This window comes from Peromyscus maniculatus, chromosome 7 (genome assembly GCF_049852395.1).
Source record: "Peromyscus maniculatus bairdii isolate BWxNUB_F1_BW_parent chromosome 7, HU_Pman_BW_mat_3.1, whole genome shotgun sequence".
Lineage (NCBI taxonomy): Eukaryota > Metazoa > Chordata > Mammalia > Rodentia > Cricetidae > Peromyscus > Peromyscus maniculatus.
Window position 1 is genome coordinate 36129150 of NC_134858.1, and position 72089 is coordinate 36201238.

The 72089-nt window shown below is 35.9% G+C and overlaps 5 protein-coding genes across 5 annotated transcripts; all 5 read right to left on the bottom strand.

The window, feature by feature from the left end:
- Positions 1-2859: 2859 nt before the first annotated feature.
- LOC102915109 (olfactory receptor 8G17) lies at positions 2860-3795 on the bottom strand. Its single transcript, XM_006992571.2, has one exon. The coding sequence runs from the start codon at positions 3793-3795 to the stop codon at positions 2860-2862; it is 936 nt and encodes a 311-aa protein (XP_006992633.1).
- A 6109-nt stretch (positions 3796-9904) lies between these two features.
- LOC102925016 (olfactory receptor 8G1-like) lies at positions 9905-10840 on the bottom strand. The gene has a single exon (XM_015986230.3). It carries the CDS (start codon positions 10838-10840, stop codon positions 9905-9907), a length of 936 nt encoding a protein of 311 aa, XP_015841716.3.
- A 13476-nt stretch (positions 10841-24316) lies between these two features.
- LOC102925323 (olfactory receptor 8G50-like) lies at positions 24317-25249 on the bottom strand. The gene has a single exon (XM_006992595.3). The coding sequence runs from the start codon at positions 25247-25249 to the stop codon at positions 24317-24319; it is 933 nt and encodes a 310-aa protein (XP_006992657.3).
- Positions 25250-35309: 10060 nt separating this feature from the next.
- Positions 35310-36245, bottom strand: LOC143274115 (olfactory receptor 8G18-like). The gene has a single exon (XM_076575576.1). It carries the CDS (start codon positions 36243-36245, stop codon positions 35310-35312), a length of 936 nt encoding a protein of 311 aa, XP_076431691.1.
- Positions 36246-53878: 17633 nt separating this feature from the next.
- On the bottom strand, positions 53879-54885 carry LOC102915735 (olfactory receptor 8G50-like). Its single transcript, XM_006992572.3, has one exon. The coding sequence runs from the start codon at positions 54883-54885 to the stop codon at positions 53941-53943; it is 945 nt and encodes a 314-aa protein (XP_006992634.3). The 3' UTR covers positions 53879-53940.
- Positions 54886-72089: the final 17204 nt, after the last annotated feature.

Genomic DNA, 72089 nt, shown 5'->3' on the forward strand with positions numbered 1-72089 from the left:
TGATCTACTTCTACTTTGTCTTTGCTATGGGACATAGGTGTAGCAAGCTTTTTTGTCAGACTATTTTTGGACCACCAGGTTGCATATAATGACATAGAGACTTATTAATTATGAAAGCTTGGCCTTTTCTTAGTTTTCCTCCCAACTAGTTTTTACAACTTAATTATCTAATTTCTTTTTTAATTTACATTTTGTCACATGGCTCCATTACCACTTCTTAGTATAGACCATGAAACTTGCTCTGAGTTTGCTGGAGAAATCAAGAGCCTAGATTCTTCCTCCCAATTTCTCTCTCTCTGCCTGGAAGTCGCACACATACCTCCTGCCTAGTTATTGACACTTCAGCTTTTTATGGCATCAATCATTTCCATACCTCTTCACAAAATGGAAGGATATTCCATAACACATGGGCATCTGGAGTCAGGCTCTTGGTAGTGTCTCTTTGATTGGACATCTGTGCAGGCTTTGTGTTATGGTTGTTTCAGTCTCTCATTTCTTTCTTTGTTTCTTTTCTTTTTCTTTTTCTTTTTTTTTTTTTGAGACAAGGTTTCTCTGTAGAGTTTTGGTGCCTGGCCTGAATCTCTCTCTCTGTAGACCAGGCTGGCCTCAAACTCATAGAGATCCGCCTGGCTCTGCCTTCTGAGTGCTGGGATTAAAGGCATGTGTCACCACTGCCCGATGGGATCTCTCTTATTTCTTAAAGTTATTAAGTTTTTTGAGCAGACAGGTGGTCCTTAACGTTCAGACTTGGGACCACTCACTGTTGATGTGCAATTGGAAGATCAGAAGTGATTCTCCCATGCGTGTTGAAATCCAAGGGCCTTGCTGAGCTGGCCTTGGCATAGATGGCCCTGCCCTTACTGGATACTGCAATAGGAGAGCTCTCCCCACTCCCACAATTGGGAAATATGGCCCCACCTCTCACCATGGGCATGTATCTCATGTGGGCAGCACACTAGAGCTGAACCTGTTGTCAAGGACATGGAGAGCCAACCTTGAAGCTGGAGCTGTGCCTCCAGGTCATCACCTGTCATATGGTGGCATGGATGAGGGAAAGGTGCCCTCTATCCCCAACCCCTTTATACCACAGCAGGCAAGAGAGCCTGCATCAGTGTCACAAGAGTGGGAGAAATAGCCCTGCTTCTCAGCAACTGCAGCACACAGGAGAGCGCACACTGCACCCTGCCAGGGTAGCACACCCATGTTGTCAGGGATGCAGGTAAGCCAGCCCTGAGGGTGTGAGTGCAGACAAACTGACCCTGCCCTCCCTCATATATCCCCCTACAGCAATCAGGAGAGAGGGCTCTTCACTTCTCCTGGGCAAGGCAGTGGAGCTAGGATCACACCTAATGGTGTGAGTGTGGTTAAACCTGACCAGAGGGCCTGAGAGCAAGAGAACTGGCCTTGCTGCTTGCTGCAGGCTGCTTTGGGTGGGCTGGTTGAGGCAGTGCTTCACCCAGGTGGTAAAGATGGGGGAAAGCTGGCAGGCTGACCAGTGCAGAGACCACCCAGGACCAGAACCAGGGCTGTAGGATCAGCATGACACAGCACAACAGGTCATCCAACAGAAGCCTCCGATGAGAGTCTGTTATGGATAATGTAAGAGAGCCAGAGGCCTCGAACCAGACAAATGACTCATGACACTGAACACTTGCAAGTAAAGATGAAAAGAATAAAGAATGGACTGTATGACCTGACCCACTGGGCCACACCACATGAAAGGAATAAAGAATGAATTTTATGACCTGAATCACTGGGCCATACCACAGCTTCCATGACAAGATTCTCCCCACTCCTTTTTATTTTGTTTTGTTTGCTTGCTTTGTTTGGTTTTTTATTTTTCTTTTAATTTTTCCTCTGTTTTTGGGGGGTGGGGGGAGGTTGCAAGGGCAGCGGGCAGATGTGGCAGGGGGGGGGGGGAGACAAGGATCATGATGCATGATGTAAAATCCACAAAGAATCAATGAAAATTCCAAAAAGGGAGTGCTTCTAGTTCAATCAGGGCAAGGTTCAGCTTCATAGCACAATGAGTCCGGTGGTGATAGCAGGTTCTAAGAGTAGATTTTCAGAAGTCTGCAAGGGTATACACAGAGTCTCTGTTCTTCAGATCACCAGGGTAAGAACCATGACACTAGGAAGAACAGGCTCTGCCTGGATATCATGTATTCTAGGCTGTGGCCAGTGGGAAGTGGGTGTTATCTTTATAACAACAAGATAGACAGCTCTTAAGGAACAATAACTGAATTTAACCTTTGCCTTCCAATGCATGTGTGCACACTCACCCACATATATGAGGCATTCTCATTAACACACAAATATACACATGTACACCCAAAAATAAAATAATAAGATAAATAAAAACAATATTATCACACTTGTGCAATGATTTATTTCAGAAAAAATTCTCAATGCTAATATATTCAAAACTTTCTCTAGCAACATAAGAAAACTAGCAGTTGTCTTACAGACTCCTGGGGAATTTGTGAAACATATGTATGATGCATTTTAATCAAAACAGAAAATGCTGAATGAAACACAGAATGATTAATAAGGAAATTATGTTGGTTGCATATTGGCTATCATATGCATATATTAGGGGGAAATAAATATCAAAATTATCAAGGTCTGATAGTAACAAATGCATTCCAGATACTAAGAATATGTTAGTGACCCCAAGAAGAAGAGATGAGTTGGAATATTGGGGGAATAGTATTAAGAAGACCATGGAAAATAAATAAAGTCATAGAATTTCATGAGGTGAAGTAAAATTACATAGATTGACTAAAATAAAACATATTCAACTTATACCATATAGTAACCACAGATTAAGAGCTAATAAAATATTTTACATGTTGTTTTTCACAGGAATGGTCTTCTTTCTATGATTTTCTTCAGTGCAATATTGACGTCCTTGTTCCTTAGACTGTAGATCAGGGGGTTGAGCATGGGCACAATGATGGTGTAAAACACAGAAGACACTTTCCCTTCATCCATTGAGCTGGAAGATGATGGGTTCAAATACATAAATGCAGCAGAACCAAAAAAGACAGCAACGGCTGAGATGTGGGAGCTGCAGGTGCTGAAGGCTTTGGATCTGCCCTCAGTAGATTTAATGCGTAGGATGCTGATAATGATGAAAGTGTAAGAACTAAGGATGGTCAGGGTTGGGGCAAGGATATTAATTCCACTAAAAATTAGGATCATCAATTCATTCACATAAATACTAGAGCAGGAGAGCTTAAGGATAGAAATAAGGTCACAGAAATAATGATTGATCAAATCAAATCTGCAGAAATGAATCCTAAACATACATCCTACATGAGCCGATGCACAAACTACACCTAGAATATAAACTCCTAATACAAGAGAAAGGCAGGCCTGTTGAGACATGATGATGCTGTAAAGCAAGGGGCTGCAGATGGCAACATAGCGATCATATGCCATTGCAGCCAGCATGTAACATTCGGAAATAGCAAAAAGGAGAAAGAAGTAAAGTTGAATCATGCACTCAGGGTAGGAGATGTCATTCTTCTCCATCACAAAGCTCACCAGCATTTTGGGGGTAATGACAGTAGATTGGCATAGGTCAATGAAGGAGAGACTGCTGAGGAAGAAGTACATGGGTGTGTGCAGGTGGGAGCTGAGCAGAATCAGGATGATCATGCCCAGGTTCCCCAGCACTGTGAGCAGGTAGATTCCAAGGAAGAGGAGGAACAGGGGCAGCTGCAGCTCTGGTTGGTCTGTTAACCCAGCCAGAAAGAATTTGGTCACTGTAGAGTGATTACCTTTTTCCATGCCCTCTGTTCAGATTCTGAAAGGAAAAAAATAGAGCCTTTTGTGAGACATGGTTGCTCTTCTTTTGGGAGCAGGTGGCCCCTAAAATTCTATATGATCACTTCCCTCTGTACCATCTTCAATAGGTGGAAGTTATCTACTTTTAATATTTACTAACCTTGAGTTTCAAAATTAATAATATTTTATAAAAAAACATTTTATTTGTGTTTGTAGAGTTGAAAAACTTTATGCTGTCAATTTTCTATTTTCAACATATCAAACCTTTGAACCTAGTGTTTATAAATTCTATTTCTAAACCACATCATTTACTGAAAGACACACTTGGACAAATAAAGTAGCTGGTTTGAGTCATTATTTTAAAATATTTTGAAGAGAATAATTCCACCTAACTCATAAGTGGAAGAGACTTATCAATCAAATTTTTTGTTAACTACATCCAACCAATTGTTAAGTAAATGACAATTACTGACAAAATTTCAGGAATAGCAAATGTTAGTGCCCCAAGTTTTCTTCTTTTCCCTTCAATTTCCATAAATTAGAGGACATCAAAGGCAGAACTCCAGAAATGGAGAGTGAAGAGTTATAGATTTCTTTCCTTGTTCTGTTATATAATGAATACATATATTAATTATTTCAAAAAGTAAAAATTCATAATTATTAGAATTGAATTATCTTTATTGGCACATGATATGACTATTTACATAAGTGACTCAAAAAATTCCTCCAAGAAACTCCTCCAGTTAATAAACTCTTTGAGTCAATTGGCTGAACATGAAATTCACTTATATAAATCAGTAGCCCTCCTATATACAAGTAACAAATTGACTAAGAAAAAAAACCAGGGAAACAACATCTTTCATAATAGTCTCAAACAATATAAAATATCCTGAGGTAACTCTAACAAAGCATGTGAAAGATTTGTATGCTAAAAACATCAAGTATTTGAAGACAGAAATTGAAAATGGAAAGATCTCCCATGCACATGGGTAGGTAGGATTAACATAGTAAAAATGGCCATCTTACCAAAAGCAATCTACATCAAAATTTCAACAGAATTCTTCATAGATCTGGAAAGGACAATTCAAGATATTCTAAACTAAAAATATACCTCCAATTCAATGAAACAATAAAATTCATAGACCCAGAGAAAATAAAGGGAAATGCAGACTTTTTCATGAAAATACAAAACTTAGAATGTAACAAATGATGCCATATTATTAGGTTACCCTAATGCCTTAGTACACAATGACACCTAAAAGTTCTCTAATGTGGCTTCTCAGCTCAGGTGATACTGAATTGGAATAAAACCAAGAGGTCACAATGACTATTAATGGTTGAACCAGTTGGTCTCTTAGGAGCCACCATTTACCATAGCTGTATCCCTCTTCCCAAGGCCTTGCACATGCTTCCATTTCTTCTGTGTTCCATGAGGTTTGCAAGAACTGATGTAAAACTATTATGCTACATTTCAGGCTACGGCTTTATCTGTAGATATTCTTGCTAAGAAAAAGTCATTGGCATGATGAAACACAGAAGCTGTAGGATGCTTGGAAAACATTTAAATGTGATACAGTAAGACATTTTATTATGTATGAAAGCACAAAGACACACCCTTTAATAATCACAAGAGACAATTGTGTCAGTTAGTTATTTTTAAAGGGGAACAAGTTACTTATACATGCTCATGGACATGCTGAGCCTTAAATTTGATGATAATTCACTTTCAAAGATCTAGAAGAAAGATTCCCTTAATTTCTTTTGTAAAACCACAAATGGTCAGTCACATTGATCCTGCTAAATTCTTTATGCATACAAGGCTCTCCATCTGTGATGGACAAAGTTGGCTAGTTACAGTTACTAGACAATGTGACAGTCATTTCATTGTCCACATTCTAGATCTCTGTTCAGTCTACCTGCAAGAGTGTTGTCACCAAGCACTTTTTCTTTGTTATCTGGTAAATATGCATTTCCTTTTATATCCATTCTAACACTATGGTTGATGTGGGGTGATTCTTCATAGTCATGTATTGGGTTCATCCTTCCTATAACATGTTCAGGATATTGTAATTTCTGAATGGCACACTTGTTTCTTGTGCTATAAATTACATTACTAGCCAAATGACAAGTTGGACTTATTTGCCTATGTCTCTAGTAACACAAGTCGGCCACATTTCAGGTTTTTAAAGGTATTTTCAAGAATAAGCTGGGCGGCAGTGGTGCACACCTTTAATCCCAGCATTCGGGAGGCAGGTAGATCTCTGTGAGTTTGAGGCCAGTCTGGTCTACAAAGCAAGATCTAGGACAGGCACCAAAACTACACAGAGAAACCCTTTCTCAAAGAACAAACAAACAAAAAAGAATAAGTGAATAATTAGATTCTGCATGAGTTAAGACAGTGATTGCCCCAGACTTCAGAGTCCTAAATGACATATATGATCACAAGAGACAAACACACTCACCTTACTTCTATTGCAATTCTCAATATCAAGTTTTATTTGCCACTTGCAAATGGCAGTAATCCTAAAATTGGTAGAAGCATGCTCCTCACATTCTACAGTTAGTGTTGAGAAGGCCAGGCCTAGTCCTCAACAGAAACAGTACCTTTGAGCCTAGTCTACATGTCTTGTCAGCATCTTCCAGCACTCACTTATCTTGTAACTCTGCTAATTCACAGTCACCTGAGTGTCTATGAAGCACTGTCTTGAGTTTAACTTCTTCAGGTACAGTATGTCAGCAAATAAATGTTTTCTAAGGACTCTCATTATTCTAAAAATATGCTCATGAGAAAAGTAAGTAATTATCAGCACTAATTCCCCATCTGCCTAGTTATTTTTCAAATTGGTTCCTGTCATTTCTATACTTTGACATCATAATAAAAATTTTGAGTATGTGGATCACTAAAACATTGTGTTAAAACGCTTACTATGATCCAGTAGGTGTGGGTGTGGGTGAGATTTTATATATTTCTTATGAGTTAACACAACAGACAGAGCCCACAGTGGGGAAACCAGGTTTTAGAGGAACAATGTCTTTCCTGATGAGTTATATCTTATTAAGTGTAATTTAAAGATTAAAAAAAATAAATCTATTCAGTGCTTGACAGATTGTATGAATATAATGAACAGTTTCTCCAACAATAAAATTCACTTTGCTTTCATCCTAATTTAAAGAAACCCAGGAGAACTGTAGAATTGTCTAAATGAAGGGGATTGGGGGCACCATTGGGACTATAGAAGCAGATGATTTATTGAATTATTTGATGACTAAATAGAAACCAAAGCAATCCAAATTCTCAAAATATTAAAATGGTTTGTAAGAATAACCTAAGTGTCTTCTATGATGACAAATTGATTTTGGTTTTCACAATTTGTTCCTTATTATTCTTCTATAAGCAATAAAATAGTAAATGCTCAGTTTAACAGAGATCCTATAAAATAATAGTTAAAACTCTATGTCATTCAATACTACACACGAGAATTGTTGAAGCCAAGGTTCGATAAAGCACAGGGACAAATAACCAAATGAATGGAAGCACAGGATCTATGAACCAAAGGCTGAGGGGCCCCCAACTGGATCAGGCCCCCTGAACGGGTGAGACAGTCATTTGGCGTGATCTGTTTGGGAGGCAGCTGTGCGTTGGTGCCGGGTCCTGGGCTAGTTGCATGAGTTGGCTGTTTGAATCCTGGGACCTATGCAGGGACGCTTGGCTCGGTTTGGGAGGGGGGGACTGGACCTGGCTGGACTGAGTCTACCAGGTTGATCCCGGTCCTCGGGGGAGACCTTGATCTGGAGGAGGTGGGAATGGGGGGTGGGGTGGGGGGTGGGGGAGGGGGACGAGAGTGGGAGAACAGGGGAATCTGTGGCTATTATGTTGAACTAAATGATGTTGTAAAATAAATTTACTTAATAAAAAAATGTTCTAAAGAAATCAATATAACTTTGGTGCTAATTTGCATAGAAAAGAAGTGTAGGAAACAGGCATGTATAATCTTATCATTCAGGAAAGAACTCTACTAATACATTTAGTGAACCAGTCACACGTGAGATATTGGAAATTTTGTAAATTTCAAAAATTCTCAAAATGTTACATGAATAATATGAAACAATTGAAAGTTAGTGATGGTTTCTTAGATGTATAGTGGCTATCTTCAAGCATTCTATATGACCTGTAGTTAAGAAGTGTTGGGATTTTGGTTTACATTTTATTTTTTATTTATTTTAACTAACACATTAATTTATATACATATCTAAATATATGTATTTATTATTACAGATGAGTGTGAAATTTCCATCCATGCACAATAGGTTGAAAGAGTAGTTGCCTTAAGCTCAGATCCACAGAGATCATGAATGCTTAGAAATATGCTGAGACAGTAAGGTTCAACTATATTCTGTGCTAAATTTGACATATGGCATAATTTGGAGTCCCGACAGGACAATCTCTAGGATTGTGGTCACTTTGCTTATCTCTCTTCCCTTCATCTAAAGTCCTGGACAAACCTTAATATGGAGGATCAAAAAAGACTATGAATAAAAATAATTGACTAACTGGAGAATAATTTAGCCCTGCAATAAATAAATAAGTAAATAAATAAATAAATAAATAAATAAATAAATAAATAAATAAATAAATAAATAAATAAATAGATAAATAAATAACATATTCTGCCCTTGCTTGAACTGGCTAGGTTTTTGTACTTTCTAGAAATATGATGTTTTTTTTCTGTTTTTTCATTTGCCACTTTACTGCAGTGTATTTTACATATATATCACTGAATACATACCATAAATTTTCCTGATATCACCATAGGTGAAATTATGTTCCACTCTGGGTGTGGATAATTTTCAGTAGTATAAGGTGTTCCATTGTTGAAACATGAAATGTCAAACTTTATTAATTTTAACTTTCTACAAGCCTAATAATCAAGGGAAACTAAGCATCATTTTAAGGATTTCTTTATGAATGGGATTTAATGAATCCAGAACTCAGTTTTTCACAAATTATCTTACTTGGATTGGTTTGCCAGAGAAATTCTGCTCAAGACCAAAATTTTAAATCTTTATGTAAAATAGGTCAGAATGTCATTACTATTTAATGTACCCTTAAAACATGCACACAAATGAACTTTAAAGAATTTGATTAACAAGAATCTACTGGATTAAATTTAGTTTTAAGATAGTTGTAGCTCCTTGAAATGATATCAAAGCATTGATGGATATGGATAGTATGAATGTCAGAAGCTTCCCTTAAATATTCCATGAGAGAATAAGTAAAATTTTAAGGACTTGTTAAATTTTAAGAATTATTCTAGTACCTGAATAGCAAAAAGCCATATAAACAGAAATGTCTGCTTGGATGTATTAGTCACAGTGAGTTTGGCTAAGCTATGGAAGTACAAACTCAAATAATCAATAAATAAACCATGAGAATACTGGATCCGGCAGAAGCTCAACACATGTGAGTGTCTATAAACAGATTTAAAAATGGAAAGCAGGTGTCTGAAGTAATATACCAAAGAAGGTAAATAAAATTCATTGAAGAATAAGCCAAACTAGAGAATACAAGCATCATAGTTCTAAGTACCATGCTCTTTCACATATTTGGAGGGGATTTCAAAACATTTAAAATCATGTCCTTTCATTTAATATAAGAAAGAAAAAAATTCAGCTGGGTGTCCATGGTGCATACCTTTAATCCCAGCACTCAGGAGGCAGAGCCAGGTGGCTCTCTGTGAGTTCGAGGCCAGCATAGTCTATAGAGCAAGATCCAGGACAGACACCAAAACTAGACAGAGACACCCTGTCTCAAAAAAAAAAATTAAAAAAAAAGAAAAAGACAAAAGAAAGGAAGACTTCTTAACCAACTGTACAATCAAAGAAATACAATGTTGAAGGGGTTGATATAATAAGGTAAATAGGCTAATGCCATCTCATTATCTCTATAATGCATATGTAACCACTTTTATATAGGAAATAGTAATGGACAATTATACAAATGTGATATTATAAAATATCTATATTAATGATTAAAATATTGACAAATGGATTAATGATTCAAATCATATATCAATTGATGATTCTATACTAATAAATCTTGTATTTGTTTAGTTTACATAAATGATTTTCTGTCTAGTATTTTCTTCAGGGCAACACTGACATCCTTATTCCTTAGGCTATAGATCATTGGGTTCAACATGGGCACCACAATGGTATAAAACACAGATGACACTTTCCCTTGTTCCATTGAGTTTACTGATGATGGCTGTAAGTACATGAATGCAGCAGAACCAAAGAAGATAGCAACAGCAGAGATGTGGGAGCTGCAGGTGCTGAAGGCTTTGGACCTGCCCTCAGTGGAACGGATGCGCAGGATGCTGGTAATGATGAAGACATAAGAAGTAAGAATAGTCAAAGTTGGGACAACAATGTTAAATGTACCAAAACATAGAATCAACAACTCGTTAATATATGTGCTAGAGTGAGCAAGCTTCAGGAGGGGAAGAAGATCACAGAAATAGTGGTTGATCACATTTAGGTTACAGAACTGAACTCTAATCATGACACCTGTGTGAGCTGATGCACAAACCACACCAATAATATATACCACTGAGATCATGGAAATGTAAATCTGATAGGACATGGTTACACTGTAAAGTAGGGGGTTACAGATGGCAACATAGCGGTCATATGCCATTGCAGCTAACATGTGACACTCTGCAATAGCAAAAATAAGGAAGAAATAGAGCTGAGTCATGCATCCAGTATAGGAGATGATGTTCTTCTCTTTCACAAAGTTCACCAACATTTTGGGGGCAATGACTGTGGAATGACAGAGGTCAATAAAGGACAGACTACTGAGGAAATAGTACATGGGGTTGTGCAGGTGGGAACTGAGCCAAATCAGTGTGATCATGCCCAGATTCCCCACCATAGTGACCACATAGATTCCTAGAAAGAGGAAGAAGAGGGGCATCTGCAGGTCTGTCTTCTTTGAGAGCCCAGTTAAGATGAACTCAGCCACTGTGCAATGATTTCCTGCTGCCATATCCTCTGTTCAAATTCTGAAGAAGAAAGAAATGTATGTCTATTACAGTGAGTTATTGTTTTAAATTTACAGAAGAAATCTGTATGCATATGACTCTCAGCTAAGTACAATTTGAATCTATTTATGATATTGAAATCTACAGAAACATTTATAAGTAATCATTCTTAATTTAATATTTAATTAACATTTTTAATTTAGAATATATACTACATGAAATACTGCCCCTAAGCAGTTTGAGAATTTCAGTGGTTTCACAGCAATGTCTTCACTTGAAACTTGCATCTCCTCTCTGAGGACTACATCTCAAAATATCCTAAGGTATTATGGAAGCTGCCAAGGGAGAAAAGTAATCAATCGTCTCACCCAACTACAGACATCGGATCTATAACAATTGCAAGCATGGCAAGATGTCCTCAAGAGTGCAATAGTGGCACTAAAATCATGGTAGCAAACCACAGCTATCTATTTGGACTTAAGAACTATACAATAATAGGCCTGGTGGGAAAACTTAACCCACTACTCCTGCTGCATGTTGTCATAGACCCTGGAGGAGAACATAGTACTGCCATTTTTTAACCCATATATTTCTAAATGTATTTCAAATAATTATTCTTGTAACTGCATACATGTTTAACTCTTTTCACAACAAAGAAACTTCTTTTTCTAGCAGATGGAGATCCTCCTAGATAGCCACAACTAGTCAAAATGCAAATAACCAACTATGAGTTTCCCATTCCCAGTTGATGCATCTGTAACATGATACTCACAAGACTCAGGGAATATAACAAGATAGAGATGGGAAGATTATAAGAACCAGAGGACCAGGAAGTCTGCTATGAGATAGTGTCTTTTTTAATAACAGGAATGCTACACCCATAAAGTCTCAAATTATGTTTGCCTAAACAAGACCAGCACAATGACAACACCAGTTGACATGACAACCAGAAGGGAAAAGTCTCATGAGGATATTGACCCTAGAAAAGAGTTACAGGCAGAGAGGCAGAAACAGTCTTGTGAAGGGTTGAACCCTCTGAGAGGTTATATAACCCTCCCTAATATTTAGCTCCAAATGCATATAAGCAACACTAAATGGTCACAGTGGGATATGTATGTATGTATGCATGTATGTGTGCATACATGTAGGTGTATATGCATACTGTGGAATAATCCTCTTGTACATTCCAAAGATTTGTCACTCAAATTGGTTAAATAAAATGCTGATTGGCCAGTAGCCAGTCAGAAAACATAGGTGGAGCAACCAAACTATGAATGCTGGGAAGGAGAACGGCAGAGTCAAGAGTTGCCAGCCAGAAGCAGATGAAGGAAGGCAAGAATGTTGTGTTGAAAAAGGTACCAAGTCAAATGGCTAAACATGGATAAGAACTATGGGTTAATTTATGAGCTAGTTAGTAATAAGCCCGAGCTACTAGCCGATCATTTATAAACAATATTAAGTCTCTGAGTCAATTATTGGGAAGTGGCTGCTGGGTATTTGGGAGTTGCTGGTAGGACAGAAACTTCCGTTTATATATGGCACACAATGTGAGGCCGAAATGTCCACACAAAATCTGACAAAGCTTAAAAAAGGATTCTAGACATACAAGAATGAAATCAAGCACAGCTTCGTGGTAGCACCATTTTCTTGGGTGGGCTCTGTTTGCTAGCAGCAAAAAGAAGTAAAACTCCTTTAAGGGAAGAATTCCTGACTCACCATTAGTGGCAAAAGCTGTGAGGCTCTTTTAAGAGGCTCTGCTACCAAACACTTATATGGGGTTCATGAGCAGTGGGTGGCAATGCTCTACTTGTTGAAAGTATAGACCCTAAAATTCCCCAGGGTTGGGGCAATAAACATGGCATCCACTGGTACCTCTCCCATGAAGATAGGCACTCAGGGAACTAAAGAAATGGGTCAGAGCCAGGCACCAAAGTCACCTCTGTAGTTCTAGTCATGCCTGATTAGCAGTTTAAATGCTCATGTGGTCAGAAAGAAATATAAATATGCAGTAAAATCAGATTCAGACAAAAAGGACTCTAAGTGGGTCACAGTATGTTTGAAAAATGTACAAAGGCTTGAGAGAGAGGGGGGAAAGAGTAAACTGAACAATAGTAAAGACCTTAAAAAGGGAACAGAGTAATAAAAAATACAATAGCCTTGTAAAGATGGTAAATACATAGTCTGGATTTTGTACTTTATTGTGTTCTCTTTGGAGTTTTTGACTGTTAATGAACAAATGATAACTGCTAATAGCCATTTAATTGTAAAAGCTGCTAGAGTAAACAAATCTATATATTTAAAAAAAATATAATGACTCCAAAATTTAAGTCAAAATGTATGTCACTTTGGAGGAAAAGGTTATGGTTTTGTTTATGCAGGAAATGAGAGACTATGGATTCATCCTGGATTAAGAAAAATCAGGTATGATTGAGGAAGACCCCCTGAAAATCCTAACTACAGACATGGGAAGATATACCTAAAGTAACTACAAGACATTTAACATGTATTTTACCTGCCTCAACATAAAACAAAAGATTATCTTTGACTGGCTTATATACAAAACACAGTTTACATTTATATTAATACAGATATACATTATACCTTTAAAAGTTTATATATTTTCAGAACAAAAGGACCAGACACCAATAAAGACATAAGATGATCCAACATTTCAATACACCTCTGTTACAGATTCCTCTAAGTCTGCAACAAAATCAGTTCAAGGCTCCTGGCTAAGATGCACCAGCCACACAAAATACTCCAGTCAGGACTTGACCATAATTCTAAATTTTCTCTGGGTCCCCATAAGATTACCAGTGCCCCTAGTCAATAGGAAGTAGTCTAGAGAACTACACCCAAATTCCCAAAATATTGTTTATGAATGTTTGTTTTCACTTAAGTGAGTTTGGATATCAATTGTTTTTGGTGATAGTCAATCTCTTTCTAAAAAAGAAAGGGGGTATGGTATAGAAATGATGGGAAAAGGGGTAGATTATTATAATGGAAAAAAGAGTATATTATTTGGTCTACTTTAATCAAAAAAAAAGCTGCTAACTTCAAATAATTTACATTGGTATAGATTTCAGTTTATTAATACATGCTTAAAGTCAATTTTATTATGCTATATGTATATAGCTACTCTTGTTTAAAGTATTGAGTTTATACAGCTAAAATCAAAAATTGAATGTACAATTAAAATACAGATTAATAGTCATCTATAATAATCAAACTATAGTCATGTTAATTAGTCTTTCTAGATGTGCAGATATATATTCCAAATAGATTGGTAATCTCTAAACACTTCAAAGACCCACAGAATATGGCATTTAAAATGTTTTAATACCTTAGAATTATTTTGATGTGAGACAAGTCTGCTCCTGGCAGCACCAATCTGCTCCCAAGAGAATGATAGAAACCAAAGACATTCCATATGAAGTTTGTTTTCCTTTTGGCAAAACTGACTTACTGGGCAAGAAACTGCCTTTGCCTCAATTGCTGACAGTTAGTGTCCAAACTGGATCAGCAGGATACAAGAAAGGTAACTGTATCTTGCTTTGCCAAGACAAAGTACAACAGACTTTCAAAATTCTCTGCTTCCCAGGAAAGTCCCTCACATACGCTAGACTTGCAGGCCAAAACTGGATACCTCAACCTTACAGAGAAACTTTTGGTGACTGTCCAGGCAACCTGATGTGTCTGTCACTAAGTAACATTTCATCCTTCTAGGGTCTTTGATGGAGTTAAAGACTAAATAGTTATAAGTATAGTTTCCCTTAGTTAGAAAGTAAATTAGATACAAAACTTTAGACTCACCAAAATAAGAGAGATATTTAATTATTTTCTCTAATTTTGGATTAGTGTTACTGTAATTCTTACTTAATAACTGTATTGGTTGTATATAATTTTACTATGTTAAAGTTAAAAATCTTCCTTTTTAAATAGACAAAAATGGGGAAATGCTGTGGAATAATCTTGTGCATTGTAAAGATTTGTCACTGGAATTGTTTAAATGAAACACTGATTGGCCAGTAGCCAGGCAGGAAGTATAGGTGGGGCAAACAAACTAAGAATGCTGGGAAGGAGAAAAGCTGAGTCAGGAGTCACCAGCCAGACACAGAGTAAGCAAAATGAGAATGCCATACTGAAAAAAGGTACCAAGCTATGTTGTAAACAGGTAAGAATTATGGGTTAATTTGAGTGTAAAAGCTAGTAAGTAATAAGCCTGAACTACTGGCCAAGCATTTATAAGTAATATTAAGCCTTCAAGTCAATTATTTGGGAAGTGACTGCTGGGTATTTGGGAGGTGCTGGTAAGACAAAAACTTACATTTACATATGTGTGTATATGTATGTGTGTTTATGTGTGTATGTGCATGATATGTAAGTGCATGTGTGCATGTGTATGTGTGTGATGAATTTGAAAGATAAATTTGTAGGCAGGGGAGGTGGATGAAAATAGTGTAAATAAAGAACTTATGCATAAAATTATCAGAAATCTTTTAAATTAAACTTAAAAAATTAAACCATGTTGGAGCTTGCAAATCTGAATACTTAGAGTCAGTGTCAAGGAGTTAAAGGAACTGACAATATGAAAGTGAACCTTTCCTGAAAGCAATGGCTTCACTATCTGACACTCTCAGGGATGAGCAGAGACCTTCTTTTCAGAGATTTTTTTTTCTCATATAGATGTGTGTGTGTGTGTGTGTGTGTGTGTGTGTGTGTGTGTGTGTGTGTGTGTGCTTGGGTGTATGCATATGTATATATAAAAGCTTATATTTCCATTAAGTTATCACATATTTTTATTAATTAAACTTGCTATTTTTCATTTTCATACATATAAAACTACACTCTAGTTATTTTTACCTTCTGTCCCTATCACTACTCTCTGTCATCTATACAATTCATTTTCCCACATTCTGGTGTTTTTCATTTGTCTTGTATATCATCAATTAAATTTATCCAAAGCCATCTGTGTGTCCATGGTTCTGAACTGTCCAGTGGAATGTGGAGAGCTCAGTGATGAGCACACAACTGAAGACACTGTCTGTTCCTCTCTCAGACACTTTTGGTAGCCATAAACTCAGCACCGAGCAATAGAGCTTCAGGCATAGCTCTGCAACACTGAACTGATGGTTGTCTGAGCCAGTTTTGTGCAAGACCAGTGAAGGCAACCAGAGTTCCAGAATGCAATAGTAGCGTCATACCCCACATATGCTATTTGATATTTAATATTATTAAATTTAAATGACTGATTTCCTGCTTACACCCAGTCATTTAGCAGTGATGCTTTCTTATTCTTGGTTGTTGTTATTGCTTTTGCTGTGATTTAATAACTGTATAAAATAAATATTACCTCCACATAAAACAACTAGATGAAATATATCAACCAGAGAGCTACTAATTCATGAATATGGCTGTTACTAATAGTCTACCAAATATTAAACAATTTACCATTTAGGAATTATCATGGCATGAAAAGCAGAAACATACTGAAACACAGACTTTTGAATGTTATGCTCTGTTACCTTAAATGCCAAGCAATGTAATCACTGTGTATACCAAATCAAATTCCTAAATGAGTAGGAGATGAGTTATTTAAAGCAGAAAAAAATTAAATCTAGAATTATTGTTCCTATTAAAACAAAGTATGACTGAAGAAAACTTGTAGACAAACCAAAAAAGCTGAGGATAAAATATCTGAAAGAAAATATTAAAGAAATTATTTGATGTCTAAAACTAGTTTAAGTTTTCTTATAAAGAAAATATATGAACAAATTTACCATTAAAGTAAAACCAAACAAAACCTGTAATTGTAAAAGTGATTACTTTGAACTTTGTTAAAATTGAATTCCTTTAAAAGAAAATGAAATTACCATCCCAAGGTAAAATCAAAACACATAAAATATCCTAACAAGTAATAATATGAAGACAATTTTAAATCAAATCATCTGATAACATAGCTTATAAAAAGGTGATCTAGTCAATAGATAATGTTAATAACTCATTGTCACTAACCATCAGTGAAATTTAAAAAAAATACAACTTCAACACGCCTCTATTACAATCAGTTAAAATAGTTGTGACAATGCCTACTGTTGACAAGGAGCATCCAGATGTCTCACAGAACTTTTGTGCAATGTGAAACTGCTCTCCTAATTTAGAAAATAGCTCATATTTTACTCTAAATTTAAAAAGATTTTCATACTGCAACTGAATAGTCTGTAGCACAAATTTTATCCAGGAAAATGTGAGAAATTTTCTGTTGAAAGATGTGTATACAAATGTACACAATAGCTTTATTCATAACAACTTTCAGTCACTCTCAATCTACATGTTCAGCAGACTTAAGTTATAGTTTATATACATTTTTTAGTCTTTATTATGTTTTGATTCAGTGTGTGTGTGTGTGTGTGTGTGTGTGTGTGTGTGTGTGTTGTGTTGTGTTGTGTTCATATAATAGTGTTCCCACAGAAGACAGAGGACAGCTGGAGGGAGTTGGTTCTTTCCTTCCACCACATGAACCCTGTGCTTAAGGTCCTCATCTTTGGTGACAAGTGTCATTATCTAATGGGCAACTTTGCAACCCCCAAGATGCAGAGGTTCTGATGCATTATTGTAGCCTCTGACCAGACAGTACACATATATGCATGCAGGCAAAACCCATAAACATAAAAATTTTAAACAAATAAAACTAATGATAAAACGCATACAAACATTTCCAAAAATGCTGTATAATGATGTTATAAAACTAGAATAAAGTCTGAGAGGCATAGAATTTCAGATGGCTTCCCAACCAAATTAAAAAGTAAAATGTTAAATATAGTTTGGATTTTATTATTTGAAATAATATTTTATTATATTTATTAGTCTTCATAGAATCATTGTAGAATTTTGAAAATTACTTTTTGCATTTAAAATGAAATTTGGTCATCAATAATCATAAGAATAAGCCAAAAATATTGGAGCATATGTCTCTTACCTTTTCTCAAAGTTGTTTCAAATCTGATATTTTAAAAAAAAACCATTTAAGTGAGGCTGTAATTTAGGTGTAACATTGTAAATGACAAAAATCACTGGACATCATCAATAAAGCTCTCTATTGGGCTCTTTGAATTGCTCTTCATTACCAGAATTATGATCACTGTGGTTTAGAACACAGGTTTAAAATGTTTATGGAGTTAAATTTATTTTTTGTTTGTTTGTTTTTAGAGACAGGGTTTCTCTGTGTAGTTTTGGTGCCTGTCCTGGATCTCGCTCTGTAGACCAGGCTGGCCTCGAACTCATAGAGATCCACCTGGCTTTGCCTCCCCAGTGCTGGGATTAAAGGCGTGTGCCACCACCGCCTGGCAGAGTTAAAATGATAAGATTATCATTTATGAATTAAAACCAAGCTGGGTGTAATTCCCCATGATTCAGTGTTCTCCTTTTAGTTGACAGACATAAGAGATTATAAAACCAGAAACTCATAATGTTCAAATTCTCTCTTTTTTAAAAAAATTCAAGCTATTACATGTAAGTGGCAAGTCTAATCAATGTCATTCTTCTCTTGTCTAGTAAATATTTTGTTGATTTAAATTCACTTAAAGGCATCATGCAAACATTCTCCAATGATTGTAATTGACTGAACCTTCAGGAAGGGGAATGAGGCTGGTGCATTTTATGAACTTTAAGAAAAACTTTGTGAATAATTGAATAACTGTAGGTGTTGAGGACTATTTTCCCAACTGTTCAAAGTGATAATTCTAGGCACTTTCATCACAGTTTGGGATGTACACTCACCCTTCTTTCTGAAAGTCTTAATGCCAAATTTTTCTTGCCACTTGCAGAATCACAAATGCTAATGTTTGCAATCACAGGTACTCAGCATCCTACTATATTCAGTGATAAAGGTCAAGACCTAGTCCTCAGTCTCAGCTTTTTGAAGCTAGTTTAATCACAGCTCAGCATCCCTAAGGGCTTCATTAGCTCTAGGTAGCACATACACTCACTTTTCATACTCACTCGAGTGGTCCCTATTGTATTCTTCAGATGGTTTTCCCTGAGTTTATAATCCCAGCTACCAAATAACAAGAGATCACACTCTCCAAGGATTTTCAATTCTCAGGGAGCAGACTGTTGAAAAGAGAAGTAGTTGTCTTTCCAGGTTCCCGGTAGGCTAATTTTTTTTCCTTTTTAAATAATAATCATTTGTATTATTTTAAATTATAATGTAATTGGTTCATTTATTCTTTCCTTTTGCTCACTCTAGCCTCTCTTAAGCAGCCCCTTGCTGTTTCTCAAACACATGGCCTCTTTTTTCACAGAATTTATTTTTATAGTTTGAAAATTTCCTATGTGCATATGATATGAAGAAATCCATCCCCATTTCCTCCTATTAGTAATCTCACTTTAACCTTCCAAATTTATGCATTCTTTCTCATTTTAAGTTTTTTTTTAATTCCTAGATTATTTCTGAAAGGTGAAAATTCATGCAATATGACAACTAGTAGATCGTTATGAACACTGAAGTAATTGAAAGGACATAGTACAGTTCACTGATAATGACAACTGATAGGACAGGAAGATGTTTCTTCAGAATGGCCTAATTCAGAGTCCAGAGTCCATGCTGAGGTCAGGCTACTTGCACAGGAATGTGACTCCATCCATGATAGGAATTTTCCAATGGCCTTCCACATGGCTATTCAATGGTCTGTGAGACTCATCTGGGTCCTGGCAAAGACCAGATGAGCTCTGCTATGTATTATGTTATAATTTTATTTTAAAATTTTAATGTATTTTCTTTAAAATATAATTGCATCACTTCCCCCCTTCTATTTCCTCTTTCTGTTAATCCCTGGTGTCCTTTCCACTTTTACTTTCCAAAACTATGCATTCTTTCTCATTTTATTTTTTGAATTTAAAATTATTTTTAAATTTTGTTTTTAAATTCTAATGCATTTTCATTCAAATATAATTAAATCACTTTACCCCTTCTATTAACCTCTAGTCCATCCCAATTCCCCTCACTGTAATAACTTCCATGTCCCCTGCCTCACTCTCAAATTCAGGAAGTCAGAAAAATGAAGTAAAGGTGGGGCTCCAACTTGGGAGGGGGAAGGGAGGTCAGTACAGAAGAAGGTGGAAGGAGGGGCAGATAATTCTAAGGCTGTGTGATAAAGCCTCAGAGAATCAGAGAATCATTACTTTATATGTGTCTAAATTATACACAATTCAAATTAGTACATGTAAATACGTACACACGCACACACATGCACACACACACACACACACACACACACACACCACCACCACCACCACCACCACCACCGCCGCTGCTGCAATACAGACTATTGCTGTTGCCCTTGGTTGCCTCTCAGAGGTTGAATGTAGGTCCCTACTACTGAAGAGATCATTTACCTAGGACACAGGACTTAGATTATTCTAGCTGAATCTAATCTGAAAGCGTCTTTCTTGCAGTATAGCTTACATGGTAGCAGATAATAGAGTATAAGCTGCCAAAACAGGGAAATAACTAATAGTCCCATCCAGCTGTGGCACCTATGAACCAAAACAATGATACAACATTCAAGATATCTCTAAATGTACAATAGTGGCATTCACATGCTGACAATAACCAATAATTTTCTGCTTGTGCTTAAGGGCAACTCAACAGGAAAGAAATAATTACTGATACCAGAACCTAGCTGACATCTTGAGGATAGCAAGTTTGTGGATCTTGGTATAGAGTCCATTAATGTCACTCTACTAGAGCAGCATAATTCCTACTACATTCTAAATCTTATTCTTATACACACAGGTATGTGTATTTATCACCCACCACCAAGAAACTCCTCTTTAAAGCAAACTGAGACCATCTCGTAAAACCACAACCAGACACAATACATAGATATACAGATCCCGGGTGCTCAGTCCCAATATATAAATCTACATCACACCTCCTGTATCTATGGCTCAGGGAACAAAGCAGAAGAGGAGGCAGAATGATTATAAGCACCAGAACACTAGGAAGTCTTGGGGGCAACGTACTTTTCCAGAAATAGTAGCATAAGCAAAGTCAGAAAAAAATGGCAATATCAGTAGAAATGTTAATGCAGAATGGGGGAAATCTCACAGAGTCCCACCTCTAGAGAAATAACTGTAGATAACAAATGACTGCTGGAGGGAGGAAGAATATCATCTTCCAGGTATCATCTCCTAATTGGTTATCCAATATAAAGTGATCAGCCCTGAAACCACATACTCACAAATAAAAAGTCAGACTCAGAAGGTTATAGTTATACATATTTGTATATGTTTGTGAGAGACAATAATAATAAAAAGGGGAAATGTTTCTATCATCAGAAACTTGTAAATTACAGGCAAATATTTACACACATTCAGTATATGTACTAACAATCAAACTGTGATCAATCAGGTTTATGAGTCTTAAAAATCTGCATTTCCTCATCCCTCTGCCAGGGGCCCCTCAAACAGAACAAGCTACACAACTGTCCCCCACATGCAGAGGGCCTAGTTTGGTCCCATGGAGGTTCCACATCTGTCGGTCTAGTGCTCATAAATTCCCACAAACTTGGTTCAGTTTTCTTTCTAGATTTCCCCATCATGATCTTGACCACCTTTGCTCATACAATCCCTTCTCCCTTTCTGACTGGAGTTCTGGAGCTCTGCATCTGCTTCCATCAGTTACTTGATAAAGGCTCCATCCCTAGTGTTAATGTTGTGAACAGCCGAGAGTCTTTCATGAGTTTGGACCAAGGTGCCCCACAGCTGGTGAGATGCACTATTCGGGTAAGGCAGAAGTCACCTTGGCACTGTGAAAAGTTATTCACAAGGCAGATATGACATCCATGTGAACTTTTATTATTAAAGAAAGACACACAGAAACAGAGAGAGAGAGAGAGAGAGAGAGAGAGAGAGAGAGAGAGAGAAACACAGAGAGAGGGAGGGCGAAGGGAGGGAAGGGGGGAGGGAGGGGGAGGGAGGGAAGGAGGGAGGGGGAGAGAGGAAGGAAAGGAGGGAAGGAGAGGGAGGAAGGGAGGGAGGGAGGGAGGGAGGGAGGGAGGGAGGGAGGGAGGGAGGGAGGGAGGGAGGGAGGGAGGTGCTTGCTATCTATGGTGAGAGGGAAGAGAGAGAGAGAGTGAAGTAGAAGTTTTTTCCTTAAAGGTAACTTTACATAAGATGGTGTCAGGATGCTGGATGGGTACCCAAGGGGCAGTTCAGAATAACACCTGGTGCACGAGCTGACTTTTTGGAACCCATTCCCTATGGTGGGATACCTTGCTCAGCTTTAATGCAGAGGGAAGGGGCTTTGTCCTGCCTCACCTGAATGTACCAGGCTTTTTTAACTCCCCATGGGCAGCCTTACCCTTTTCGAGGAGTGCATGGGGGTTGGTGGGTAGGGAGAGCAAGGGGTTAGAGGAAGGTCTGTGGTAGGTATGTAAAATAAAAAAGAAAATTTAAATAAAAACTGCATTTCCTACAGTCATCTAGCCATTGCTATTCCTTGACAAGCCACATTATAATGAGCAGGTTTGAACAAGCCAGAACACACCCTGAACAATTATATCTTATTTATATAAGGACTAGAGAATTTAAAATAATAAGCAGTTGTTCCGTTGAACAAAGTTTTGATTTTCTTACCATGTATAAGTCTTTGATAGCTGTACTTCATTAAAAACCCTATTCTACTTTATGACTTTTAGTTATGTAGACAAGTCTGTCCACAAAATCACCATTTTCCTTCCTAAGCCACTAAAGAAGGTTTATTCATAGACATACATCTATTTATCTGTAAGCCTTATCAAAGTTTTGTTGTATTTTATTAATCATGATGTTTTTGGGTTGTTTTTTTTTTTTGAGTCATGATGTTATGGTTGGAGAACAATGTAATACTTAACTATGGGGGCTGATTGTTAATCTAAATGCTCTTTTCCAGAGATAAAGGTAAAAACAATGGTTATGCAGGTACAAATAAGCAAAAAATATGCACATATCTGTAACTGATTTCCCTAACTAAGTGAGAAAGATAGAAAAAAAAATAAGATAGACAACAAACCAGCCATGAGTGCACTGAGTCTGGGTTACTTCACTTAATATGATGCTGTCCAGATCCATCCCTTTTCATGGTAATCTCATTATTTTGTCATTTGCACAGTTGAAGAAAATACTATTGCCTTTGGATATATGTTCAGGAGTGGTACTGTTGGATCTTACCAAAGTTATAATTTTAAATATTTGAGAAACCTCCAAATGAATTTCCATAATAGAGGAACTAGCTTCCATTCCTACCAGTGGTGAATAAAAGTTCCTCTTTGCCACACCTTTTAAAGTATTTGTTGATTATTTTCTTTTTAAGACATTTATTTATTTATATGTGTGTATTTTTCTTACGTATATGTATGATATCTACACTCAATCTTGATGCACAAAAAGACCAGAAGATGGTTTTGAATCCTTTAGAACTAGAGTTACAGACAGTTGTTAGAGCCATAAGGAATCAAAATGAGCAAATTATAAAATGCCACATGTATGATACAGACAAAACATATTCTTAGTCAATCAAACTGATTAATCATGAATGTAAGTATATGAATATACCAAGCTGTAAGAGTTGTGCTTGTTGTAGTCTTTGAATCTGCCCATAGTTGACTAAATGAAGAGGAGACTTACAACGAAGAATATAAACAAACTAGAGATGGTCAGGTTTGTGCCAAATATGTTAAATGTAGAAAAATAGATAGTCAGCACTTTGTTGAAAGATTTCTCAGGGCAAGGCTGCTTCAGAAATGGATGGTGATCTCTGAAAAAATAGTGGTTGATCACAACAAATGTTCATAAAGGAATTCTAAGTATGTACACCATATGATCTAATGTGTAATCATACCAATACAGGAACTCCTAAAGTCAAGTAAATCAAATGGGACATAAAGATGTCAGAAAGCAAGGGGTCACACATGTTAACATAGTATATATCATTTCACTTTATTGATTTTTGATAATGAAGATTAGAAATATTTTGCTTATTGGTTGTATCAAACTAAATAGAAAAATTACATAGAAATACAAAAGCATAGAATTATTCTATCATTGTATTATTAAAACTTTTTCCTTAAAACTTAAAATTCTTTTTACTTATTAATATCTCCTCATGTATAGTTATTGCAATACAATTCAAAAAATGTTGACACGAGGTGAATTCTGGAGCTCTATAACATAGAAAAGTGTTGTACAATTTCCAAATTTTTCTCAAGACAGAGTTTCTCTGTGTAGCCTTGGCTGTCCTGGAACTCACCCTGTAGACCTGACTGGCTTTGAACTCATAGAGATCCACCTGCCTCTGCCACACAAGTAATGGGATTAAAAGCATTTGCCACCATTGCCCGGGTAGATATTCACAAATCTTAAAAATTAATCTAAGCAATGACATATCTAAAGTGATCAAAGGCCTGTTTCTATTTACAATAAAATATGTAATCATTTCATCAAAGTACTCTTCTGTCCAGAATTTTCTTCAGAGCAGATTTGACATCCTGATTTCTCAGGCTGTAAATCAGTGGGTTCAGCATGGGAACAACAGTAGTATAAAACACAGATGACACTTTCCCTTGTTCCACTGAGTTTCCAGATGATGGCTGTAAGTACATGAATGCAGCAGAACCAAAGTAGATAGCAACGGCAGAGATGTGGGAACAGCAGGTGCTGAAGGCCTTGGATCTTCCCCCGGTGGATTGAATGTGCAGGATGCTAACAATGATGAAGATGTAAGAGCTAAGGATGGTCACAGCTGGTACAACAATGTTCAATACACTGAAGGACAGTGCTAGTACTTCATTAATAAAAGTACTAGAACAAGAGAGCTCCAGTAATGGGAAAAGATCACAGAAGTAATGGTTAATTATATTAGACTTACAGAAAAGCACTCTTAGCAGGAAGGCAGTGTGAACTGTGGCACTTAGTAAGCCCATACCATAGACCCCAGAAACCATCCACAAACAGACGTGATAGGACATGGTTACATTGTAAAGTAAAGGGTTAGAGATAGCCACATAGCGGTCATATGCCATTGCAGCCAACATGTGACATTCTGCAACAGCAAAAGCACAGAAGAAATAAAACTGAGCTATGCATTCTGGGTAGGGGATGACATTCTTCTCAGTCACAAAGTTCAGCAGCATTTTGGGAGTAATGACAGTGGAATGACAGCAGTCAATAAAGGACAGACTGCTGAGTAAATAATACATGGGTGTGTGCAGCTGAGAACTAAACAGAATCAAGATGATCATGCCCAGGTTTCCCACAACTGTAAACAAATAGACTCCTAGGAAGATGAGCAATAGGGGCAACTGGAGCTCTGGGATCTCATTTAACCCAGCAAGGATGAACTCAGTCACAGCAGTATTATTTAATTCTTCCATTCTTTTTTGGAAATTGTATGTGAAAAGAAAATTTTATATAGAAGAAAATTTTGAGTGTCCATTCTCTTATCACTCAATGAATTTTGAATCAGAATTCAAATATTTTCAGATATTTCAAATCTTCTGCCGTCTTGTTTTCTATATAAGCAATCAGAGATTTTGCAATCCTGTAGAAAGGAGACATGGAAAGATATAATTACACAGATCTTTACATACAAGTCAGTTGTGTCATAATAATTATTTTTAATGGTACTCATTTCCTACCACATTCAAACCATTCTAGCACACTTAATTGAGTGTTTCAAGAATTTCTCATTTTATATTTATAGTATTTCTCTTTTGATGAAAAGTTTTAGTTATGGTAATATAGACACCTTATCCACAAGAGATCCATACACATAACTGCAGTTAATGGTGAAGTAATTGAAAAATTTATACTAAAAACTATAAACAATGGAATTTTCTTCCAGTTCACAATATCTACCACAACTTTAGATACTTAGCTAGGGAAATCAAACCCCCAAAATGAACTAAAAACTCAATAGATTATAAGTCAAGAAGATAAAACATCTACTAGTATGTAACTTTAATCAAGCATATAGAAAAATAAAGAATTGGTTGAGGAAAACTGTTAAATGCAGTTAGCAATATGTCAGGGTAGTGTTAGAAAACAGAAATCACAGGAGAGTTGAAGATGGTGTAAGATACTCACCAACAGACTCAGGTGAGATATCTTATAATTCTTTGTTTGACCTTTGTTTTTCTTTGACCTAGCAGTTGTGGTTGACCATACCCCACAAAGGACAGCTGTCCCCAACTGGAGGCAATTCTAAATCATAGGTAGAAGCTTCATAATGACTACAGGTTGATATTGTTCTCTTGTGATTATTTAAAGCAGTTGCTTATATGGTAACACGAGATTTCTTATTTTCCCAACTACTTTTATTGAAAGAAGATCTCATTCCTAACTTAATGCTTCTCTACAATAGTACACCTATACTATAAATGTTGAGAAACATATATTGTGACAGAATGTATCTTCCAAATTAGGATTGTTGGAAACTTAACACCAAAGACTGACTACTGAATGAACAATTAAGGTGAGAATGGGTTATGTGGCAAACAAATTAAAGCTGTCATGAAAACTGTTTATTTGCCACAGGTGTGGGATCCTAACATGGGGCTGAGTTTGGTGTTTTCTTTATATCTTTCATTTGAACTTTCTTGTTCCTTCAGCCTTTACTGTATCACCATTCCACAGAAGGAACTTCTCTTGAGTGAGCTTTTGGTCTTCAGCTTCTCAGCCTTCAGAAACTTATGACAAGATAAATACAATTCTGATCACTACACATTACCCTCCTGTGGTATTCTGTTACTAAGTTACACTGAAAAGAACTCACTAAGACACATGACCTATATCTTTGAGTCTGTGTTCATTGGCTTGTTTTACTATGATTCTTGTCCTTTGCAAAGATGCTCCAAGAAATATTAGTCTTCATCACAAAAGCTCAATAATATGTTTCTGAATCATGTTAGATATAACCATGCTTGTGGACTTTGACCAATTTGGTTTGTCTCACGTTTAAGCATCCCAGTTCTAGGAAACATTCTTAATTCCATTGCCTTCTGTTGAGCTCTGCTTGTGTGCCCTGAGTGTTTGTATGCTTTTGTCCTTGGTCAAGAATTCCTGAATACCTTCTATGTATAGTTCATCTTAAGCTCCCATTGTCAGATGCATTTTAAATATGAATGAATCACAAGCAAAATACCAAAAATATTAATGATTAAAAAATTCTTTTCTGTACCACTAAACTGAAATGCAAAGAACCACATATTTGTAACATATATGATTTCATAGGTTTTTACTTTGTATTGTTCATGTCAATTCTGTCTTGAAACAGCATTATATCAATAATTGGGATGTTAGAAAATAAAAAAAAATTGCTATGTAATTTATTAGAAATAGTAATGAATAGTTATGTGCTGATAATTATTTGAGGAAATATTGTTAGGATATTAATGTGGACCTATATTAAAACTAATTTAAAAATGTTAAGCATACAGTTTCCTGTGGCTATCAGGACCAAGAGAGAAAGAATAAAGATGATTAACTCTTCATGATTCTATAGACTATAAGAGCATAGGTAGGAAAACAAAGCACAGTATTAAATATGTTTTTCAGAAAGGTCCGGAAAGACCACAGCAAAATGATACAAGTTTGTACTCAGGGAATGGTATCAACAAAATAAAACTTTCTCTTTTTTTAGACCATGTCATGTGACATGACAGTATAGAAACATACATTGAGTATTCCCACATTACATGTTATAATCTTCCTTTAAGCTTTACTCTTATATCCTTACCCTTTTAAATATATTTTTGTTCATGTAAATGTAACATTTGTGTATCATTCAATAATTTTTCACAATTTTTTTTATAAAAAATAAAATCACTACAATAAAGCTTCATTAGCCTTGCAAATATACACTGTATTAAAACCCAAATTAAGTTATTTGTTATTTAAAATATTTTTTGGTTTTTTGCAAGACAAAGTTTCTCTGCATAGTTTTTGTGCCTGTCCTGGATTTCATTCTGTAGAATAGGCTGGCCTCAAACTCACAGAGATCTGCCTTGCTCTGCTTCCAGATTTCTGGGATTAAAGGCGTGCACCACCACCACTCGGTATAAACAATGTTTAATTTAATTACATGACAATATCTTTCCTCTCACCCAAGTCCTTCCAGTCCATATCCCTGGCCCCTAGCCTCCTAACTTTAAGTTGTTTTTCAATTACAAACAAAACCCCAATACAATGACAAACTTCCACAAAACATGAAAATGAAATAAAACCATGCCCCTCCATATAAAACCACCAAAGTATAACCAAATTATAGCACACACACACACACACACACACACACACACACACACACACACACACACACACACACACACACAAAGGAAAACAGAATATCCAAAAGCCCTGTGGAGTCCATTGTATGTTGGCCAACTACTCCTGAACATGAAGTCTATCCTGGAGTGCTTGATATAACCAGTGTCACTCTATTGGAGAAAAATACATCCTGATCTGCAGACAGGATGTAGAGAGAGTAAGATTAGTCCTGGGATGGACTTTTTACACCTCAAAGTCCATCTCCAATGACACAGGTCTTCAATGAGGACACAACTCTTACAAAAACGTCACAACTCCTAATCTTTTCTCCACAGTTTATCAACCTATATGCAAATATTAAAATATATGAGTTTATGGGGGCCATTCCCACTCAAATCATGACAACTATGCAATTCCAACTGATCAGTCCTAAAAGCATACACATATGAGCAACACTCAATGGGCTACTCATGTTTTATGTGTATATTATATATGTGTATATATGTAACAATAATTATTGAAAAAGTCAGTAATTTGAGGATTGTTGGGAGAAAACAGGAAAAGTTGTAAAGGAGAGAAGTGTTTGAAATGATGCAAATATGGAGTTTTCATATATGAAATTCTCAAAATAATTTTAAATTGAAACAAATATTAGTAAACAGTATTATCAATGCCATTTTAAAAGGGAAGCAAGGATCTTGGAATGGTGATAGATCTTGCAAGGCAAAAAGTCACACATGTCTAATGACAATAGAATGTAAAAAAAATAGTGGGAGTCTAAGATTTTCACAAGCCAAGGACTTGTATCTGGACATACCTCTCCTTCTTCCCAGACAGCAAGACATTGGCTTATTTTCTTCTCCTTCACACTAGAAGGAGAAATGACTTTGAACATGTGAGGGACAGATTAACCAGAATTACCTGTTAAGCCACTGTTCCTTAAAGTGGATTCACAAAGTCACTGATTCTACCAGGGTTGGTTGGTATAAACATTTTATATGCAGGCATAGACAACAAGAGATTACTTAGGAAGAGAGAAGTGAGAGTTATCTCCCTCTCGAGTCTCATCTCTAATGCTTCATCTCTGGGGAAATCAACAACCAGAATTAACATATATCCCCCCGTGGTTCTCCAGTGTGTAATGTTATCCAGGGGTAGTTTTTTAAAGTATAGAATTAATACAAATATGTAAAAACCACAAAAACATCCCTGAAACTTTAAAGATATAAACTGAAGGGATTTAAAAAATTAGTTTCCCCAAAAGAAAAAAAAAAAGTAAAGAACAGGAAAAGGAACTAAAATAACTTGGACTTTGCAGCTCTTATTGACATCTACCAGATGTGCTCTGATAGTGTGAGGGAGTTGCAAAAAACTTTTGCTTGGACAGTTTACCCAAGAAATGAATAAAAGCAGCTTTCTCTCCACCCAAATAAAAATTTAGATATTTTAAATGATGTATAAGAAGTGGCAAACAAGACTAATAATGCAAAACTAGGAGGAGACTTGGAGACTCTGTTGCCAGTTAAGGCAGATGCCATCAAGAGTTACTTGGTGTTTCCTAAAAAAAAAAAAAATCTAGTAACATGCCAAGAGGAGTAGATATATTCACTCCTTCCTCTCTTCAAGACCAACAAGAACTTAATTGTGAAAGAAGAGTATAAAACATACAATATACTTTCTGATTGATTAAGAAAAAGAGTGTAAAATATAAAAATATCCATGAGGAAAGTGTTTCCACAGAAGATATAAAGTAGAAAAAATGTGTATATATCACTTTAGTTCAGTTTTCTCAGAATTTTTGGTTGGGTTATCAGAAAGCTAAATATCTATCAAATATGAACAATGCATTGAGACCTCTTTCCTCTTTTCTTTGTCCTTCAGAATATTCTTTTTTGTGGTATTTCTAACTTAAGAAATTTTTTATTCATTTTACATACCAACCGCAAATCCCCCATCATTACTCTTCCCACTGCACTCCAGCCTTCTCCCCTGACCCATCCCCCATTTCCTCAGAATTCTTAAGTTCTTGTGTGTAGGAAATATCTTACAGCTCATTCTGTGTTACATAATATAGTTCTACATACGTAGAAAGAATAAGGTATAAATTTGTATGTTTTAAATTCTTATTTAAGTCAAATCAGATAAATACTGTGATATTTGTTTGTCAACAAAATTAATAAAGAATGCTAACTACATAAAATATTAAGACAACTAAATCAAAGTACATAAGTGTATGTAATCATTGGTCAACATAAATGAGCATGTCTGAAAAGATCCAGGAAAATGAGACATGATAGGAAAATGATATTCCTTAAAATGAAAATTCTTAATTTGCAGAGAAAATGTAGGCAATTTAGAATGCTTTTTCAATTAGCATGATTTCTTTGTAGTGAAATTGAGGTTTCAGGAAAACTGAAATACTTTATCTTTCATAATATACATATAGAATATTTTGTACCATTCAGTATTTTCTAGGTTAATGATATGAGAGAAGAGAATTGCTGGAGTAATCTTATTTTAATAAATAGTTTATTGCATGTGGTAGTTGTATGTTGCAGGTAAGTTTTGATCATATGAACTCAGTGAATATCTCAGTACCTTTCTTAGAGTGTAAAGTCTTAAGTTCTGAGTTCCTAGTTCTGTCTCAACAATAGTGTTCTATCAATAACTTGAATTATGCCATATTAAAATTGTTATATTTAGCAACTATATGTATAAATAAAATGCATATATACATGAAATAATGATTAATGAAAAAAGATCCTGATTTTTAAAGAGAATGCAGAAGGCTATCTATGAGGAATTGGAGTTAGAATAGGGGATGGAAAATCTTCTAATGAAATTACAATCTCAAAATAATTAAAAAAGAAGATATTATATTGTCAGATGTAATGGAGTTAATTATTCAAAAAATTTTCTTTAGGTATTACTATGAACAAATGTCGAAAGAGATTGAAAAGTGTTAAACACACAATTTTCTATAGGTCATCAGCATAGGAAGATAAATAAAGATTAGATGCCCTTCAGAATGCTAGGCAAAGATCACATATGGATACACATGGTGTTTAGGAAGTTTCTGGTGGAACACAACTACTGTGATGCTGGTCCATAATTCTGAATGTGTAGCAATCAATGAGGTCTATTTAGGGAATAATAAAATAAAGAACATATACATAAATGCAATTAATGATAACAATGGGGAAGAGTAAGAAGAGATATATTGAATCTTTCAGGGTAGGAAAACAAAAGGAGAAATGGTGCGAGCACATTACAATCTGTAGAAAAGAGAGAAGTTCTCTTAAATTAAAAGGAAACATTTTCTTCTTTGCCCCAAGTATTTATTATATGACAGACATTTAAATAAAAATACATTAAAGAGGACCACAGTCATAATTTAAAAATCTCCTTTTAAACTTTATCGTTGTATCCTATTTTAACAGGTTTATAAATTTTATGGCCATTGATGTGTTTGTTTTATTTGCATTTAGCTATATTTTAGTTACATATTTATCATTATAAATTATGTACTACTTTTCCTTACACTAAAATTCATTTGCAAAAAATTTATAATGCCTTGATTATGTGAATAAAAATATTCAACAAGCTATATCAACAGCTCCAAAATGACTATAAAACATTACACCCTGCCAGGCAGTGGTGGTACACACCTTTAATTCCAGCACTTGGGAGGCAGAGGCAGGCAGATCTCTGTGAGTTTGAGGTCAGCCTGGTCTACAGAGTGAGATCCAGAACAGGCACCAAAACTGCACAGAGAAACCCCGTCTCAAAAAACAAAAACAAAAACAAAAGCATCAGACCTTGCCTTAAAATGTGTAAACATGGAAGCATTTTTCTTGATAGTCTACTAATGTAAAGAGAGGAATGAATGGGGAAACGGTGGTCATCCATACATATAGAACCTAGAAAGAAAGTGGCTCTAGACCAATAATTAGTCACACACCTCTGTTGAAATAGGATATAGAACAAGCAGAGGAATGGGAGATTTTAAGAATATGAACTTCTATCCAAACACAACCCTCCTTCTCGGTATTCAATATTTCTTCTTTCCTTTACTCTGTATTTTTAAAAAAAAAGAAAGAAAAAGAATAAAAGGGCATTGTGAATGGGAGGAGGGATAGCCAAAACTTGTCCTTTAAGTCACTAATCTCTACTGCTAATAAAGCTGGCTCCCAAAGACAATTGTCCCTCTCCCAAAGTTAGTTGCTATGAAGATTTCATATACTGTGCAGAGATTAGAAAATCAGATTAGAATGAATATTAATAAAGACCTCCTGCCAAAATCTCATCCCTCAGCTTTTAACCGTAGGGAAACCAACAGCCAAGCTTTCTATTTTCCTCTGTGAGTCTTAATTCTGCATTGTAATCAAGTGGTAGAACTGGATTTTTGATAAAATAAGAGTATAATAAAAGTATGTAAGAGATATTGAAAAGAGAGTAAATTACCAGGTTTTCTGAAACTTTAAAGTTATTTGCAAAAGATATTACCTAATGTTACTTCTGTCAAAGTAAAAAAATTGAGAAACAGAGATAATATCTATATCTATCTATCTATCTACACACACACACATACACACACACACACATATGAATGATTTGGACTTTTGGATCTTTATTGATAACTACCACATGTATTTATATAATATGACAGAGTCACAAAATTGTTTTAACGAAAATTTTTTCTGAGGATTAAATAAAAGCAGTTTTATAGACCTCCTAATTCAGTAAAATATAATATATGTCTTCATTATTGAAATTTTAAATATTTGATTAGATTTTTGAGAATTTCATCAAAGTGTTTGATATACATCCTTTAGCCACTAATCCCAGATCCACCTGCTTTTTATCTATTTTTTTATTCCTCCTATAAAGTCCAACTTTGTTGTCACACATTCTTGGATGTGTGGTATTTCCCCAGAGTGTGGTTGACTTATCAGAGGCTATTCAGAAAGAAAGGTGATCCTCCATCTCAGTGAAGCAAAAAGTACCAATAATGATTAGCTATAGGTACATCTTCATGCTCATTTCTAATCTCCATGTTGAGATTTGATCTAGTTTGGGCTTGCACAGATCTTGTGCATGCTGTCACATCTTACTCAGCTGTGAACTCTGTTAAATAAAATAACAAGAACATCTGGCCTGGACTGATACACCCACTGGTGCAATAGTGGCATGAAAATGTCAGGGGAAAACCACCCACTTTCTGATTGGATTTAAGGCCCACTGCTCAAGATGAAATTCATGTCATCAAATAAAGAGGCTCTCTCTAGACAAGCAATAGACACTAGGGGAAAAACTACTTCATTTATTTAAATATTGAAACAACTGATAACCTGTTTTCTTCCATAACAGTATTTGAAAACACCTATATTTTAGTTCTTGTCTTCTTCATAATGCCCACATTCCTCGGGGTCATTAGGCTTTCTTTTTTTATGTTAGGTACCCCATATTTTAAAAACCAATCTGATGTATAGGTTAATATTTTCTTAGGATCTTTCTCTAGCTATCATAATCACTGAAAATAGTGGGATTTTTATACTCTTCAAATACTTTATAATATTTTATATATGCATAAGCACTTTAAAAGACGAAATTCCATAAAGAGTATTTTTCTGTTTATTTCCCATCATTATGATAAAAGATTTACTGGATATTATTGAGTAATAAGATTAAAATTACATTCATATAAGCTTATATGTATTTGTATCTGTGTATGTGTCTGTGTGTGTGTATGTATAAGTGTGTGAATATGAACCTATTAGTCTTATTAATAAATACCTGCAGTCAAATATTGGGGTAATAACCTGAAAAATAGGAGAAGCAGAGGAGCATCCACCAGTTACTTCCTACCTCTCTGGATCCTCAGACTGAAAGAGGTGAGATCCTGTCTCTGCCCACCTTGTTACTTCCTCTCTCTGCCTGTGTTTGTGTGTGTCTTTGTGTGTGTATTAGACATTAGTAAGTACATACAAAAAAGCCAATAGTATATATAGTGCTCCAGATTGAATATGTCCCTTACAAAGTCACATGCTCAGTTCTTGGTTCTCAGATGCTGTGTGTCTTTTGGAGGATGGTGGAAACTGCATGAAGTGGGGCCCAGCTAGAAAAGGCAGGGCACCATTACCATTCTTCTTTCCCTCTAAAACCAAACATTGTGTTCTGTCTAGAAACAATGAAGGGAGCTTAATATGCTGAAGTCTCTGATATCATAATCCAAAATAAAGGATTCCTCTCAGATCTATTCAGATGGATGTTGTAGTCATGATAAAAATTCTAAAACAGAAATAAGTACCAGGCACAGGTTTATTGCAGTAATTGTTGTGACTACAGGAACAGGTGACTCTCAAACCTCTGAAAGTGGGTTGGAGAAACAATTGGTAGGGGTTGCAGATGTAGACTAGAGGAGACATGGAATGCTGTATGTAGAGCTTAGTAGGCAATTATTGTATGTGCTTATAGTACCAGAATGACAATAGAAAAAAATAGTAATTGTTGTACTGAAACTTCTGATGCAAATGAAATTCTGTTGAGAATTGAACAAGACACTCTTTTTACATTCATTTGACTTCAATTTGTTCCTGTCCTTATATTTTGGAGAGATTGGGTATAAGGATGATGGGATGCTTCAAGATAAAATGGAAGACTAGAAGCTGCCTTTGTATGATGCAGTAAAGAGGAGGTCAGAAGGAACAGTCTGTATTCCAAAGATAGACAAAAGATAATAAACATGGGAAATTTACAAAGGAATTCATAGGATGGTGGAAAATGTGTAAAAATAGAACAATGTCAGGGGCAAAAGAAGTATAACAAGGTGAGGCTGCTTTAGAAAATTCTCCAGTTACATCTGTCCCAGGTACTGACACCCTCTCTGCTTGGCCACACCTTGTAGACCTGACACAAGAACTAAGGCTGTTACTGCTGGTATTGTCTTGAATAGCTACTGGCATCCTAGCCTAGGGTATTGCTTAATCTCTAGGATATTGTTGATTCTATGAAACATACAATATAAAATGTGAATAGAAAATTGAATTTTAAATTATAATTGTTATAATTATAACATGGACAAGTAGATGAAAATAAAGAGTATCAACTCAAGCTCTCTATTTGTGGATCACTGCTATAATAAATAATACTCATATTACTTTCTGCTTACATGAATATTTTTCTTTCAAGTATTTTCTTCAAGGCCACATTGACATCCTTATTCCTCAGGCTGTAGATCAAGGGGTTCAGCATAGGTACAACAATGGTATAAAACACAGAGGACACTTTCCCTTGGTCCATGGAGTTGACCGATGATGGTTGCAGATACATGAATGCTAAAGATCCAAAGAAGATAACAACAGCCAAGATGTGAGAACTGCAGGTACTGAAGGCTTTGGACCTGCCTTCTGTGGAGTGAATGCGGAGGATGCTGGCAATAATGAAGATATAGGAAGTAATAATAGTGAGAATTGGGACAAAGATGTTCAATGTACCGAAAAATAGAATCAACAATTCATTGATATAGGTACTAGAGCACGCAAGCTTCAAGAGTGGAAGAAGATCACAGAAATAATGATTGATGACATCTAATTTGCAGAATGAAATCTTAATCATGAAGCCTGTGTGAACTGATGCACAGAACACACTAAAAATATACACTCCTGTAATCAGGGAAGTGTAAATCTGATAGGACATGGTTACACTGTAAAGCAGGGGGTTACAGATGGCAACATAGCGGTCATATGCCATTGCAGCTAATGTGTAACACTCTGCAATGCCAAAAGTGATAAAGAAATAGAGCTGAGCCATGCATCCAGAGTAGGAGATGGGGTTCTTCTCTGTCACAAAGCTCACCAGCAGTTTAGGGGTAACAACTGTGGACTGACAGAGGTCAATGAAGGACAGACTGCTGAGGAAATAGTACATGGGGTTGTGCAAGTGGGAACTGAGCCCAATCAGTGTGACCATACCCAGATTCCCCACCACAGTTATCACATAGATTCCTAGGAAGAGGAGGAAGAGGGGTGTCTGTAGTTCTTGCTTCTCTGAGAGCCCAGCCAAGAAGAACTCAGTCACTGTGCAGTGGTTTCCTGCTGCCATGTTTTATTCAGATCCTGGGGGAGTAAAAGAAGTGCAATTTTGTCAGAGTGACATTATTTTCCTTTTCTATGTACATAAAGTCCCCATAAGAATTTTTTCTGCTGTAGAATACCCTTTCTCTATGTGTAATTTCCTTAACTGGATCCACCTATACAAATAAAATATACCTTTTATTATTAATTTTAAAGCTATCCTTAAAAACTTAAGAATGCATTTCATATGAAATAGTTTCACTAAATGCAAGCTTTGAAAATGACTCTACATAGAGATTTAGAGTGAGTATCAGTGAGGAAAATTGTCTGACAGTCTTGAGGGAGCAAGCTCTCCCTAAAATTAGTGTATTACTACCCAAAATATAATTATCCAAGTGATCTACAGAGCTTTTATTTTCACACATTTCCATTTTTTCTAATTGTTAATGTACATAAAGTCATTAAACTTCCAAATGTGAAAATAAAATGACCTCTGGTGTAACCATTGCATTAGGTTCTGGATGCATGGTGCTGCTAGGAAGGGGTTTCTGGTTTGCCAATCTGGTTTGGGGAGAATTAGTCAATCAGTAATGGTGAAATAGTGAGGCCATGAAGACTGAGTGCCAATACTCACTCCCAGTCATGTACCAATGACACCTTTGCCAATGAGATATATTTTTGTTGTTTGTTACTAACTATGTAAGAAATAATTTTTACTGGCACTTTATCATTTCAGGAATTCTGAAATATGATTTTTGCATGGTTAGTTCATGTTGACATCCTCTCAAATGAAAAAAATGGCTTCTTCTACTCATTAAAACTAATGACACAGACCAAGCTCAGTTCTTGTTTCCCCAATTTATATATTGTGAACTAATAAGGATTTCAATGCAGAAACACTTAAATTGAAGGAAAATATAATTGTTATTCTCTATCCTACTGAATTGTGGAAAATTAATCACTGTCTGCACAAAGTAAATCCTTAACTGTGTTAGAGTTTAGTCATTGAAAGATCAGCAGTTAGAAATGTTTTTTAAATGTAAACATTTGTATCTTGCATAGAAAACTATTGTTATCTCAAGAAAGTTCACAGGATTAAGAGACAGAGTAATACAGAATGTCTTGAAGAAAATACTGAGGAAATCTTGTCAACCCTGGAAGACTTCAACTTAAAGATTTCTTACAAACTCACACACAAATCAGAAAAGGACAAAACATACAATTATGCTAACCACAAAATGGGAGGGACCAGAAAGAAGAAAGAACTTAAGATCCAAAAAAATTAGAAAAATCTGTGAAAAACTCTCTTCTTGGAATGATACAAGGCAATGTGATCATTATTTCACAACAGCAGTGGTTGCCACTATGGCCCACATGAGACTGAGCCTGTAAATATTTCATTACAGATTGGTGGTGTGTATGTGGTGGTGTGTGGTGGGGGACAGTCTGATGCGTCCATCCATTGAGCTACTCATAGATTCCGGAATGGGGAAGACATCATCCTCAGTTTAGTACTTACTAACAAGCCCTCCATATCCAATGTATAGTTGTAAACCTATGACTTATGCTCACACAGATGAACTGGTTAAAATACACTGGTTAGAATACAAGGCAAAATCATGAATGGTGGAAAGATACTTGTAGTGGGGGAAGAGTATAAATAGGAGACTATTAGATGTAATACTTGTAAGTGTGATAGTAATCAGAATATATGTGTGTAGGAGTGTGCAAGTATTCACATGTGTGCCTGTGTGAGTGTACATATATGAAGCAGTCAAAAACTTTAATAAAAGATAAATATTAACATTCACATCATCTAAATTAAAAACTACAGCCCTCTTCAAAGGTTCAATAATCACTGTGGAATTGTGTAGAAAGCATGTAAGAGCCAGAGGTTGATCTTACAAAAAAACAGTGTATCTGTGCCCAGCAGAGTAGGTAAACACAGGACTCGCAGTGATTGGGGCAGCCGGTACACAATCTGTATGTGCCAAAGCAGGACCAAATTCCAGCATATAAAGGAGAGTGCGACCAAAGTTCACTCAAACTGAGTAGTTATTCCACTTTTTTATAGAATAAAATTCTAATGTTTATTTAAAAGAAACAAATTATACATGCAGGCAATATCATATATTTCAAAAGCATAGTATTGGATTGGCCATAAAGAAGATCTTTTAAACATTAATAATATTTAAAATAAGAATTCAAAATTAATATTAAAAAGGAACCATCTTGATGTGGTTTTTCAATATGAAAATTTAGCAGTTGGAAACAATTTTTATTGCATATAATTTTCATATTAGTTTTTTTTTCTAAGAAGAAATATCAACACATTGGAAAACAATTAAAATGATATGATTTGCATTTTTGTAATGATTTCATGTGTATGTATTTTCTGTGTGTGATGTAAGCAGAAATTCATCTTTCTTACATTATATCAGTAAAGTATGATATATTTTTGTCAGATTGCTCATTCTAGAAATTGTCCAATTTCATTAAAAATAAATAAGCCTACAGAACCATGCTAATTTTCAATGTTATATTTTTACATTTTATTTGTTGTGTCAAGTCATTTTTTCTTTCTGTGATTCTTTGATATGGATTACTGCTCTTTAGCTATTAATTGTTTGTTTGATACAAGTGCTCATTCTGTAGCCCAGGTTGGCCGAGAACTCACAGTCATCATGTCTATTCAACCTGATAGCTCAGACTTTAGGACTGTGCCACAACACATGGTGCTACTTAATTTTTTAAGAAATTTTTCAACTAGAACTTCAAATTTTATTCATTTTAGCATTTTCATTTTGTATAACCATCCCACAAAAATTCATTTGACTGTGCCTCACAATAATTTATGTTAAATTTCTCATAAAATCCTGTTCAAAATATTTCATAAGTTGTTCCTCATTCCATAGATGTGGTCACTTCACAAATTTTGTTCTTTTTCTAAGGTTTTCTTATCTTGAAACATGTCATGGTTTTATCATATTTATTGAATCTACTCTGAAATTATAAATATTGCATTACAGAGATTTTCCTAGTAACTATATTTAGTTAGTTTATTATAAATTTTCTGTTTAATTAGTTCTCTGAGAATTTCCTACACTGTATTTTGATAATATTTACCCCCTCACTGAAATCCTCCCAATTGCAGACCTCTTTGTGTCTTCCTTACTCACTCAAAGTGCCCGTTTTTTCTGTCAATAAGTTATTAGATGTGTGGCCCTTGAGAGGAGTATGGTTGACTTAACAAGGACAACATTTTTAAAGAAAATGATTCTCCCTCTCTGGGTACCCATCAATTGCCAATAGCTTCTCAGTTAGAGGAGGAACCTTATACCTACTTCCCTTCTCCATACAGAGACTGGGTCTGGACTGAGCCTGCACCAAACATATGTATGTTGTCACAATCACTGTGAGTTCCTATGTGCAACATTGTTTATAAATATTCATTCATCATTTTGGGTTAATGGCTCCCCCCTTTTGGGATTATTGGCCACTGAGATCCCATCAACTCCTGCAAAAATTACAGGCTCTTCTCAATGCTTTTGGTTACACTCTACAGCTCAATAATAAGTACAGCTGCTGAAAACACACTGTACTTTAGTCATAGAAGGTGGAGAGGTATTGGCCAAGAAGTTTCATCCCTCATGGCTAAATTTCACAGTGCTAGAAGATACTATGGTCACTACTGGAGGAGAAAGTACTCAACAAACATGTCTAGTTATAATAACATCTGGACTGGCAAGACATTCTCACTGGTACATTGGTGGTATTAACATCATGGTAGTATTGAATCATTTTCTGCTCCACAAAATGAAACCCATACCTGACACTTGTGTTGAACCAAGGATGTGTAGCTTTTTAAACTTTTAAAAAACAACCTGAAGATTATACTGTCCCCAAATAATACACTGCCTATTTTACACCTATGTATGTATATATTTCAGTTGTTTATTTCTTTAATTCTATTGTTTAGATATTCCACATGCACAATGACATTCTATGCACAATTACCTGTTCTAATGCCTATTGTGCAAAGCACAGTAATGTCTAACCTAATATTCCAATTACCTTTTTCTGAATTTATCCTTTCAAACTTAAGTCACAGTTTTTCTCACTAAGCTATGACATACTTTCTATTTGCTGATGTCCTCATTAAAGCCTACTCTGTCTGGTACAAGTGCATGACCCCAAGCTTCATATTTGCTACTCTTTGTATGCAAAAGAATTAACTCTGTGTTGCTATTTTATTATTATCTATCTTTATAATAAAGAATATTTCATTTAATTTTCCAAAATAAAGAATTAAGTATAAATGAAATAGAATATTAAAAAGTTATCACCAAAAATCTAAAAGTTAATCTAATAAAATACAAATCATCATTAGATACTGGATCTTTTAAGTATTCCTGAGAGAATTTCAAGAAATTTTTAATAAAAGAAGAACTCATCATTGTAATGTTTTTAATACTCAATATGGTAAAGAAATCAAGCCTCACAGAGTTATGGATAGCTTGGTGATAATCCAATTAGTGGATATCACATTTAGAGTAAGCACATCAGAGGCACCCATGGAGTACTGAAGTGAACTTTGTCTAATTTGAGTCATTTCAGCATACACTGAAAAATCAGTATAGCCTGATGTTAACCAAACATCAAAAACAAGAAGAAAACTAGACATCTCCATCGGTTCATTCCCCTTGGAGCTCAGGATACCCTGTGGAAGATGGTGATGGGGATTAAGACTTAAAGGAGCTCCAGGGGTCAAGAACACCAGAACATTTTCTACAAAATAAACTGAGCAGGGATCCTAGATACTCACAGAGCCAGAAGCAGCAATCACAGATCCTGCATGCGTCTTAGCTAGATCCTCTGCATGTATGATATTATTTTCAGCTTGGTATTTTTGTGGGACTCTTAACAATAGGAATGAGTGGTTTCTCTGACTTTTTCACATACGCTTGGGACGCTTTTCCTTCTTCTGGATTGCCTCACTCAGCCTTGATATTACAGTGTGCGACTAGTGTTATTGTTTCTTGTTATGCCTTGTTTGATTGATATTCCTGGATGCCTACTCTTTTCTGAAGGTAAATGGAGGAGAATTCGATATGGGGGAGAGCAGAGATGGGGCTGGGAATTTGGGAGAAGTAGAAAGAGGGGAAACTGCATTTGAAATGCATTACATTAGAGAATAGTAAATAAATAGATAGATGATAGATAGATAGATAGATAATAGATAGATAGATAGATAGATAGATAGATAGATAGATAGATAGATAGATAGATAAGCAGGCAAATAAATAAATACATAAATAAATATGCTTCTTGAAAGATTATAAATAATGGAATCTGGAAGCACAGGGTATAGAATGCTCAATACACAACTTTGTTCTTGAATCTATATATATTGAACATTAACATACACTACTGGCAAATACTTTAATTTCTCTTTTAAATATTGTATTTATTGTTATTATTGTGTTAATATGATATGTGTGTGTACAGGCATTTGAAGGCCAGAGAATAACTTTGGAGAGCCTGTTTCTTCTTTCCACCATATAGATTCTGAGGACTGAATACAGGTCATTGGGATTGTGTAGCAAGTGCATTTACCCTCTGAGTCATTTTGTCTGTCCAGTAAGTGCCTTGGTATCTAAGAGAGTAGTATGTAATTGATTTTTAAATCAAATGTAAAACACATATGAATGTGAAATAGGAATTAATTTATTTCCCAGTGCTGTTATTCATCAAGATTATGTAGGATGATTACAGCATTAAAACAAATTTACCAATGCAAAAGTGTAAAAATATTTATGAAGAAAAACAAAACTATTGCATCTTCTCTTCATAGTCTTAGCATTATATAAAGTATATATCCACAGAATATTCCCAATTTAATTTCTAGCTCTTCTTTAAATCACCTCCACAGCTGTAAAAAATTTGTTCCTATTCTATTTCTAGAGTTTAGTATCATATCCACTTTCCACATTTCCTCTCTCGTTGTTGTATTTGGAAGTTATGCTATAATTCTAGATAGACTGATATTTTATAAAACCATTAAAATAATCTCAAAATTATTTATTCAGCTCTTAAAACGTATTTAACATAGATTGCTTAACCCTATGCCCAACTTCATGAATATCAGTCTCTACAGGTAGCATGTAGAGATCTTAGATACCTAAAAAATAGGAATAAAATTGTAAAACTATAAAAAATGAAAATACTTGTCCATTTGAGAGACATTATAATTAATAAAATCAGTATAATACCATGCTTCAAAGACAGTTTCTAGCATCTTCCTTCCCCACCCATCGTTTTCCTGTGTCCGGGCTCTCTCATCTCTTTCTTACTCTATCTCTCTCTAAATATTTCTGAAAGACAAAGGAAATGACAATAACCTTAGGTCATTGCAGCACTAAATGATTTAAAGAACTCACAACCTCAATCTGTATTAGAATATATTAATTGCACTTGGGCTCTAAATATGTGATATAATTTACAGATAATATAAAAATGGGAGGAAAGGTAATATAATTTGTAATTGAATTTATTATTAGTGCATCCTGATGGACTTATGCTAAGTACAAAAATGAACAAATATTCAGAAGTAATGTTGCATAAGAAGCAAAAGTTTGAATAAATTCATAACTATAAAATTTTGAATGCCACCACCTCTATTGAGTTCTAAGATATGATGCTAATTAGTTTTTATTTTTATCATTCAAAGAAATGTTTTTAATACCCAATTATTCCAAGGTCTATAGATTCAATGTGATTCTCTGAAAATTTCTTTTGCTTGCAAAACACCTTATTATCCTCAACAATTACCAGGATGAACTAAAAATTCAAAACAATGTTATACACAAGCATAGTTGTTTCAAATTAGTTACCTAACCAAAGCTAGTTTAGTGGGACTACACATTCTGTAATGTAGGAGAGACTGTCTAATCTTATCATTGAACTTGATCACTTGAATTATAGTCATCAGAGTAGGGATCACAGACTAAGAGGGTTTCATGGAGTCTAACACTAAGAAATTTTTTTTATTTTGGAGTTAAACTTAAGTGGAGATCACTAATTTCCCAAGGAAAGATGTACTTCTTATGGCCAGCATGCCTTCAAAGTTACTATGACTTCATTCATAGAAAATAAAAAAATGAACTCATTAAATATAAATGTAAAAATAACATATATCAGTTATAATGATTTTCATGCATACACAACAGTGGAGATAATCTAAAATTAAACAAAGACAAATGCATTAACTCCTAAATTGATGTATAAATGACTCTCAATATACAAGATATATAGATTAAATCCAATTCATATGGAAAAAACTGAAGATGCAATTTCAATTCAATGAAACAATGAAATTCATGAACTAAGAGAAAAGAAAGGGAAATGCAGGTCTTTTCTTAAAAATACAAATCTTAACATATAAAAAAATTATAGTATATTATTTTATATTATCCTAATACATCATTAATAGTGATATCTGAAAGGTCTCTAATGTGGCTTCCCAACTCAGGTGCTACTAAACTGGAATACAACCAAGAGGTCACAATGATGACTAATAGTTGAACCAACGGGTGTCTTAGCGACCACCATTTACCATAACTGTACCCCTCGTCCCAAGGCCTTGCACATGCTTCCATTTCTTCTGTGTTCCATGAGGTTAGCAAGCACTGACATAAAGCTATTTTGCTGCATTTCAGGCTATGGTTTTATCTGTGGATACTCTTGCTAGGAAAGAACATTGGCAAGATGAAACACAGAAGCTATAGGATGGTTGGAAAACATTTAAAAGTGATAAAATTAGTATGCAGCTTATGTGTTGTAAGACAGTTTATAATGTTTGAAAGCACAAAAGGTAAACTTTAAAATCATAATGGACAATTATGGTGGTGTGTTATTTTAAAAGGGGAACAACTTACTTATACCTGTTCATGGACATGCAGAGCCCTAAGTCTGATGAGAATTCACTTTCAAAGATCTAGAGGAAAGATTCCCTTAATTTCTTTTGTAAAACAACAAGTGTTCAATCACATTGATGCTGCTAAATTCTTTATACATACAGCCCTCTCCATCTGTGATGGACACAGATGGCTACTTACAGTTACTAGACAATGTGACAGTCATTTCATTGTCTACATTTTAGATTGCTGTTCATTCTACTTGCAAGAGTGTCACTACGCAGTTTTTCTTTTATATCTGGTAAATATACATTTCCATTTATATCCATTCTAAAACAATGATTGACGTGGTGTGATTCTCCATAATCATGTATTGGATTCATTCTTCCTATCATTTGTTCAGGATAGTGTAATTTCTGAACTGCACACTTACTTCTTGGGTCATTACTAATGAAATGACAAGATGGTCTCATTTGCCTGTGTCTCCAGTAATACAAGTCAACCATATTGCAGGTTTTTAAAGTTTTTTTTTTGTTTGTTTGGTTGTTTTTTTTTTTTTGGAATAAGTGAATAATTTGGGTGGAGGTGGTACATGCCTTTAATCCCAACACTCGGGAGGCAGAGCCAGTCAGATCTCTGTGAGTTCTGGTCTACAGAGTGAGATTCAGGAAAGGCACCAAAACTACACAGAGAAACCCTGTCTTGAAAAAAAAGAAAAGTGACTAATTAGAGTCTGTTTGAGTTAAGACAAAGATTGCCCCAGACTTCAGAGTCCTAAGTGACATATGTGATCACATGAGACAAACACACTCACCTTACTTCTGCTGCAATGCTCAACATCAAGTTTCATTTGCCACTTGCAAATAACACTAATCCTAAAATTGGTAGAAGCATGCTCCTCACATTCTACAGTTAGTGTTGAGAAGGCCAGGCCTAGTCCTCAACAGAAACAGTACCTTTGAGCCTAGTCTACATGTCTTGTCAGCATCTTCCAGCACTCACTTATTTTGTAACTCTGCTAATTCACAGTCACCTGAGTGTCTATGAAGCACTGTCTTGAGTTTAACTTCTTCAGGTACAGTATGTCAGCAAATAAATATTTTCTAAGGACTCTCATTATTCTAAAAATATGCTCATGAGAAAAGTAAGTAATTATCAACACTAATTCCCCATCTACCTAGTTATTTTTCAAATTGGTTCCTGTCATTTCTATACTTTCACATCATAATAAAAATTTTGAGTATGTGGATTACTAAAAAAATGTGTTAAAATACTTACTCTGATCCAGTAGGTGTGTGTGTGTGTGTGTGTGTGTGTGTGTGTGTATGTGTGTGTGTGTGTGTGTGTGTGTGTGTGTGTGTGTGAAATTTTACGTATTTCTTAGGAGCTAACACAACAGACAGAGCCCACACTGGGGAAACCAAGTTTTAGAGGAACAATGTCTTTCCGGATGAGTTATATCTTATTAAGTGTAAGTTTAAAGATTAAAAAAAAATAAATCTATTCAGTGCTAGGCAGACTGCATGAGTATTATTAACAGCTAGTCCAAGAATGAAATTGACCTTGCTTTCCTACTAAATTAAGGAATCCCAGAACAGTAGAATGGTCTAAATGAAGGGAATTGGGGGCACCATTGGGACTACAGAAGCAGATGATTTATTGAGTTATTTCATGACTAAATAGAAACCAAACCAATCCAGATTCTCAAAATATTAGAATGGTTTATAAGACTAACCTAAGTATCTTCTATGATGGCAAATTTATTTTGATTTTCATAATTTGCCCCTTATTTTTCTTCTATTAGCAATAAAATAATAAGCACTCAGATTAACAGAGATCCTACAAAATAATATTTAAAATTATAAGCCATTCAATACTACACACCAGATTAATTTTCTAAAAAATCAATATAACTTTGGTGCTAATTTGCATAGAAAAGAATTATAGGTCCCATTTATTAATTGATTCTCTCAGTGTCTGTGCTACTGGTATTATATTTAGGAAGTGATCTCTGATGCCAATGCGGTCAAGACTACTTCCTACTTTCTGTTCTATCAGGCTCAGAGTAACTGGATTTATATTGAGGTCTTTGATCCACTTGGAATAAAGTTTTGTGCATGGTGAGAGATATGGATATATTTGTAGCCTTCTGCATGTTAATATCCAGTCATGCCAGCACCATTTGTTGAAGATGATTTCTTTTTCCCATTGTACAGTTTTGGCTTCTTTGTTGAAAATTATATGTTCATAGGTGTGCAGATTAATGTCACGGTCTTCAGTTCACTTCCATTGGTACACATGTCAGTTTTTATGCCAGTACCAAGCTGTTTTTATTACAGTAGCTCTATAGTAGAGATTGAAGTCAGGGATGGTGATGCCTCCAGAGATTGTTTTATTGTACAGGATTCTTTTGACTATCCTGGGTTTTTTTGTTTTTCCATATGAAATTGAGGATTATTCTTTCCAGGTCTGTGAAGAATTGTGTTGGGATTTTGATGGGGATTGCAGTGAATCTGTAGATTGCTTTTAGTAAGATTGCCATTTTTATTATGTTAATCCTGCCTATCCATGAGCATGAGAGATCTTTTCATTTTCTGACATCTTCTTTAATTTCTTTTTTCAGGGACTTAAAGTTTTTGTCATATAGGTCCTTTGCTTGCTTAGTTAGAGTTACCCCAAGGTATTTTATATCATTTGTGGGTATTGTAATAGGTGATGTATCTCTGAATTCCTTCTCAGCCTGTTTGTGAATTGTATATAGGAGGGCTACTGATTTTTTTAAGTTAATCTTGTATCCTGCTACATTGCTGAAGGTATTTATAAGCTGTATGAGTTCCTTGGTTGAATTTTTGGGGTCACTTATATATACTATCATGTCATCTGCAAATAGAGAAAGCTTGACTTCTCCCTTTCCAATTTGTATCCCCTTGATGTCCTTATATTGTTTTATTGCTCTAGCTAGAACTTCAAGTACTATATTGAATAAGTATGGGGAGAGTGGACAGCCTTGTTTTGTTCCTAATTTTATTGGTATCACTTTGAGTTTCTCTCCATTTACTTTGATGTTGGCTGTTGGCTTGCTGTAAATTGCCTTTATTATGTTTAGGTATGTTCTCTGTATTCCTGATCTCTCCAAGACCTTTATCATGAAGGGGTGTTGGATTTTGTCAAATGCCTTTTCAGCTTCTAGTTAGATGATCATGTGTTTTTTTTTTCTTTCATTTTGTTTTTATGGTGTATTACATTGACAGACTTTCATATGTTAAACCACCCTTGCATCCCTGGGATGAAGCCTACTTGATCATGGTGGATAATTGTTTTGATGTGTTCTTGGAGTCTGTTTGCCAGTATTTTATTGGGTATTTTGCATCAAAGTTCATGAGGGAGATTGGTCTGTAGTTCTCTTTCTTTGTTGCATCTTAATTTGGGCTTGGGAATCAGGTAATTGTAGCCTCATAGAAGGAGTTTGGTAATGTTCCTTCTGTTTCTATTTTGTGGAACAATTTAAAGGGTATTTTTATTAACTCTTCTTTGAAGATCTGGTAGAATTCTGCGTTGAAACTATCTGGTCCTGGGCTTTCTTTGTTTAGGAGACTTTTTTTTTTTTTTTGGTTTTTTGAGACAGGGTTTCTCTGTGTAGCTTTGCGCCTTTCCTGGGACTCACTTGGTAGCCCAGGCTGGCCTCGAACTCACAGAGATCCACCTGGCTCTGCCTCCCGAGTGCTGGGATTAAAGGTGTGCACCACCACCGCCCGGCCGTTTAGGAGACTTTTAATGAGTGTTTGTTATTGGTCTATTTAAACAGTTTGTCTGGTCTTGATTTAATATAGGTATGTGGTACTTATCCAGAAAATTATCCATTTCTTTTAGATTTTCCAGTTTTGTGGAGTACGGTTTTTTGAAGTATGACCTGATGATTCTCTGGATTTCCTCATTGTCAGTTATTATGTCTCCCTTTTCATTACTGATTTTGCTAATTTGGATGCTCTCTCTCTGCCTTTTGGTTAGTTTAGTAAAAGGCTTGTCTATCTTGTTGATTTTCTCAAAGAACCAATTCTTTGTTTCATTAATTTTTTGCATTGTTCTCTTTGTTTCTTTTTTATTGATTTCAGCTCTCAATTTGATTATTTCATGGTGTCTATTCCTCCTGGGTGACTTTGCTTCTGCTAGTTCTAGAGCTTTTAGGTGTGCTGTTAAGTCACTAGTGTGAGATTTCTCCAACTTCTTTACGTAGGTATTTAGTGCTCTGAATTTTCCTCTTAGCACTGCTTTCATAGTGTCCCATGGGTATGTGGTGTATTCATTTTCATTGATCTCTAGAAAGTCTTTAATTTCTTTCTTTATTTCTTCCTTGACCCATTGATGAATTAGTTGATCATTATTAAACTTCCATGAGACTGTAGGCTTTCTTTAATTTTTGTTGTTGTTGAAATCTAACTTTAAACCATGGTGATTTGATAGAAAACAGGAGGTTAATCCAATTGTTTTGTATCTGTTGAGATTTGCTTTGTGGCCAAGTATGTAGTCAGTTTTAGATAAAGTTCCATGGAGTGCTGAGAAGGTATATTCTTTTTTTCTTAAGATGGAATGTTCTGTAGATATTGATTTAGTCCATTGAGTTATAACATCAGTTAAGTCCTTTATTTCTTTGTTAAGTTTCAATTTGGCAGATCAGTCCAGTGATGAGATTGGGGTGTTGAAGTCTCCCACTATTAATGTATGGGGTTTTATATGTGATTTAAGCTTTAGTAATGTTTCTTGTAGATATGTGGTTGGCCTTGTGTTTGGGGCATAAATGTTCAGAATTGAAACTTCATCTTGGTGGATCTTTCCTGTGATGAGTATGTAATGCCCTTCTTGATATCTTTTGATTGATTTTAGTTTGAAGTCTATTTTACTGGATATTAAGGATAGCTATACCAGCTTGCTTCTTAAGACCATTTGACTGGAAAGACTTTTCCCAGCCTTTTAGTCTTAGGGTAGTGTCTATCCTTGAATTTGATGTGTGTTTCTTGTATGCAGCAGAAAGATGGGTCCTGCTTTCATATCCATTCTGTTAGCCTGTGTCTTTTTATAGGTGAATTAAGTACATTGATATTAAGAGATATTAATGACAAGTGATTATTTATTGCCATTATCTTTTGGTTGTAGTGTTGTGTACTTCTCTTCTTTGGGGTTTACTGCTGTGGGGTTATCTATTGCCCGTGTTTTCATGGGTGTATCTGACTTCCTTAGGTTGGATTTTTCCTTCTAGTGCTTTCTATAGGGCTGGGTTTGTGCATAAGTATTGTTTAAATCTGGTTTTGTCTTGGAATGTCTTGTTTACTCTGTCTATGATGATTGAAAGTTTTGCTGGGTATATTAGTCTAGGCTGGCATCCATGGTCTCTTAGTGTCTGCATTACATCTGTCCAGGTCCTTCTGGCTTTCAAAGTCTCCATTGAGAAACAGTGTTGTTCTGTCAGGTTTGCCTTTATAAGTCTCTTGGCCTTTTTCCTTTGCTGCTCTTAATATTCTTTCTTTATTCTGTATGTTTAGATGTTTAATTATTATGTGGTGAGGGAACTTCTTTTGGGGGTCTAGTCTGTTTGGTGTTCTATAGGCTTTTGTATCTTCATAGGCATTTCCTTCCTTAAGTTGGGAATGTTTTCTTCTATGATCTTGTTGAATATATTTTCCATGCCTTTGAGTTGATATTCTTCTCCTTCCTCTATTCTTATTATTACTAGGTTTGACCTTTTCATGGTGTCCCTGATTTCTTGGACATTTTGTGTTATGACTTTTTTTGGCTTTGGTATTTTCTTTGACTGATGAATACATGTCCTCTATTGTATTCTCTACACAAGAGATTCTCTCTTCCATCTCTTATTCTGTTGGTTAGACTTGCATCTGTGTTTCCTGTTCATTTACTCAGATTTTCTATTTCCATCATTCCCTCTGTTTTTGTTTTCTTCATTGTTTCTACTTCCCTTTTTATGTCTTGAGCTGTTTCCCTCACCTGTTTCATTGATTTTTCATGGTTTTCTTTAAAGGATTGATTGCTTTCTTCTGATTTTTTATTTGTCTTTTCCTCTATTTCTTTATAGATTTCATCCAATTTTTTGTGTGACTTTTTCTTAATTTCTTTATTGATTTACTCCATGTTTTTGTTCATCTTTTTCTCAATTTCATTTTTGATTTTTTCTTGAAAGGCCTCTAGTATCTTCATGATGCTATTCTTAAGGTTGCTTTCTTCTGCTTCTTCTACCTTGTGATGTTCAGGTCTTGCTGTTGGAGGAGGGCTAGGTTCTGGTGATGTTGTATTGCTCTTCATGTTGTTATATGTACTTCTACCTTGACATCTGCCCATCTCATCTAATAGGTAAAAGAGGTTGCTGTGTCTGAGCAAGTTGCTGTTGGTCCAGTCTGTGGTTGTTGTGTTGTATCTCAGGGGGCCCGTCTGTGTCTAATCTTAGCTCTTTGTCTAATTGGAGCAGGCAGCTTCTGTGTCTCAGGGAGCTGCTCTTGGGTCAACTCAAGCTAGTTGATTCTGTGACTCATGGATTCATTCTTGGTCTTATCAGGGCCCTTGTTCCAGTCATAGCTGACAGATTCTGTGTTTTAGGGAGCCTCTCTTGGTCAATGAGAGGTGGCAGATTCTACTCAGAAAACCTCTCTTGGTCTAATGAGGGCTGGCAGATTTCCAGTCTCCTGAGGTTACACTTGGTCCAATGATAGCACTTTATCCAATGAGAGCTCTCTCTCTAGGCCCAATGAGAGCTCTCTCTCTGAGCCAGATAAGAGCTGGACATTGGTTTCCAAGCCTCAGGAAGTGGCGGCGGTCTCGGGTGGATGTTGTTAGGGGCATGGCATGTAGATTGCAGGGTGCACTAGGTTGTCTTGGGAAAGGGGAACCTTCCTGCAGGAGCCCTGCCAGCTGGCTGACAACTGGGGCCTAGCTGGGCAGGTGTTCCCTGGAAAAGGCTTGGGTACAAGGATGGGTCCTAGGGGCAGGCCTCCCTGGGGATAAACAGAGTCACTCACCTCTGACCCCTTGAATCATGACAGGTGATATCTATCAACAAAGGTTACTGCTGGTATTCCCAGGATTTGGTTATTATCTCAAAATTTTCTCAGGGAACCTAAAGAAACTTCATCCACAGACCACAGGAAGCAGTTTGGAGAACAGGACAACCACACTCCCAAGAGATTGTGTGGAAGATTTTTGGTTATTTGGTGGATCATGAATGTTTGCTATATTTAGAAGAATATAGGATTAAAAGACAGCTATTGATCTCAGATATTTGCATTGACATGGATTTTGGTATATTGATACAGATTCAAAGTTAATTTTGTTACACTGTATATATATTTCTAATCTTGTTTGGAGTGCTGTGCTTATGCAGTTCATTTAAAAATGCAATGTATAAATAAGAAATGAAGTTAGCAGTTAATCTATCATAATCAAATTATGGTCACATTAGGTATGTTTTCTAGGTTAAATGGGTGTATTTTAGATGGATAAATTGTCTTCAAGCACTTTAAAGACCTATAGAACATGGCATTTAAAATGTTTTGCTGGCCGGGCGGTGATGGTGGCGCACACCTTTAATCCCAACACTCAGGAGGCAGATCCAGGCGGATCTCTGTGAGTTCAAGGCCAGCCTGGGCTACCAAGTGAGTTCCAGGAAAGGCACAAAGCTACACAGAGAAACCCTGTCTCTCGAAAAACCAAAAAAGAAAAAAAAATGTTTTGCTAACCTAAGGATTTTCATGACAATAAGACACATCTGCTGCAGGCAGCACCAGTTTACTTCATGAAAGGATGATAAGACAATGATTCCACCCTGAATGTTTTCAAATGTTTCAAAACACTGGCAAAGGCTTCTTTAAAGGGAAGCATGGATCAAAAGGGAAGAGATGGTAGGGATTTTAAAAAACATTATATCTTCGTAATATTTTACACAGAAAATTGTGAAGCTTTTTCTTAACATCTAATTGGATAAAACCAAGGCAAACACTTTTTTAGTAAAATCTGGCATTTTTTTTTAAATAATGCAAGAGCCTAATCAAGCAAAGGAGAATGAAAACATTCACTAGTTAGAGTACTCCTTGACTGTACCCCTTCTTTTCATTCACAATTGATACTGACTTTGTGGATGGCACTTATAATTAGTCAGAAAACAATTTCCAACTTATCTTTTTCCATGGCAATAAATGATACAAATAGATTCTACAGTGAAAGTATATGACTTCTGAATCTTAAACTCAGAGATGTAGGCAAGAAAAACACAATAACTCTACATGAAGAAGAAAGATGAATATAGAATTGTAGGTGTTGGGAGCCATGTGGCCTAGTTTCAGATCAATATATAAAAGCTTGTCCAATGGGCCTGCATGAGGCAAAGCCCACTGGAGACAGTCTCACTCTACAAGGACCAGTGAACTTCAGGACAGTGCAGAATACTGCTGGAACCATGAGGCCTGCATGCTCTCTTTTCTTTCACAATATTGATGATACTCTTGGCAGCTTTTAGTATAACTTTGTCAGTCACACACAGGACAGATATGATCATTCCTAGAAAACCCATTTTTTATCAAATATTTCTACTAAAAATTCTTTGGGAATTGATTATTCTCAGGAAATATCAACTGTAAGCCCAGATCCTGGAAACTGTTCTGATTCAGGGCTGACAGGATGAAGGCAGTAAAAGTTAATGGGCAGTTGAAAAAGTACAAGTTAACTGTATGCAGGTGGCTTATGGCACATCACCCTGATTTATGTAAATATGCTTTGGTAAGTTTTGAATGATATTGTTGTTCTTAAAAATGTGTGCCATTGTTTATCACCTTTTAGGTTTGTAAAGACAGGATATATGTGACTCCATAGTTGGCCAAGCTAACAAAATGGTAGGCATTGTTTTTTATTTAAAAGATGGTTTGAAGAAAAAGTTGGAAAAAAAAAACATATTTAACATATTTGTTTTTGCCAAAAGTTAAAGTTGGAGGATGGGAAAACAAGTTTGTTAATATGAAAAAACATGCTTGTTTTTCAAGCATAAATAAAGATGGCTCAAGCTATTCAGGGTGTCCACTTATGCAAAACTCATCTAGTTGTCAGAAACTACTTCATTTCTTTGCATAAATGCCACTTCTCCGACTCGAGACCTGAACTCGGGTTGAGTTGGGAACAAGATATGCAGGGAAGAGAGGAGTCAAATAACAGTGTAAAAAATGTTGCACAGATAACCATAAAAATGATAGTCATCTGCTCCTGTCTCTCATTGGCACTTTAGTTTAAGACAGTGAAAAAACCTTGTGGGTAAGACTATGAGAGAACCTGTCCTCTGCTTACCTACACACTAATACCATTCTGTATACTTTTCCAAATCTCAGAATTGCTCATTGTTTATTCCAATTACTTATACAACTCAGAAAACTACTGTTTGAATAATTTGGCAATTAATTAAGATAGCCAAAACATTAAGACAACCAAAGGATATTGACTAAATACATTTATTCCCAACTTAATGTAAATGAGGCTTGCCTAAACAGAGCTGGGTTCATATATATAAATATAAACAACCACACATAGGGCTTTGAAATTTTTTTCAGGAGGTGATACAATTACCATCTCTGAATGGACTCTGGTTATGCCAGAGAGTAGCAGTTTTCCATGGGTATGAAGGCGAGAACCCACTTTCACCTTTCGTACATTTCTTCCAAATAATTGTGTACTAGCAACAATCTCACATCTAGTATTATTAACTGCTACTTGTAGAATATGATCTCCCAAATTCCAAACATGATCTTCCATTGCTAAAGGAAGTTATTCTTCATTGAGAGGAAAAATCTTTTTTAGTAGTTTTCTAAAGGCAACCTTAACATCTTGATTTCTCAGGCTGTAGATCATGGGATTCAACATAGGCACAACAATGGTATAAAACACAGATGACAATTTCCCTTGGCCCAGGCAGCTGACTGATGATGGCTGAAGGTACATGAAAGCTGTAGAACCATAGAAGACGACAACAGCCAAGATGTGGGAGCTGCAGGTGCTGAAGGCCTTGGATCTTCCCCCAGTGGATTGAATGTGCAGGATGCTGACAATGATGAAGATGTAAGAGCTAAGGATGGTCAAAGCTGGTACAACAATGTTAAATGCACTGAAGGACAGTGCTAGTACTTCATTGATAAAAGTACTAGAACAAGAGAGCTCCAGTAATGGGAAAAGATCACAAAAGTAATGGTTAATTATATTAGACTTACAGAAAAGCACTCTTAGCAGGAAGACAATGTGAGCTGTGGCACTTACTAAGCCCATACCATAGACCCAAGAAACCATCCACAAACAGACGTGATAGGACATGGTTACATTGTAAAGTAAAGGGTTAGAGATAGCCACATAGCGGTCATATGCCATTGCAGCCAACATGTGACATTCTGCAACAGCAAAAACACAGAAGAAATAGAACTGAGCTATGCATTCTGGGTAGGGGATGACATTCTTCTCAGTCACAAAGTTCACTAGCATTTTGGGAGTAATGACAGTGGACTGACAGCAGTCAATAAAGGACAGACTGCTGAGTAAATAATACATGGGTGTGTGCAGCTGAGAACTAAACAGAATCAAGATGATCATGCCCAGGTTTCCCACAACTGTAAACAAATAGACTCCTAGGAAGATGAGGAATAGGGGCAACTGGAGCTCTGGTTTCTCAGTTAACCCAGCAAGGATGAACTCAGTCACAGCAGTATTATTTAATTCTTCCATTCTCTTTTTGAAATTGTATGTAAAGAAAATTTTATATAGAAGAAAAATTTGAGTGTTCATTCTCTTATCACTCAATGAATTTTGAAACAGAATTCAAATATTTTCAGATATTTCAAATCTTCTGCCATCTTCTTTTCTATCTAAGCAATCAGAGATTTTGCAATCCTGTAGAAAGGAGACATGGAAAGAAATAATTATACAGATCTTTACATACATGTCAGTTGGGTCATAAGAATTATTTTTAATGGTACTCATTTCCTACCACATTCAAACCATTCTTACACACTTAATTGAGTGTTTCAAGAATTTCTCCTGTCTTTCTTGGGGTCCTGTTTTCCAGGTAGCCTCACTGGTGATGTGAGTAGCAGTCCAATCATCCTTGTTCCACATCTAGTATCCTCCTATGAGTGAGTACATACCATATTTGTCTTTCTGAGTCTGGGTTACCTCACTCAGGATGATTTTTTTCTAGATCCATCCATTTGCCTACAAACCTCATCATTTTTCTCTGATGAGTAGTATTCCATTGTGTATATGTGCCACAATTTATTTATCGATTCTTCAGTTGAAGGGCATCTAGGTTGTTTCCAGGTTTTGGCTATTACAAACAATGCTGATATAAACATAGCTGAGCAAGTGATCTTGTGGTATGATTGAGCATTTCTTGGGTATATGCCCAAGAGTGGTATAGGTGGATCTTGGGGGAGAATGATTCCCAATTTTCTAAGAAAGTGCCATATTGAATTCAAAAGTGGTTGTACAAGCTTGCATTCCCACCAGCAGTGGAGGAAACCCCAAGAAAGACATGAGGATCATCCAATGACAGAGAAATGGCTGAGATCTACATGAACAACCTGGACTTGAGTGGGAGTAATGAAGGGCGAAAGAGAGCCTGTGGGAGCAGGAGATCCCAGCTGGATCAAGAACAGAGAAGGAGAAGAAGGAATAGGAAACCATGGTAAATGAAGACCACATGAGAAAAGGAAGAAAGAAAGTGCTAAAGAGGCCCACAGAAATCCACAAAGATACCCGCACAATAGACTGCTGGCAATGGTCAAGAGACAGCTGGAACTGACTTACCCTGTTGATGGGATGGCCAAACACCCTAATAGTTGGGCCAGAAACCCCATCCAAGGACTGAGGAATCTGGATACAGAGATCCACAGCTAGGCCCCGGGTGGAGTGCAGGGAGTCTAATTAGTGAGAAAGAGGAGGGTTTATATGTGCAAGAATTGTTGAAACCAAAGTTGGATAAAGCACAGGGACAAATAGCCAAACGAATGGAAACACATGAACTATGAACCAAAGGCTGAGGGGCCCCCAACTGGATCAGGCCCTCTGAATAGGTGAGACAGTTGATTGGCTTGATCTGTTTGGGAGGCATTTAGGCAGTGGTACCAGGTCCTGTGCTCATTGCATGAGTTGGCTGTTTGAAACCTGGGGCTTATGCGGGATGCTTGGCTTAGTCTGGGAGGAGGGGACTGGATCTGCCTGGACTGAGTCTACCAGGTTGATCTCAGTCCTCAGGGGAGGCTTTGCCCTAGAGAAGGTGGGAATGGGGGGCGTGCTGGGGGGAAGGGGAGGGGGACAGGAAGGGGGAGAACAAGGGAATCCGTGGCTGATATGTAGAACTGAGTGGTATTGTAAAATAAAATAGAAGGAAAAAAATTCTCATTTTATATTTATAGCATTTTACTTTTATGAAAAGCTTTGGTTATGGTAATATAAACACCTTATCCACAAGAGATCCATACACATAACTGCAGTTAATGGTGAAGTAATTGAAAAATTTATACTAAAAAATATAAACAATGGAATTTTCTTTCAGTTTACAATATCTACCACAACTTTAGATAGTTAGCTAGGGAATTCAAACCCCCAAAATGAACTAAAAACTCAATAGACTATAAGTCAAGAAGATAAAACATCTACTAGTATGTAACTTTAATCAAGCATATAGAAAAATAAAGAATTGGTTGAGGAAAACTGTTAAATGCAGTTAGCAACATGTCAGGGTAATGTTAGAAAACAGAAATCACAGGAGAGTTGAAGATGGTGTAAGATACTCACCAACAGACTCAGGTGAGATATCTTATAATTCTTTGTTTGACCTTTGTTTTTCTTTGACCTAGCAGTTGTGGTTGACTACACCACACAAAGGACAGCTGTCCCCAATCGGAGTTAATTCTAAATCATAGGGAGAAGCTTCATAATGACTACTGGTTGATATTGCTCTACTGTGATTAATTAAAGCAGTTGCATATATGGTACCACGGTTTTCTTATTGTCCCAACAACTTTTATTGCAAGAAGATCTCATTCCTATTTCAATGCTTCTCTTTGCAATAGTACCCCTATACTATAAATGTTGAGAGCCATATACTGTGACAGACTGTGTCTTCCACATTAGGATTGCTGGAAACTTAACACCAAAGACTGCCTACTGAATGAACAATTATAGTGAGAATGGTTATGTGGCAAACTAATCAAAGCTATCATGAGAACTGGTTATTTACCACAGGTGTGGGATCCTAACATGGGGCTGAGTTTGGTGTTTTCTTTATATCTTTCATTTGAACTTCCTTGTTCCTTCAGCCTTTACTGTATCACCATTCCACAGAAGGAACTTCTCTTGAGTGAGCTTTTGGTCTTCAGCCTTCAGAAACTTATGACAAGATAAATACAATTCTGATCACTACACATTACCTTCCTGTAGTATTCTGTTACTAAATTACACTAAAAAGAATACCCTAAGACACATGACCTTCTATATCTTTGAGCCTGTGTTCATTGGCTTGTTTTACTATGTTTCTTGTCCTTTGCAAAGATGCTCCAAGAAATATTAGTCTCCATCACAAAAGCTCAATAATATGTTTCTGAGTCATTTTAGATCTAACCATGCCTGTGGACTTTGACCAATTTGGTTTGTCTCACTTTTCTGCATCCCAGTTCTAGCAAACATTCTTAATTCCATTGCCTTCTGCTTGTGTCCCCTGAGTGTTTGTATGCTTTTGTCCTTGGTCAAGAATTCCTGAAGACCTTCTTTGTATAGGTCATCTTAAGATCCCATTGTCAGATGCATTTTAAATATGAATGAATCATAAGCAAAATACCAAAAATATTAATGATGAAAAATTGTTTTTTGTACCACTGAACTGAAATGCAAAGAACCACACATATTTGTAACATATATGATTTCATAGGTTTATACTTTGTAAATGTTCATGTCAATTCTGTCTTGAAACAGCATTATATCAATAATTTGGTTGTTAGAAAATAAAAAAAATTGGTATGTAATTTATTAGAAATAGTAATGAAGAGTTATGTGCTGATAATTATTTGAGTAAATATTGTTAGGATGTTAATGTGGACCTATATTAAAACAAATTTAAAAATGTTAAGCATTCATTTTCCTGTTGCTATCAGGACCAAGAGAGAAAGACTAAAGATGATCAACTCTTCATGATTCTATAGACTATAAGAGCATAGGTAGGAAAACAAAGAACAGTATTAAATATGTTTTTCAGAAAGGTCCAGAAAGACCACAGCAAAATGATGCTAGTTTGTACTCAGGGAATGGTATCAACAAAATAAAACTTTCTCTTTTTTTAGACCATGTCATGTGACATGACAGTATAGAAACACACATTGAGTATTCCCACATTACATGTTGTAATCTTCCTTTAAGCTTTACTCTTATATCCTTACCCTTTTTAAACATATTACTGTTGCTGTAAAGGTAACATTTGTGTTTCATTCAATAATTTTTCACTTTTTTTTTTTTTTTTTTTTTTTTTTTTAACAGATGTAAACTATTTATTGAATATTTGCCACCAAATATTGTTAAATACATTATCTTGCAGCATATCGCTTTCAAGTTAAAATGTCAGAAACAAACACCAATATTTACAGTTCTTGTAAGGAATGTTATATAATGACACATTAAGGCGTAAATTCTTTTGGCTTATAATTCTTAAAAGAATGATAATAGCAAAAGTGATGCAAAATCTTCAGTGTGAGATTATGATTAAGCTACATTTTACAAAAATATGGTGTAAGATGGCAATAATCCCATTCAACATCCTGGATTAGATCCCTTCAGGAGGGACTGATAATTTATACAGTCAAACTTTAAAATTTACAGATAAATGCAGTTTAATACTGCCACTGAGAAGTACATCTCTTAACATATACAACTTTCAGGCCACAGTTTTGAAGGTATTTTTTATAAAAAATAAAATCACTACAATAAAGCTTCATTAGCCTTGCAAATATACACTGTATTAAAACCCAAATTAAGTTATTTGTTATTTAAAATATTTTTTTGGTTTTTTTTCAAGACAAGGTTTCTCTGTGTAGTTTTTGTGCCTATCCTGGATTTCGTTCTGTAGACCAGGCTGGCCTTGAACTCACAGAGATCTGCCTTGCTTTGCCTCCTGAGTGCTGGGATTAAAGGCATGCACCATCACCACCACCCGGTATAAACAATGTTTAATTTAATTATATGACAATATCTTTCCTCTCACCCAAGTCCTTCCAGTCCATATCCCTGGCCCCTACCCTCCTAACTTTAAGTTGTTTCTCAATTACAAACAAAAACCCAATACAATGACAAACTTCCACAAAACAAGAAAATGAAATAAAGCCATGGCCCTCCAAATAAAACCACCAAAGTATAACCAAATTATAGCACACACACACACACACACACACACACACACACACACACACACACACACACACACAGGAAAACAGAATATCCAAAAGCCCTGTGGAGTCCATTGTATGTTGGCCAACTACTCCTGAACATGAAGTCTATCCTGGAGTGCTTGATATAACCAGTGTCACTCTATTGGAGAAAAATACATCCTGATCTGCAGACAGGATGTAGAGAGAGTAAGATTAGTCCTGGGATGGACTTTTTACACCTCAAAGTTCATCTCCAATGACACAGGTCTTCAATGAGGCCACAATTCTTACAAAAACGTTACAACTCCTAATCTTTTCTCAACAGTTTATCAACCTATATGCAAATATTAAAATATATGAGTTTATGGGGGCCATTCTCACTCAAATCATGACAGCTATGCAAACCTAACTGGTCAGTCCTAAAAGCATACACATATGAGCAACACTCAATGGGTTCCTCATGTTTTATGTGTATATTATATATGTGTATATATGTGTAACAATAGTTATTGAAAAAGTCAGTAATTTGAGGATTATTGGGCGAAAACAGGAAAAGTTGTAAAGGAGAGAAGAAATGTTTGAAATGATGCAAATATGGAGTTTTCATATATGAAATTCCCAAAATAATTTTAAATTGAAACAAATATTAGTAAACAGTATTATCAATGCCATTTTAAAAGGAAAGCAAGGATCTTGGAATGGAGATAGATCTTGCAAGGCAAATAGTCACACATGTCTAATAACAATAGAATTAAAAAAAATAGTGGAGTCTAAGATTTTCACAAGCTAAGGACTTGTATCTGGACATACCTCTCCTTCTTCCCAGACAGCAAGACATTGGCTTATTTTCTTCTCCTTCACACTAGAAGGAGAAATGGCTTTGAACATGTGAGGGACAGATTAACCAGAATTACCTGATAAGCCACTGTTCCTTAAAGTGGATTCACAAAGTCACTGATTCTACCAGGGTTGGTTGGTATAAACATTTTATATGCAGGCATAGACAACAAGAGATTGCTTAGGAAGAGAGAAGTGAGAGTTATCTCCCTCTAGAGTCTCATCTCTGATGCTTCATCTCTGGGGAAATCAACAACCAGAATTAACATATATTCTCCAGTGGTTCTCCAGTGTGTAATGTAGTCCAGGGCTAGTTTTTAAAGAATAGAGTTAATACAAATATGTAAAAACCACTAAAATATCCCTGAAACTTTAAAGATATATACTGAAGGAATTTAAAAAATTACTTTCGCCAAAAGAAAAAAAAAAAAGTAAAGAACAGGAAAAGGAACTAATAAAATTTGGACATTGCAGCTCTCATTGACATCTACCAGATGTGCTCTGATAGTATGAGGGAGCTGCAAAAAACTTTTGCTTGGACAGTTTACCCAAGAAATAAATAAAAGCATCTTCCTCTCCACCTAAATAATAATTTAGATAATTTAAATGATGTGTAAGAAGTGGCAAATGAAAAACTAGGAGGAGACATAGAAACTCTTGTGCCAGTTAAGGCAGATGTCATCAAGACTTACTCGGGTTTTTCTAAAAAAAATATGGTAATATCCCAAGAGGAGTAGATGTGTTCACTCCTTCTTGTCTTCAAGAACAACAAGAACTTAATTGTGAAAGAAGAGTAAAAGACATTCAATATACTCTCTGTTTGATTAAGAAAAAAGTGTAAAATATAAAAATATCCATGAAGAAAGTGTTTCCATTAAGATAATGAATAGGAAAATTGTGTATCTCATCACATTAGTTCAGTTTTCTCAGAATTTTTGGTTGGGTTATCAGAAAGCTAAATAACTACCAAATATGAACAGTGCATTCAGACCTCTTTCCTCTTTTCTTTGTCCTTCAGAATATTCTTTTTGTGTTGTTTTAATTTAAGAAATTTTTTATTCATTTTACACACCAACCGCAGATCCCCCATCATCTCTCTTCCCACTGCACTCCAGGCTTCCCCCCGACCCATCCCTCATTCCCTCAAAATTCTTAAGTTCTTCTGGGTAGGAACTATTTTATAGCTCATTCTGTGTTACTTAATATAGTTCTACATACTTAGGAAGAATAAGATATAAATTTGTATGTTTTAAATTCTTATTTAAGTCAATTCAGATAAATACTGTGAGATTTTTTTTGTCAATAAAATTAATAAAGAATCCTAACTACATAAAATATTAAGACAACTAAATCAAAGTACTTAAGTGAATTTAACCATTGGTCAAGATAAATGAGCATGTCTAAAAAGATCTAGGAAAATAACAGATGATTGGAAAATGATATTCTTTAAAATGAAAATTCTTTAAAATGAAAAACATTGTTACTCTGTTACTCAACAATTCTACCCTTAGGAATATATCCTCAAACTACTGAAAATGTGCACCTATGAAACATGTACATGAAGGTTTACAGCAGTGTGTTGCTAATAGTAAAAAAGTTAAAGCAACTCAAATAGCTATCAAATACTGGAGAGAAATAAAATGTGGCTTAGTCATACAATAGAATATTATTAAGACATAAAAATGTATGAGAAACTGACAGATTAAATGACTTTGGTGAACCTTCATAATTTCATTTGTAGATCTTTCCATTTCTAATTTATAAATACATTTGGGGTTATAAATTATAAATGTACTGTCTCCTGTCAACATTGTATACTTCTATTTGATGATTTCTGTGTCAAACATTATATGGAAATGTTTCCAAGTATTTTCTGTATTAACTGTGAATGAATAGAACAAAATAAATTGCCTGTGATGGAAAAAAATGAAAATTCTTAATTTGCAGAGAAAAAGTAGGCAATTTAGAATGCTTTCTCAATTAGTATGATTTGTTTGTAGTAAACTTGAGTTTTTAAGGAAAACAGTGAAATACTTTATCTTTCATAATATACATATAGAATATTTTGTACCATTCAATATTTTCTAGACTAATGATATAAAAGAAGAGGATTGCTGGAGTAATCTTATTTTAATAAATAGTTTATTGCATGTGGTAGTTGTATGTTATGGGTGAGTATTGATAACTGTATAATAGTGAGTGATATGAACTCAGTGAATATCTCAATACTTTTCTTAGAGTGTAAAGCTTTAAGTATTTAGCTCCTAGTTCTGTCTCAAAAAGAGTGTTCTATCAATAACTTGAATTATATAAATATTGGTATGATATTTAGCAACTATGTGTATAAATAAATGCATATATACATACAATAACAATTAATGAAAAAAGGTCATGAATTTTAAAGAGAATGTGAAGGGATATCTATGAGGAATTGGAGAAAGAAAAGAGGATGGAGAAATCTTGTAATGAAATTACAATCTCAAAAATAATTAAAAAAGAAGATACGATATTGTCAGATGTAATGAAGGTAATTATTCAAAGAATTTTTCATTAGGTATTAATATGAACTAATGTCGAAAGAGATTGAAATGTGTTAAGCACACAATTTTCTATAGGTCATCAGCATAGGAAGATAAATAAAGATTAGATGCCCTTCAGAATGCTAGGCAAAGATTACACATGGATATACATGGTGTTTAGGAAGTTTCTGGTGGAACACAACTACTGTGATGCTGGTCCATAATTCTGAATGTGTAGCAATCAATGAGGTCTATTTAGGGAATTATAAAATAGCCAGAAACCCCATCCAAGGACTGAGGAATCTGGATGCAGACATCCACGGCTAGGCCTCGGGTGGAGCACCGGGAATCTAATTAGCAAGAAAGAGGAGGGTTTATATGAGCGAGAATTGTTGAAACCAAGGTTGGATAAAGCACAGGGACAAATAGCCAAACGAATGGAAACACATGAACTATAAACCAAAGGCTGAGGGGCCCCCAACTGGAACAGGCCCTCTGAATAGGTGAGACAGTTGATTGGCTTGATCTGTTTGGGAGGCATCTAGGCAGTGGTACCAGGTCCTGTGCTCATTGCATGAGTTAGCTGTTTGAAACCTGGGACTTAGGCAGGGACGCTTGGCTCAATCTGGGAGGAGAGGACTGGACCTGCCTGGACTGAGTCTATCAGGTCGATCTCAGTCCTTGGGGGAGGCCTTGCTCTGGAGGAGATGGGAATGGGGGATGTGCTGGGGGGAAAGGGAGGAGGACAGGAAGGGGGAGAACAAGGGAATCGGTGGCTGTTATGTAGAACTGAATAGTATTGTAAAATAAAATAATAATAATAATAATAATAATAATAAAAGAACATATACATATATGCAGGTAAGAACAATTAATGAAAACAATAGAAAAGAGCAAGGAGAGATATATGGGATCTTCAGGGGAGGAAAGCAAAAGGAGAAATGGTGTGAGCACATGCTGTGGATACCACTCTATATAAATAAAACGCTAATGGCCAGTGACCAGACAGGAAGTATAGGTGGGACAAGGAGAGAGGAGAATTGGGGAAACAGGAAGAAGAAGAGAGAGACACTGCAGCCACTGCCAGGACAAGCAGCATGTAAAGACGCCGGTAAGCCACCAGCCACGTGGCAAGGTATAGATTTATAAAAATGGGTTAATTTAAGATAAAAGAACAGTTAGCAAGAAGCCTGCCACAGCCATATAGTTTATAAGTAATATAAGTGTCTGCGTGATTATTTTATACGTGGATTGTGGGACTGTTGGGCTTGGTGGAACCTGGAGAGAAGCCCTCCAGCAACAAGCACAGTACAATCTGTATAAAAGAAACAGTTTCTCTTAAATTAAAAGGAAACATTTTCTTCTTTGTCCCAAGTATTTATTATGTAACAGACATTTATTTTTTAAATAAATTTTTATTGAGATTTTCTATTCATTTCTATTCAGTCAGGGGGAAGGCTGGAGTGCAGTGGGAAGAGAGATGATGGGGGATCTGTGGTTGGTATGTAAAATGAATAAAATTTTTTAAATTAAAAACAACACAAAAAAATATTCTGAAGGACAAAGAAAAGAGGAAAGAGGTCTGAATGCACTGTTCATATTTGATAGATATTTACACACCAACCACAGATTCCCCTATCTTCCCTTCTCCCACCCCCCAGTGTTACCCCTCAAACCCACCCCTCATTCCCACCTCCTCCAAGGCAAGGTCTCCCCTGGGGAGTCAGCAGAGCCTGGTACATTCAGTTGAGCCAGGTCCAAGCCCCTCCTCTCTGCACCAAGGCTGAGCAAAGTGTCTCACCATAGGCACTATGTTCCAAAAGCCCGGCTCATGAACTTGGGACAGGTCCTGATCCCACTGCCTGTGGACTTTAGATGTAACCAACCATCTTATTAAATAAGAAACACAGAAACAATGTAAAAGAGAAAGCCGAGAGGTCAGAGCTCAGAGCTAAAATCTCACCCTTCCGCCTGCTCTCCCAGCTTCCCGAAAAAGAGAGCTATATCCTGTCTGTACGTCTTCTTTATAGTATTATTGTTCTGCCTTCTCATTGGTTGTAAACCCAAACACGTGACTGCCTCGTCACTGTCTGAATGTACAGCCCCCTAGGTCTTAAAGGCATATGTCTCCAATGCTGGCTGTATCCCTGAACACACAGAGATCTATGGGATTAAAGGCATGTGCCACCACCGCCACACTCTGTCTATGGCTCTAATAGCTCTGACCCCCGGGCAACTTTATTTATTAACATACAATCAAAATCACATTTCAGTACAATTAGAATACCACCACAGTGGACCCTCTAAACAGTTCAAGCTAAACAACTGCCTCACTTATCCAGAGGGCCTAGTCTAGTGCCATGGGGGCTCCTCCACTATTGGTCCATAGTTCATGCATTTCTACTAGTTTGGCTAGTTGTCTCTGTACTTTTTCCAGTCATGGTCTCCATATCCCTTGATCATGGAATCCCTCGTCTCTCTCTCATTGACTGGACTCCTGGAGCTCCACCTGGGACCTAGCCATGGATCTCTGCATCTGCTTCCATCCTGCATGAGGGTTCTATGATGACAGTTAGGGTATTCAGCCATCCGATCACCAGAGTATGCCAGCTCAGGCACCATCTTGACTATTACCAGTAGTCTATGGTGGAGTCATCCTTGTGGATTTCTGGGAACCTCCCTAGCACTCTGTTTATCCCTAATCCCATGGGATCATCATTTATCACAGCATCTCTTTCCTTACTCTCCCACTCTGTTCCCATTTCAGCTTGAACTTCCTGCTCCCCTAAGCTCTCATCCCCTGTCCCTTGACCTCCATTACCCCCTCACCCCCAGTTTGCTCATGTAGATCTTTTCCATTTTTCCATCATTGGGCAATCCATGCATCCTTCCTAGGGTCCTCCTCATTAGCTAGCTTCTCTAGAACTGTGAGTTAAAGTCTGGTTATCCTTTGCTTTATATCTAGTATCCACTTATGAGTGAATACATAACATGTTTGTCCTTCTGAGTCTGGGTTACCTCACTCAGGATGATATTTTCTAGTTCTCTCCATTTGCCTACAAATTTCATGATGTCATTGCTTTTCACTGCTGAATGATACTCTGTTGTGTATATGTACCACATTTTCTTTATCCATTCTTCAGTTGAGAGGCATCTAGATTGTTTCAGGTTCTGGCTATTACAAATAATACTACTATGAACATAGTTAATCATGTGTCTTTGTGGTATGATTGAGCATCCCTTGGGTATATGCCCAAGAGTGGTATAGCTAGGTCTTGAGGAAGATTGATTCCCAGTTTTCTGAGAAACTGCCATACTGATTTCTAGAGTGGCTGTATAAATTTGCACTCCAACCAGCAGTGGAGGAGTGTTCACCTTGCTCCACATCTGCTTCAATATAAGCTGTCTTCACTGTTTTTGATCTTAGCCATTCTGACAAGTATAAGATGGTATCTCAGAGTCATTTTGATTTGCATTTCCCTGATGTTGAGCAGTCTTTTGCATGTTGACATCCAGTTATGCCAGTATCATTTGTTGAAGATGCTTTCTTTTTTCCATTGTACACTTTTGGCTTCTTTGTCAAAAAATAGGTGTTAATATGTGTGAGGATTAATATCAGGGTCTTCAATTCGATTCCTTTGGTATGACAGACGTTTAAATAAAATTACATTAAATAAAACCACAGTCATAATTTAAAATCTCCTTTTAAACTTTATCACTGTATCCTATTTTAACAGGATTATAAATATTATGGCAATTGATGTGTTTGTTTTATTTGCATGTAGCTATATCTTAGTTATTATTTATTATTATAAATTATGTAGTATTTTTCTAAACTTCATATGCAAACATTGCACAATGTCTTGAATATGTGAATAAAAATATTCAACAAACTAAATCAATAGCTTCAAAATGACTATAAAGCATCACACCTTGCCTTAAAATGTGTAAACATTTTTCTTGATACTCTACTGATGTAAAGTGTGGAATGAATGGGAACACTCTGGGCATCCATACATATAGAACCTAGAATGAAAGTGGCTCTAGGCCAATAATTAGTCACACACCTCTGTTGAAATAGGATATAGAACAAGCAGAGGAGTGTGTGATTTTAAGAATAAGAACTTTATCCAAACATAACCCTCTTTCTCTTTTCCTTTACTCTGTATTAAAAAAGAAAAGGAAGAAAAGGCATTGTGAATGGGAGGAGGGATAGCCAAAATGTGTCCTTCATGTCACTAATCTCCACTGATAATAAAGCTGGCTCCCAAAGACAATTGTCTCTCTCATAAAGCTGGTTGCTATGAAGAATTTATATACTGTGTAGAGATTACAAAATCGGATTAGAATGAATATTGATAAAGACTTCCCACCGGAATCTCATCCCTCAGCTTTTAACTCTAGGGAAACCAACAACCAAACTTTCCATTTTCCTCTGTGAGTCTTAATTCTGCATTGTAATCCAGTGGTAGAACTGGATTTTTGATAAAATAAGAATATAATAAAAGTATGTAAGAGATATTGTCAAGAGTTAAGTACCGTGTTTTCTGAAACTTTAAAGATATTTGCAAAAGTTGTTACCTAAGGTTATTTCTGTCAAAGTAAAAAACTGAAAAACATAAATATAAATGATAGATAGATAGATAGATAGATAGATAGATAGACAGACATAAATACACACATATATATATATATATATATATATATATATATATATGAATGATTTGGACTTTTGGACCTTTATTGATATCTACCACATGTACTTATATAATATGACAGAGTCACAAAATTGTTTTAATTGAAAGTTTTATCTGAGGATTAAATGAAACTGTTTCATAGACCTCCTAAATTGTAAAATGTCATAGAATATATGTCTTCAGTATTTATTTTCATTACTGAAATTTTAAATATTTCACTAGATTTTTGAGAATTTCATACAATGTGTTGGATATATATCCTCTATCCACTACTCCCTCATCCACCTGCTTCACTACCCCCACAACTTAATGTCTTCTTTTTTCTTCCTCCTATAAAGTTCAATTTTTCTGTCCCATACATTCTTGGATGTGTGGTATTCCACTGGAGTGTGGTTGACTTATCAGAGGCTACTCTAAAAGAGAGGTGACCCTCCAACTTAGTGGAGCTAACAACTACCAATAATGCTTAGCTATAGGTATAACTCCATGCTCACTTCTAATCTCCATGTTGAGTTTTGATCTAGTTTGGGCTTGCACAGATCTTGTGCATGCTGTCACATCTTACTCAGCTCTGTTAAATAAAATAACAATAACATCTGGCCTGGACTGATACACCCACTGATGCAATAGTGGCATGAAAATGTCAGGGGAAAACCACCCACTTTCTGATTGGATTTAAGACCCACTGCTCAAGATGAAACCCATATAAACAAATCAAGAGGCTCTCTCTAGCAGGCAGTAGAAACCAGGGTAAAACCTACTTCATTTATTTAAATATTGAAACATTTGATAACCTGTTTTCTTCTATAACAGTATTTGACAACTCCTATATTTTAGTTTTTGTCTTCTTCATAATGCCACACATTCCTCAGAGTCATTGGGCTTTTTTTTAATGTTAAGACACCCTATTTTAGAACCAATCTGATGTATAGGTTAATATTTTCTGTGCCGGGCGGTGGTGGTACATGCCTTTAATCCCAGCACTCGGTAAGCAGAGGCAGGCAGATCTCTGTGAGTTTGAGGCCAGCCTGGGCTACCAAGTGAGTTTCAGGAAAGGCGCAAAGCTACACAGAAAAACCCTGTCTCGAAAAACAAAAAAAATAAAAATAAAAAATAAATAAATAAAACAATAATATTTTCTTAGGATCTTTCTCTGGCTATCATAATCACTGAAAATAGTGGGATTTGTATACTCTTCAAATATTTTATAATATTTTTGTATGTGCATAAGTACTTCAAAAGATGAAATTCCATAAAGAGTCTTTTCTATTTATTTCCCATCATTATGATAAAAGATTTACTGGATATTATTAAGTAATAAGATTAAAATTACATTCATATAAGCTTATATGTATTTGTCTGTGTGTGTGTGTGTGTTTGTTTGTGTGTGTGTGGGAGGGTGTATATAGAAGTGTGTAAAGGTGAACCTAATTGGTCTTATTAATAAAAACCAGGAGTCAAATATTGGTGTAATAACCTGAAAGATAGGAGAAGCAGAGGAGCAGATACCAGTGACTTCCTACCTCTCTGGATCCTCAGACTGAAAAAGACAAGATCCTGTCTCTGCCCACATTGTCACTTCCTCTTTCTGCCTCCCAAGAGCTGGGATTAAAGGCATGAGTCTCCCAAGTGCTGGGATTATAAGAGTGAGCTTCCAAAGTGCTAAGATTAAAAGTGTGATCCTCCACCACCTGGTTTCCATGGTTAACTAGTGACTACCTCTGCCTTCTGATCTCCAAGAAAGCTTCATTTGTCAGAACACACAAAAAATATCACACAAGGTGAGTGTGTGTGTGAGTGTATGTGTGTGTGTTTGTGTGTGTATTATACATTAGTAAGTACATACAAAAAAGCCTATATTATATATAGTGCTTCTGATTTAATATGTCCCTTTCAAAGTCACATGCACGGTTTTTGGTTCTCAGATGCTGTGTGTCTTTTGGGGGATGGTGGAAACTGCATGAAGTGTGGCCCAGCCAGAAAAGGTAGGGCAACATTACCATTCTTCTTTCCCTCTAAAACCAAACATTGTGATATGGCTAGAAACAATGAAGGGAGCTTAATATGCTGAAGTCTCTGATATTGTAATCCAAAATAAAGGATTCCTCTCAGATCTATTTACATGGATATTGTAGTCATGAGGAAAAATTCCAAAAAAAAAAAAAAAAGTACCAGGCACAGGTTTATTGCAGTAATTGTTGTGACTACAGGTGGAGGTATCACTAAAATCTCTGAAAATGGATTGTAGAAACAATTGATAGGGGTTGCAGATGTAGACTAGAGAAGACATGGAATGCTGTATGTAGAGCTTAGTAGGCAATTATTGTATGTGCTTATAGTACCAGACTAACAATAGAAAAAAGATAGTAATCCTTGTGCTGAAACTTCGGATGAAAATGAGAATTCTGTTGAGAATTGAATAACAAGGCACTCTTTTTACATTCAATTGACTTCAATTTGTTCCTGTGCTTATATTTTGGAGAGACTGGGTATAAGGATGATGGGATGCTTCAAGATAAATGGAAGACTAGAAGCTGCCTTTGCATGATGCAGTAAAGAATAGGTTAGAAGGAAGAGTCTGCATTCCAAAGTGTATTAAATTCTAATTGCGCTGAATAGCTGCTGACATTCTGGTCCAAGATGTCAGTAATAGTAAGTAAATAAATAAAGAAAGAAGTAAATGCTTTTCTAATTGACACTGAAATACCACTTTTTGCCCAAAGGACTTCACATTCTACACCACAAATTACTGTTCAGCCATGTTTATTGAATCTCTGTTCTCAATAGCTAGGAAATAGAAATAACCTAAATGATCTTCAACTGATGAATAAATAAGAAAACATAACACACATGTACACTAGAATTACATTTGTAAAGAAATTAAGTTCGAGAAATTTTCATATAAATAGAGGGAACTAGAGAATATTGAGTGAAGTAATTAAAAGGCAGAAGGACAAACATCAAATGTTCTCTCTTACTGGGGATACCTGGATTCAAATCTTTGAGTTTGAGTATATAATCTAGAGGTATTGCATAAACCAAAAAAATAATAAAAATATGAGTGGATATCTTCTCTAGAGAGGGGACTAGCAGGGTACAGGTGATAGGAAGGAGGAATAGAATAACTTGGGGCACTTTAATTGTGGAGGGGGAAGGTAAAGCAAAGTGGAAGAAAAGCAGTAAAAGGGACAAATACCAGTAAAAATGTTTGAAAAAGCCCCAACATATAATAATGTTTGAAAAAATATTTGTGTTTACCTAAACACACACAAACAACCACAAACCTACCAAAACATTATATGCTATTGCTATTGCTGTTCATTGTTTTCCAGAAATTGAAGGTAACTCTCTTTTGCTGAAGACAACACAGGACTCTGACATGGGACTTGGATAAATAGAGCTGGACTGGACCTAGAAGCCTACTCCCTGAAGACTACCTTTCATAGTATGGAAAAGTGCTATCCAAGTTGCCAGGAAGTAAAACAATTAATAGTTCTATCCAGCTGTGACATCTGTGGAACACAATAATAACCAGCGAGGCAAGCTGTCCCTAAAGGTGCAATAGTAGCATTTACATCATGACAGTAACTAAATACTATCAAATTATTCTTAGGGCCTCAACAGGAGGAAATTCATGACTGATTCTGTAAATGTAGCAAATTATGAGTTATTGATGAGGTCATGGAACCTAAAGGAGAATCTACCAGTGACCCTTTCCCAAACCAGTATAATCTCTAGCTGAATATCTATATTGACCATGTCACCCACAGATATGTGTGATCTTTTGACAGTAGATAGAAACCACTTTATACATCCATACCTGGTCAAAATAGAGGGAACAACTGAAGATGGGGTGAAGAGCTCCAATTCATCCATCTTTGATTCCACTCCTCCACTTTAGGATAAGGGAATATTTTGAAAGAGTAGATAAGAATATTCTAAAAGCCAGAGTACAAGGAAGTCTGTAGGGAAATGGTATCTTCTATGTGGGACAGGAAAGTGGCACTGTGTAATCTCAACAATATGGTTTCTTAAACAAGAGCCTAAATTGATACCTGTTGTTATATCAAGGTGGCAGGGGAAATTTTGAACACTGTACTCCTAAATGAAGCAATATCTGATTGCTGGAAACAGAATTAGTCTCTCTATGCCTAAGCTTTCCTATATATAATCCTCATACATATACAAGCAATATATCTATTATTTCATGTGTATATATAGATATTGGAGGGAGATAAGGCAGTGATGTAATTACAGAGCTTACATATAAAATTTTCAAAAATGAATTTTAAAAAGTATCACCTTTGTTGAAATTAAGAATGAAATTTGTTATTTTTAGAGTAGTGTTTATCAAATATGAAGAAATATATATTATGATGGGCTAACCATTATGGACATATGTGTCCATATCATAATTACTGTTGGTATATTTTGTTGATTCTATGAAACATACGATATAAAAT

Bases quoted from the DNA above. Each gene is read 5' to 3' on its own strand.
- LOC102925323 (XM_006992595.3), bottom strand. From the start codon at position 25,249: ATGGAAGAATTAAATAATACTGCTGTGACTGAGTTCATCCTTGCTGGG.
- LOC143274115 (XM_076575576.1), bottom strand. From the start codon at position 36,245: ATGGCAGCAGGAAACCACTGCACAGTGACTGAGTTCTTCTTGGCTGGG.
- LOC102915109 (XM_006992571.2), bottom strand. From the start codon at position 3,795: ATGGAAAAAGGTAATCACTCTACAGTGACCAAATTCTTTCTGGCTGGG.
- LOC102915735 (XM_006992572.3), bottom strand. From the start codon at position 54,885: ATGGAAGAATTAAATAATACTGCTGTGACTGAGTTCATCCTTGCTGGG.
- LOC102925016 (XM_015986230.3), bottom strand. From the start codon at position 10,840: ATGGCAGCAGGAAATCATTGCACAGTGGCTGAGTTCATCTTAACTGGG.